Source organism: Meles meles, chromosome 7, assembly GCF_922984935.1.
Source record: "Meles meles chromosome 7, mMelMel3.1 paternal haplotype, whole genome shotgun sequence".
NCBI classification, from domain to species: domain Eukaryota; kingdom Metazoa; phylum Chordata; class Mammalia; order Carnivora; family Mustelidae; genus Meles; species Meles meles.
The window spans coordinates 49,061,117-49,112,716 of record NC_060072.1 but is presented as its reverse complement, the minus strand read 5'-3'; the positions used below and the strand labels follow the sequence as shown (position 1 = coordinate 49,112,716).

The window sequence follows — 51,600 nt, the reverse complement described above, 5'->3', positions numbered from 1 at the left end:
TCGTTTCCTTTAATCACCACTCCACTCTCTGTCATTAGGAGTTTGGCATTTTTAAATTGTGTTATTCCACATATAGGTGAGATTATTCAATATTGACCTTTCTGTGTCTGGGTTATTTCACTTGACATAATGTCCTCCTGGGTTGAGGTCAACCTCTTCAGCCAGAGTTGAGTTATATCATGAAAAGAGGTGTGGCTGGACCTGAAGCGAAATAGCCAGGGGTCAGATCATGCAGCCACAGAAAGAATTTTGGGCTTTATTCTTGACGTAATGAGATAGTCTTTGTTGGGCTTTGAGCAAGAGAGTGAAATGAAATGACTATGTTTTAACATGATCAGGAAATTTGGCTCCAGTGAAGTCAAAGTAAAACTGAGAGACCAATTAGGAGGTTGCTGCAGTCATCCAGAAAAATTAAAGTAGGAGACTTAAGTCGAAACTGAGTCATGTGCCTACCCCAGAAACAATTAACTATGGAGTCATAAAAAATATGGTGATCCTCAGGACACCTGGATGGCTCAGCTGGTTAAGCATCCGGCTCTTGATTTCAGCTTAGGTCATTATCTCAGGATCCTGAGATCAGGCTGCATTAAGCTCCAGTGCTCAGCGGGGAGTCTGCTTGAGATCCTGCCTCTCCCTCTGCCCCTCCCCCCAAACTCATGCATGTACACATACTCTCTCTCAGATAAATAAATAAATCTTTTTTAAAAAATATGGTGATCCTCAAAAGATCATGTATACAACATAAACCAGGTTCTATAGATGACGAAAAGATGATGGGCAAATAAATAATAGGTGTCCATTCCATATATTCTGTTTACAAATTAGCTAAAAAAAAAAGTGGTTATTTTAAACTTAGATACTATGTTCTGTTAACTCAGGATAACATTTTAGCATTAGTATGTAGATGAAATAAGTTATTCCAGCTTTGAAATTTCTGTTTTTTGAACATAGGAATGTATCTTCTTCCTAAAATAAAAGATATACAAAATATTGCTTTCAAGGTACTACCATTATCTTATAGGTATACATGTTAAAATTTAACTGTTAATTTTTAAGTTTTATAACCTAGAACCATAAAAATGTACAGCATTCTCAGAACAAAAAATAGATAAATAAAAATACTAAGCTCAAACTTATAATCAGTTATACTGGAAAAAAAAGGTAGAAATTTGACTTTTTCATTCATTATCAAGTGTGTGCCAAAAATCAAGGCTTGAAAAGCATTCTTGCAGGTAAACATACTTTACTCTTAGCATTTATCAAGTAAAACCTATTTGTTTATTCATATTCTTGTCTATATTATCCATCCTTCCAACTTCATCTCACAGTACAGTTTTATTCATTTGTTCGTAGAACACAGACTATCTTTTTTTTTGCGCTACCACTAAAATATTTTAAAGATCCACTTATAACTCTTTTATATCTACATTGTCATTCACCTTTGAATAAAGAAGCCATTGTCCAAGCTCCTCTATTTTTACAGTTTTACTACTTCTTTATGCTCAGGGCCCCTCAGTCTACTCCAGCAGAGAACTCTCTCCTGAATCTCTGATCCACACATCCTTATTCCATGTGGACATCACTGATAGGATACCATCTTGCTTAAGAATGTTTTATTAACAAGGATTAGGAAACCATCTTGTGCTACCTTAAGCAAAAAAATAAAGTTAAGGGGCGCCTGGGTGGCTCAGTGGGTTAAAGCCTCTGCCTTTCGCTCAGGTTATGATCCCAGGGTCCTGGGATCAAGCCCTGCATCGGGCTCTCTGCTTGGCAGGGAGCCTGCTTCCTCCTCTCTCTCTCTCTCTGCCTGCCTCTCTCCCTACTTGTGATCTCTATCTGTCAAATAAATAAATAAAAGCTTTAAAAAAATAAAGTTAAAATTAAACATTTAAAAAAAAATGATAATTTATTCTAGGGACCAGGTTCCGCTCAGAGAATTCAAGGCAGAAATTTCATCCTAGTTCAAAGGACCTTTAACTCATTCTCACTTTTTCTGACTGTAGATTACATGAGTTTTCACCTCTCCCCTTCTGTGCACATTTGCTTCATTCTTTCTTTTCCACAAAATGCATGTTTGTCTGCTTCTTCCCTCAAAGGACAAATAGTGGCCACCTCAGAGCTCAGGAGTTTTTACTTGTCCTGTGGTTTCAGCCAAAGGCAGAGACTCGACTGTCTCTGAATCATGAATCAGGATTTCCAATGTAATTAACTGATCCATCCAAGCCTCCTCCTCTGTGTTCTCTTTCTATGGTGCTGCATCATCTCTACTCAGTCCCACAAGAGGACAGTCGAGGACAGTCAATTACAGTTCCTTACCAATTACCTTTTATAAAATAGTAGGGACATCGCCTGCTGTCAGTCTTGCAAAACCCATATGCATTCTATGGTCTCACTCACTGTTGAGATGATGCAATGAAGCCAGAAACTACATTTCCCAGAATCCTGTTCTTTGCATATTATCTGGTTAGAATGGGTCAATTAAGGCACATGCACAATATTCAAGTAGAAGAGAGGAGAGGCCATTCTCCTCTAGAGGCAGGCACCTGGACAGATATGAGATTCAGAGAAGCTTCTGGGCAAGCTTCCAGAGAATTTCCCACCTCAGTTCCACAAACTGAAGTGATCCATAGAAGCCTCTCAAGGTTTTTACAATTCATAGCTCCTTCAGGATCAGTCTTAAAAACCATGCAGCACAGTGCTATAGGCTGACGTTGTCAGTGTCAGTTTGCCTGACCATAGCTCCCAACATTGATTGAATCAAACTCTAATTCCCTTCCTTAAAATCTTGTGTACATGAAATATCTAAAGTGGCTTCTATTTTCCTGACTGTTATACCTGAAAAAACCAACAAATATGGCTGCCAGATGCATGGTGGATTTCAAAGAAAAGGGGCAGTTGTGAGCAGGGAACATACACTCAAACAAGTGTACTGAAATTGTCTTTCAGTCAGTCAGCTCAAACATAATCTATCTTCCCAAATTCTCCTCCTCTGTATTCTCTCTTCTTGGTGCTGGTGTCTACTTAGTCCCACAAAAGGACAGCCAATGATAGTCAATTACAGTCCCCTGCAAATTACCTATTATAAAGTAATAAGAACATCTCCCCTTCTCTAAAAAGAAATTGTAATGACATGTCACATTATTTAATGAATGCTTACTATATACAAGTTGCATGTACTAAATCATTAATCCTCTCATACTTCTATGATATATATAATATATATAATAATAAATAATCTTTTCATACTTCTACTATTTTTATACCACTTTGCAGATGATCTAACAATCACAGAGAATCAAGATAGGGCAAATATCACCATCACACAGAAAGACAAAAATTAAGAGAATAGCAGATCCTTTGCATTTTGATAATTTAATGGAGGAAAGCTTTCATAGCCCAGAAATGGATCTCAGGGCAAAGGAGGGTGGTTCGGGGCCTGAAGGCACACATGAGGAAACCAGTTCTGAGGAATTGCTCCTAGGCCAAGGGGAACCTGAGAGGTAGTATGGCATGGAGACTGAAGGAACTGTGCTTTAAGAGCAGCAAGTTTGGGAGCTGAAGTAGGGGCACCTTGGGTAATTATCATAGGGAGACTGAAATCGCTTGCCTTGTACTGCTTCAGTAACCTTGCCCTTCATGTAGGGTAAGGTCATTCTTCATCAAGGAAACCAGCAGCAAAGGAAATCATCATTCAGAACCACTTCATTGTGCAACTACCTTTTTGGATTTTAAGTCTCTAGGGCTTTTGTAAAGGGAAGTCTGAAGAACCTGTAAGAAGGAAACTGGATTTTTGCTATAAGGAGTGAATTTTTGAGTTCAATAACACCCAATAAATACCATCCCTCTTTTCTTCCTGGTTCTGTGTCAGTTAAAAAGTAAAACAAGGGGCACCTGCGTGGCTCAGTCGTTAAGAGTCTGCCTTTGGCTCAGGTCATGATCCCCAAGTCCTGGGATCAAGCCCTGCATCAGGCTCCCTGCTCAACGGGAAGCCTGCTTCTCCCTCTCCCATTCCCCCTACCTGTGTCCCCCTCTTGCTGTGCCTCTCTCTGTCAAATAAATAAATAAAATCTTAAAAAAAAAAAAAAAGTGGGGACCCTGGGTGGAGCAGTCAGTTGCATCTGACTCTTGGTTTTGGATCAAGTGGTGAGCTCAGCATTATGAGATAGAGTCCCATGTCTGGTCTGTGCTCTGCAGGGAGTCTGCTTGGAGTTTCTCTCTCCCTCTCCCATGGCCCCTCCCCATTGTCTCTCTCACTCTTACATAAATAAATAAATAAATAAATATTTTTAAAAAATAAGACAAAAGAGGGAACAAATGGAAAAGCAAAATATTATTTTTTCACGGATTAAGCCAATATTAGTGAGTGTGGCTTAAATCTCTAAGCAAGTAGGAAACCTAAAACTGAACCTCAGAGTTAGAGACTTACCCAGCCAGCACTGCTACACAGGATGGACACCCCCTTTAAGCCCCCAGGGAAGCAGAATGGAACCAGCATTCCTCCCAGGAGGAAAAGAAGAAAGAAGAGAAAGAATTTGGGATATGTTTGCTCTGTATATTCTCCCAAACATGGCAGCTATATGAGACACTCCACCTCCCAGGGCAGAGTGAGTGAGAGGGCAGAGAGAGAGCAGGAGTGTTACATGCATGGAGCTCCCCAATAAGTGTGGAAAGAAAAGTTCCATCCCTATAATGGGGGAAAGAAGTAGAAAAACCATCATCAGATCTGCACAGTGAGTTTATAGAGCATTTCATGCTGGCTACACATAAAGGTGACTGTTAAAAGCCACTTTCAAGGAGCCTGATGAAAGTACTTGGAGTGCTGGCTCCCTACATGGATCTCAATTAACATTCCCAACACAAACACATCTACTTTTTCTTTTCTTTTTTGGTTTTGGCTTGATTTATGTTTTTTACTGAGTGAATCCTAAGTAGTAAGCAATATGGGACAGCAATTAAGAGCCCAGACATCAGAGCCAGCAAACAGTGGTTTAGGTCCTAACTCTACTACTCATTCATTATGTGACTTTGGGTAGGTTATTTAGCTTCTCAGAACATTCTTTCTTCAATTTAAAAAATTGGGAAGTTAGTAGCACTGATCTCATTATAGGAGGTATTATGAAGAATAAACATGATGTTGTTAAAGAATTTAGAGCCCTGCCAGGCACAGAGTGAGCTAAGATGTTGTGGATGATGATGATAGTGATCATTATTAATGGCACTTGCCAGCTTGATAGCTTTAGTTTCTAATGGAAGTTTATGAAAAGATAAATATTTCCCCTATAACCTGAGGTTTTTCCAGAAGAATATGATGAAGAGCAAATTACAGACCAAGAAACATGAGAGAAGGGGCACCTGGGTGGCTCAGTGGTTTAAGCCTCTGCCTTCGGCTCGGGTCATGGTCTCAGGGTCCTGGGATCGAGCCCCGCATCGGGCTCTCTGCTCGGTGGGGAGCCTGTTTCTCCCTCTCTCTCTGCCTGCCTCTCTGCCTACTTGTGACCTCTCTCTCTGTCAAATAAATAAATATATAAAAAAAAATAAAAAAAAAAAAAGAAACATGAGAGAAGAAATAAAGGAAGTGGAGGACAATGAAAAGATGCTAATATTAGTGGGTTTTCAATCTCATTGAAGCGAGGCAATTGCTGGAATGGGAACTAGAGGGGACAAGGTGGGAAGTCGGAGAATAGGATTCATGAAATTTAGATAATGTGGGAGTGGGGGCTGTTGTTATTTTAATAGGGTCTGCCCATGGGAAATAGTTGGCTATGGTAGGACAAAAGGTAACATTTAGGTGGAAGGGAGTTCATGGAATTGAAAGACCAGCATGTTTGAAGTACCATCTATATGGACATTGAAGTCTGTGTTAGTCGGGGTGCTGGAGAGAATGACAGTAAACCTGTAAGGAAAATCTTTCTAGAATGAGGAAGAGTAACTGAAAGTTCAGTATTCAACGACCACCAGAGAATTAGTGGGTGATACAGTCTGATGATATGAAACTTAAAGCAGGAAGAGGCTATGAGTTTGGGAAGAAGAGAGGAAGAATGGTGGGGATGTTTGTGATGAAACACAAAAGGACACCTAAACTTTTTCCACCTCCATGCCTCAGGGTCTGAGAGGAAAAGGAGAGAAAACAGCCACATCTAGAGAGGGCTACAAGGAATCCAGGTCACCAAGGGAGAGTTGGGTCAGTCACAGCAAGAAGGTGAAATGTACAGTGTTGAAGATACAAGGGATTTTGCTGGCAACTGACAGTGACTTTAGAGGACACAACGAAAGGGTTTCAAAAGTTGGAGATGATGTCAGAGAAAAGGAAGAGCCATTTTAGACATGAAGGTCTGAGGATTAGAGGTGACCTGGGACTCCTGGCATCTTGTGGCATTAGTCTGAAACAGGGATAAAGAGCACCATGGGATTATCCCTGGTGGTCTCATAGCCTAGTGGCAGAGAGGCTGGGAATGTTGAGCATCCTACCAGGAACACAGAGATATGGGTCCCCTCTTCACTCCTGCCAAGGTTTATGTGGAAGCTGAGGAAGCCATGGTCTTACTTCGCAGAGGGACAAGAGCTCTTAGGCTCCTTCTGGACCACCTAGGGAAGAGGATGTCATATCTTATTAATACCTACAGATGAAGTCATAGGAAGGAGGCTTCCTAAGAAAGAGAGGCCATCTAAGGACAGACATGCAGGAAGAAAGGACAGTGTGTCTGGAGCCAGTAAGAGATATTGGAGCTCTGAGGGAACTTATGAGTGTCTGAATGTCAGTGAGGAGGAAATCGGAGTTCAGAGAAGTAGAGTGAACCAACTATAAGTAGGGACCTATGTAATGTATCTTGGGAAGCTCACTTCAAAAATAATTATCCAAAAAGAAAATGATAGAGTACTGATTTATTATTTGAGAAATTTGTTAATTGCAAATAGGCAAAACTTGTTTAAAAATGTTTGTCATAGGGACACCTGGGTGGCTCAGTCACTTAAGCGTCCAGTTCTTAATCTCAGCTCGGGTCTTGATCTCAGGTTCATGAGTTCAAGGCCCATGTCAGGTTCCAGACTGGATGTAGCTCCTACTTAAAAAAAAAGTTTATCATAATCCACTTAAAATCTCTGTTGACAGCATTATTATTGGTAGTTGCTTCAATGGTGCCACCACTACGTTCTCATTACAGGATAGTAGTAATTGATTTCCTTATACATTTGGCACTATAGTCACTAATTATGGGCCCTGAAGTAAAATGTTCTGTTACATGACAAATTTAAAATAATAAACTTTACTTTTACCATTACAACATTCTCAGAGAATATTCTTTGACAAACTATTGATAAATTAAAAATCCAAGTGGATTATATGCCTAAAAGCTTTGTTTCAGCAATGTTTCAGAAAAAAAATCCTAAGATTTTTAGAAATTATACTTTACCAGTATAAAAATCATTACAGATAATATGTATTATTCTTAAATATATTTGTTTCAGTGATGTCTAGGAAATTGAAAAACTACTTCATAAATCTGGATTTTCATTTTTTTAAGATTTTATTTATTTATTTGACAGAGATAGAGAGATCATAAGGAAGCAGAGTGGCAGGCAGACAAAGAGAGAGAAGCAAACCCCCCTGCTGAGCAGGGAGTCTGATGCTGGACTTGAGCCCCAGGACCCTGGGATCATGACCTAAGCCAAAGGCAAACACTTAACCAACTGAGCCACCAGGTGTCCCTCTCGAAGGCTCTTATCTAAATGTATTATTTCTTAGGACTTGATTTGGCTACTCTGATGTTCCTAACTCTCCAATTCAGGCTTTTAGATTTCTAAATTCAAATTCTGAGGATCCAAATTATTTCCACCATAACTTGTTCACACCCCAGGTATGACTCAGGTATGTGTCCTTGGCTAGATCACACCAGGTCCAGCTCTAGCCATGTGTTCACCCCAAAAGCCACCTGCCGGGAACAAAGATGTGTTTCTCTGTGCTAAGGGCAAATTTGCTGGGTTCCCAGAAAAAGCTAGGGCTGTATATAAACATATAAAGATGGAATACCCCACCAAAAAAAAAAAAAAAGGAATTTTTGAAATGATTTTTGGAAAACACAATTGATTCTATACCTAGGGTTTTTTTGAGTTATTTATAATTTACATATATGTTTATTTCTATAACTTATACATATATGCTTATTTATACCAGTTTTATCATACCCCCCAAAATCAATCTATATTTAAAGTGTGATAAGCAAATGGATCACTTCACTTTTGCCACAGCTCACTCTTATCCATTGATTTGGAAACCTCATTCAAGAGAAACTTCTCTACCAAGAACTGGCCCTCTGATGCAGCAGCAAGGTGCCATTAACTATCATTTCCACCGACAGCTGAGGTTGTGGTTTTGCTCTCAGCACTTTTTTCCCTTGTGTGGAGCATAGAACAAAAGATGTTACCAATGTAGTAATGTGAGGAGTCATCCGAACCTGTGGTTACCACTACCGTGAAAATTTTCTTTCTCAGTAGGAAAGTGTCATTGGCCATTCCCAAGATGTTACACATGAACAGAAAAAAAAGTGAATAACATTGGCTGTTAGACTTTTGTCTAGGAAATAGAACTTAATTCTTCACTTGCGGTTAAAGTCACTGGGGTGACACACACCGTTTTTTCATTAGGAGATGAGCTAAGCAGGAAGCAGTGAGCTGAGACTTGTCATCAGTGAATTTTAACTTTACAATATTCACTTTGCTTTAATAATGTAAATTAACAAACATAAAGTGAGTTTCTGTATACTTACAACATTTGCTCCTTCTAAACTCCTCAAAATAGCACCTATCATATTAACGTGTTTCTTTCTTAAGTGTTTTTCTTTTTCCTTGAAGAGAAATCCAATCAATTTTTTTTTCTCTCCATCAATGGTGCACTGATTCTTCTGTTTTTCTTTTTTTTTTCTTTTTTTAAATTTTATTTATTTGACAGAGAGAAATCACAACTAGGCAAGAGGCAGGCAGAGAGAGAGGAGGAAGCAGGCTCCCCGTGGAGCAGAGAGCCCGACGCGGGGCTCTATCCCAGGACCCTGGGATCATGACCTGAGCCGAAGGCAGAGACTTTAACCCACTGAGCCACCCAGGCGCCCCTGATCCTTCTGTTTTTCTATTCGGTTGGTATCTATCTCAAAAAGACTATGAGGATGAACATTTTTGTTTCTAAAACCAGGCTCTGCTCTGGGACAGAAACAGAAAACCCAGTAACAATAAGTTGTGTGGGGTTCAAATCAGGAGTCCCATAAGTACATGGTTGCACCTGCATGTCAGGCAACCCTAGATCTTTCCAGACCTCCCTGAAACCAGCTTTCTCTCCAACTCCACTACCTCTTCTCTGGTCCATGTTGCCACCATCTCTCATATGCACCACTGCACATGTTTTCCGACTGCTTCCCAAGCTTCCACTCCTACGAGGAGAGCTGAGAGGATGTCTGCAGGCCACTGTGGCTGGTCAAAACCCATGCCAGACAGTGTGTTAAGTATTCATATTGCCATCCCTGTCCACAATCCTTTTGCCTTCTAATAACCAAAGTGATTTCTATAGCATAAAGCATGGTGTTCCACTCCTCTGATCATAATGATTCTATCTGGATGACAACACCTGAAACCACTGACTTAACATAACATCGAGAAAAGAAACAATCAGGCATTCATACTTTCTGAGTGATGAGACAGGTAGTTGACAGCAGCACCATCAAGTACTCTTGCCAAAAACTTGAAACTGAATCTGATTATGCCCCCACATCTAATGACCAGCTTACAGGAAATGCTGGGGAAGGTAGGCAATTAAACGTCACTGTGGGGATACCTTTGGCAAAATGCAAAGGTGGGAAATTCTATAGGACAAATGAGTTGGTTTCTTCAACAAATAAATATTAGGAGAGAGAGCGAGAAGCATGTGGGTACCATTATAGATCTAGGAAATATGTCTCTCCATTTGTTTTGGATTCTGATTCAAAAAACCAACTATAAAAAATACAGTGGTGAGATTTTCAATTTTGGTAAGATTTTCAATTTTGATGATATTACTAAATTGATGTCAATTTTTCATGGGATAGTGATATTCTAGTCATGCTTCCCTCCCACCCTCAGAGTCTTTTTTTTTTTTTTGAAGCTTTTATTTCTTTATTTGATGGAGAAAGAGACAGCACGAGAGGAACACAAGCAGGGGGACTGGGAGAGGATGAAGCACACTTCCCATTGAGCAGGGAGCCCGATGTAGGGCTCAATCCCAGGACCCTGAGATCATGACCTGAGCTGAAGACACTTTAATGACTGAGCCATCCAGGTGCCCCTCAGAGTCCTTATTTCTTAGGCAGACTGAAATATTTGCGGATTAAACTATGATATCTGGAATTTTCTTTAAAATAACCTGGGGTGGGAAGTGGGAAATACAGGTGAACTAATGGCCAGATGTTGAGACTTTCTAAAGCTGAATGCTAAGTATACTAAAATTTGTCAGCTTTTGAATTTTTTACAGTAGTCTCTCTACTTTTTTGTAACTTTCAAGATTTTATAAGAAAGGGGGTGCCTGGGTGGCTCAGTGGGTTAAAGCCTCTGCCCTTGGCTCAGGTCAAGATCCCAAAGTCCTGCGATCGAGCCCCGCATCGATCGGGCTGTCTGCTCAGCAGGGAGACTGCTTCCCCCTCTCTCTCTGCCTGCCTCTCTGCCTACTGTGATCTCTGTCTGTCAAATAAATAAATAAATAAAATCTTTTAAAAATTAAAAAAAAAGATTTTATAACAAAGAGATGAAAATATTTATAGAAAGAAAACCATTCAGAGATGTCTTTTACTCTCCAAATAAAATTTAAACTCCTCAGCGTATCCTCCCAGTCCTACATGATCTAATTCCTGCATCCTCCTCCCACCCAATTTGTCCCATTCTTGCTGCTTATTATACTCCGGCTGCCCTCACCCCTTTTCTGCTTCTTGAACACTCCACAGTCTTTCCCTCTCCAAAGTCCTTGCACTTGCTGTTTCCTCTGCCTGGAGTCTCTCTGCCCAGCAACTCACGTGGCTGTCTCAGCTTCGCTCTTCCAAGTCTCAGCCTAAATATCAATGTCATTTCGTTCTGGAAATCTGCCCTGAGCACACTTTCTAGAATAATGCTCTGCATACCCACCTACCCCAGCCAGTTATGTTTATCGTATTACCCTGGTAATTCCCTTCATAGCGCTTATCACATTCTAAAATCATCTGTTCTCTTGTTGTTGCTGTTTGTTTGCTTGCTTATTTGTTTTCTGCTTTCCCAGGAGATTGTAAGCCCCTGAGGTATGGGTATTATCTCTTTCACAGCGGTTCCCCAGTATTAGAATAATAAGCACATAATAAACACTCAAACAAATAGCGCACTGAAAATGAACAACTAGGGAAAAGAACCAATATCAGAGACCTTGTGTTAGCTAATCAATTGAATATCTCTTCAAGCGAAAAATCTAGACAGCCAAAAGCGGAGTTATGACCCAGATTCCCTGGATGGAAATAATGGAGTAGCACAACCTCAGAGCATTCAAAGATATTCCTCTTAATTGGCTCAGAGATGACTATTGTCTAGAGAAATCCAGAATTTCCAGAATATCAGGGTCCTCCTGTGGCCAGATCTGAGTGGTAGATGGTATCTAAATAGATAAATACTAATCCATCACTTCACCACTTCAAAAGATGCTACGGAAGGCAGAGCACAGCTGACCTCACATTACGTCTCCCTCCCCAAGTCTCTACTCCTCTTAGAGGTGAGGGAAACCAGGTCTCTAAGAGATGAAGATCCTCAGACACCTGCACTCCTCTAGTCAATTGCTGTATTAGGATAGGGAGCTACAAGAGAAAGTATCAACACATTATCATGGCAATTATTCCTGTTATTTTTATCCTTACAAATAATACTGTGTAAAATTTAAGGGAAGGTGAACCACAACTTCTTATTGATTAATTCCCTCCAAATTGATCTCTGTTCTAAAATCGATATATCTTACCTGAGACCTGGATCCCTGACTTGAGGGTGATGACAGAGTCACCGTCTTGATAAGACAATAATTCTCTGGCTTCCTGCTCTAAGAATGCCTTTTCCAAGTTCACAACTGGCTGGACAATTCTGGCACATTCATGGCAGACAGGACAGCCATAGTGATGTTCACACATGGAGGTGGAACAATAAATCAAAGTAAGAACTATCACCCAAGTCACCAAAGGATTATACATCATGGGCTAGTCTCATCAGATAAAATGAGAGTGAGTGGATATAAACCCTAATAGCTCAGTAAAGCCCTTAGATTAGATTACTACTTGACTTTTTCACTTTGTCATCTATGCCTCTTTGCTGTGTCATGACTACCAGATTAGGTGGAATTTATTTTCCTGCACCAATAATGTTGGGACTGGCCATTTAACTGGATTTTGCCAATAGAACCTTAACAGATATTAACAGATATTATGCAAACAGAAGCTTAAAATATGCCTGTATGATTTGGCTTGTCCTCTTGCGCTTCCACCACCCACCATGAGAAGGACATTCCTGTTGGTTGCAGAATTAAATGTGTGGAGTATATCTGAAACTAGACCAGCTAACTGATCCAAAGGCCTATGAACAAGACACTGTTTTAAGACATGGAGATTTGGGCATTGTTATATAGCATTATCACAAGACAATCCTCACATGGAACTTAAGCTCAGTGAGCTTATTCCATCTTCTTCATCAGTGAACTTGTCATTGTTATTTGCATAAATGAGGAAGGTTTCAGCCATGCCAGCAGACCACGGTGTAATGAACCAGGGCTCAGTCAATGAAAATTCCCCAATTATCCAAGTATAACTAATGCAGGCTATAAAACTCTGTCCAGAGACACTTGTGTCCTTCTTCCTTTGGGAGTTACTCTTATTTTCACATGAGGGAAGCGTCTGGAAAATTAACCTATCCTATCCCTGATTCACCTGATCAAGAATTTATTTTGGTCACTGATATTCCAACAACTTCAAAGCAATGTTGCATTAAAGTTCTCTTAAGAACGGTATGGTGAGTTGGTACTTTGTATCCATGTCAAATTTGACTACTACTCAGAATGCAAGCCATTCATGCCATCCACATTCTTCAGTACTCTCTTCCAGCACACTTCTCCTGCAGCCCTTTCAAATGGAGGCAAGTCACTGATACTTACTCTTACTTTGCAGATTACTTCTTAGATGCAGCTTCCAAACTGTTACTTTTTATTGTAGATAATGTATTGGCCCCAGTTCTTCATCCTGTCTTTCATCAGCACCCTTTGTCATGGAACTTTACCATTCTTCCCACTAAAGGAGAAGAAATATTGTCCTGTCCCTTGTCTTAAGAAATGTCATCTAGCTAAATCAAACCTTGATCAATGGACCCCAGATGGCTTGTAGACTTAAGATCCAAATGAGTGTTGGGGCGCCAGGGTGGCTCAGTGGGTAAAGTCTCTGCCTTCAGCTCAGGTCATGATCTCAGGGTCCTGGGATCGAGCCCCGCATCGGGCTCTCTGCTCAGCAGGGAGCCTGCTTCCCCCTCTCTCTCTGCCTACCTCTCTGCCTACTTGTGATCTCTGTCAAATAAATAAATAAAATCTTTTAAAAAAAAAAAAGATCCAAATGAGTGTTTATATATGATGGTGAAATTTGGTGGATGTTTGTTACACAGGATTTTGTGACATAAAAAACTGATACACATCCTTACCTGCTATTTTTAGGGAAAATAATTCCTTTTGGGCTTATGTCATTTATCTATACCACTGTTTATACCTACTTATTGATAAGATCTTTTCATATATTAAAGATATTAAATCTTTGCCATGATTTCTAAAAGAATCTTTTCCCAATATGGTTTTATCTTTTAAATTTGCTAAAGGAGTTTTTTTAGTACAATTTTTAAAATTTTAATAAAACCCACTGATCATTCTTTATGATGTTACTGTTAGGGTACGGAGTCGACCACCCCTCAGCGAGACAGGGAACACTCTCGATAATGCAAGTCACACAGCAAGGTTAATTTCCAGCTAGCTGGGATCCAAGTATCTGCTCAGCGCAGCGGGTTTCAACAAGGACCCCGAACACTCAAAGCCAAGGGTTTATATAGCATTTTCAAGGCAATTTTTCATAGCTACATATGTATCTTGTGCCCCACTTTGACAGTTTAACTTTGTTTAACTTTTTGCCACCCCGGCGTCACCCTGGCGGTTAAGTGAGATTTAGGTTTAGAAGAAATTTAACTTTATTTACCTTTCCCTCTGCCTCAGCCTCCTTCAGTTTTAAGGTGGGGAGGGCCACCTTAGGCCTCAAGGAACTGAGCTATTTGTCTCTGGAAATTGGGCTATTGAGAAGATGGCTTCTTTGTTGTAAATCACTAGGACATTTGTAAACCGAGGGAGACTCCTGTCTTGCAGGATTGCTGCGATCTCTGTAAGTTAACTATTTGTTTTTTATTAACATCTGGTCCCTGTGGTGCCACCGCCTAACCGCCCTGATGGTATATGATTACGTTGTTTTCCCAGGTTTTAGCTAGTTTCTCTTATCTCAAGTCACGTGCGCAGTGTGGGCCGGTTAGGGACGCCCAGTAAAATGGCTTCCTGGCCTTCAAGATGGCTATTCTTATGCTAACCCACGCTTACAGTGCAAGGTGCCAGCTTTTGCTTTGCCAAGATGGCTGTACTTATGCCAGGGCTAGATTCAGGTGGGTACAGCCTTGTTTTTCATGGCCACCACACATGGAGCTGGTTTCCAGGACTTGTTTTTAAGTCCCCTGGGGAAGGGGAGCAGGGACAGTTTAAGGGTTAAAGAACAAAGTTATTGTTTAACCTCAATGGAAGCCTCTGGCTAAAATAGAAATATAAAATAGGTCCTTACAGTTACCTATCTTTGTGTTTATAAAATTGGTCTATCAACCTCAGATCAGTTAATTATCTTCATTTTGACTGGAACATACTTATTTTTTTAAAGATTTATTTATTTATTTATTTGACACAGAGAGAGAGAGAGATCACAAACAGGCAGAGAGGCAGGCAGAGAGAGAGGGGAAAGCAGGCTCCCCGCTGAGCAGAGAGCCCGATGTGGGCCTCTATCCCAGGACCCTGAGATCATGACCCTAGCCGAAGGCCTAGGCTTAACCTACTGAGCCACCCAGCGCCCCTGGAACATACTTATTGACATACTCAGGTACTTTATACAAATTTGGAAAGTTACCTGCAGTTATGCCTTTGTGTATTGTTACCACTCCCACAAAGGCAGAGAAGTTCTTCTTTTGGAATATCTATATTTCTTAGGTCTTGTATTTGAGGACACAGCAGTATAATCCATAAGTCACATTTTATCCAGCTAAGATATTAATAAAATATAAGATTAGGTATAAGGAATTTTGAATTAGTAGTCCTGAGAACAAATAGAAATTATTTAATTATTTGTGAAGTTACACGAATTTCCCTTTTCATTTATTAGGTTTCTATTTTGGCCTTTCTAGTGACACAGCTTTTTAAAGGACAAAGATCTTGTCTAGAAACTTAATATTCTGATCTACTCTTTTCTGATCAAAGTGAGAGGTTGCAAAGGCTTAGCAGAGGGATGAAGAGCATGGACCTGAAGCTACAATGGCAAGATACCAGTAACAGCTCCTGGCCAGCCACTCTGTGACCTTGTGTACTTCACTTATACTCTCTGTGTGTCACTTTCTTCATCTATAAAGTGAGTACAATAACAGTATTATTATGTAGATTATATAAGTGGATATTTATAATGTGTTTAAAATAGTGCCTGGCCCCTAGGATGCACCATGGAAGGATTTTTACCAATTAACTAATTAAAAATTCAAAATAGAAATATGAAAGAGAAAGAAACATGTTCCACAGAGAGGAAACAGAGTGCACAGGCTCCCGGGGCTAATGCTTTCACACATTAATAGAGGTATGCCAGCCATTTTAAGTCACCATCCATTTCAATGGGCTGATGCCCAAGTTCTGTGTTTCAAGTCTGACCCTTGCAAATGTTCCTGACAAGAGGGAATTGAGAATCTAATAGACTAAAGCCAAGGACATTTCAGGGAAGGAGTGCTGCAAGATGAGGTTGAATGGATGGTAAGGGCTACCTGTGGGACCCTTCAGCCTTCAAAAGTTGTCTCCTGGGACATATGTAGCCCAGGATCCATGACTGCCTGGGCCCCAGTACCTAAGCAAAAAATAGTTGAAAGCAGCCAGCAGGCCTTAGAAACTGGTCCCAGCACCTGGATATTGGTGGAAGATCATCACTGTCAAAAGAGAGGACAATAATATGGAAATAGGGACAACAAAGGAATCTCTAAGAATAATTTAGAATCTCCCAAATTGTATCCAGGCCCACAGATCTCATGTCTGTGAGGGTTGAAATCTAAACTGTAGAATTAGGAAAATTTGGGTTGCAAGTAACAAACTATTCTATTCAAATAGGCTTAAAACAATGGAAGAGATTAATTATAACAGTTGACTAAAACCTAGGGCAGGTTTGGGACATCATTTAATTTAGAAGCCAGCTCCATTTCTTTGTGATTCTCTAAACTTTGGCCTCCTTATATTGGCTTCATTCTTAGGCTAATTTTCTTTATGGTAATGAGATGCCTAAAGCAGTCACTGGTGCTACAATTTTGATCATTCACACCAGGAAGTGATGCTATTCCTCCTTTCGGTTTTGAACAAAATTTATGAGCTTCAGAATGATTGGACTCACTCTGAATGAATCTCCATAGCCAGATTAAATCCACTAGTCCTGTGTTGATCAGACCATTCACTGTGGCAAAGATTTAGTCCAACATTTATCTTCATCTTTCCCCACTCCCCATCCTCCTTCCTTACTTTATTTTTACTCTACAGGTCTCATCATTCAACTTGTTATATACTTGTGTTTATTTGTTGTGTATTTCCCATTAAAGTAGAGACTTTATTTTGTTGCTTGTGCCTAGAACTGTGCCTAGCACCAATAACTATCTGTTGGATGGATGGATAGATGGATGGATGGATGGATGGATGGATAGATGATGGATGAATGGGTGGATGTTTGTAGAATTGTATAGTGAATGGTTATTGAAGAAGCAGAGGACAGTCATAGATTGTTCTTGCAAGAAAATTAGCTATAAGTGGAAAAAGAATGATAGGGCAGTGACTTGAGGTTGACAGTGAGCTTGGGGCAAGGTTTCTTTTCCTAAGAAGAGAGTTTTCTACATAATCATATGCTGAGGAAAGAGATCCAGAAAGAGAGTTTGAAGTGTAAACTGCACACGATTTTCTTAATGTAATGTAATTGGAAAAATAAATTGACTTCTACCTCTCATTTAAGAAACAAAGCAAACCAGTTTTAACCTTTCTCTTCTTTTGTTTGAGTGACATCTAGAGTTAGAGCAGAAGTACTAAATCTTTTCTAGCTCGGCTTCATCTCAAGATTATCATTTGTGTGGATCAGTGTTTCTCAAATTATTTTCTATGAAACAAAGATACAAAGTGTTACTGAGTGATAGGGCTAACACATTCTTGGATCAAACAACTTCTGGAAAGAGGTGAAACAAAGTTAAGGAGTTGTTTTAATGTAGAACTCCTCCAAGCCTTTAAAATTTCATTATAAGATATAATTCCCCAGATAGAAAACATAGTTTACATCATTTTCCCAAACTTGCTAAATAAGAAAACACTTTTGTAAGTTAAAAAAAGTATGCATTAACATGTTGAGGAAATGCTAATATTCCATGGAGCAGAGTGAGAAATACTGGCATCTGTCACATTTGCTCTTTTCTTGGTAGCAAGGAACACCTTTGTTTGTGTTTAAACTGTAAAGGATCTGTACTATTATGGTGGCCACATATTCTTGATTTGGTATCAACTTCAGTTACTTGGCCCCATTGTCCCTCTAAGCATTTTAGAACTTTCCAGGATTTGCTTCCCAATTTTTGATTCAGAAAACACATTCATTACATACATAGAAAAATAGTTTGGTCCATCAAGGCAATACGGTTTTCAAGGAACTGCTTCTGCTGTTTATTACAATTCATCAGATAGCTGACATACTTACCTGAGAGAAACTAACGTACAAAAGGCAGCTCAGAGAAGTATAAAATCTTGTAGGTTATGGTTTGAGTCTATTTCATAATAATATATGATTTGGGGGCACCTGGGTGGCTCAGTGGGTTAAAGCCTCTGCCTTCAGCTCAGGTCATGATCCCAGGGGTTCTGGGATAGAGCCCCGTGTCATGCTCTCTGCTCAGCCTTGGAAAGTGATATTAGAATAAATCAGCAAAATTGGATGTAATATCAATAAAATCATGTACATATGGAAGTTCAATATATTTATAGCCAATTGTTGATAACATCAGGAAATTAACTGATAGAGAATAGTCACTGTGGGCTAATGTAGCCACAGAAGAATTTGTAGAATTTGGCTAAAAATGGAAGGGTCAAAGGGCATAGCAGGTAGACAAAGTAGCATATACAAGTAAAAGCAGAAAAAGCTTGCCTTATATGGGGGGCCTTTTTGAAAAATGGACCAATCTAAGGGAAGCATACATGTCAAGGAATGGGGGGTAATGGATTTGTAAACTCATTCAGTCACCTATTCAACAAATTCTTATTGAGTTCCTACTGCTTGCTGAACTTAGCATTAGACCTTGTGAGAGGAGACGGCCTGGTGATGGACGCTGAATGTCAGGCTAACAATTTGGAAAATGTTCCTACTGTCATGGGATATTTTTAGGATGAACAAAATACTATACTCAGAGTGCTCTGTAAGCCTCTCTATCCCATGGTGATATACACCTGTATGTTCACCTAACTGCAGACTGATCTGGTAAAAGCCTCATGTTAGACCTTGCATCTAAGCAGGTGGCCACACACAATATATTTCTGAAGATCACCCAGTTCGTCAGAATTTAGAAAGCATCATTGTGGGGAAAGTAGAGAAGCTATAAAATAGATTAGGTACCATCAAGAAACAGACCTGTTTCCTACTTTAAGAACAGAATCTGCTAGAAATAAGTGACAGTCTTTCCCAGACTGAACACAGACTCCCCCCCTACAAAAAAAAAAAAATCTGTTCTGAAACTAAATAAACATTCTTCTGCTACTTCATTTGGAACCACAAGTGACTTAAGGAAATAGCTGTCTAGAAGATCCACCATCTACTCAAAAAATACAGACAAAGAAAACCTATTGCATGTTGCTGTGTTCTTCAGCACACTAAACACTACATCAACACTAAAAATAGTGCCCAAATGGACCAGTTTAAGAGCAAGAATCATTTTCCACAAAACGTCTTTTATTATGAGGATTATTACTTTTATCCTCAGAGATCATGTCTCTTTTCATTCTGATGAACTTGTCGAAATCTTTGACCCATGTAATAAATAATGCTTCATTCATTCATTCCTATGACATCCATAGCCCTACTATGTTCTAGGCTCTCATTATATATTGGCAGTACGAAGACCAATAAGGCATAATCCCTACTTTTTAATTTTGTTTTTTTTCGGGGGGGGGGGGGTTGTTGTTTTTGTTGTCTATAATCCCTGCTCTTACTGAGTTCTTGGTTGGGTAAGAGATCTGGACAAGGAATCAAAAGTCACAGTATGGTGTGTTAAGTGGCACAGCATAAGTATTGTGGCAGCAAGAAGAATCCAGAGGAGGAATCTTAGGCTAGGAATAGAGGTAAAAATAAGAGAGAGGCCAACAATGAGTAGATAGGAAGAGTCCTAAACTCTCTGGACAAGACCTCTGTTCTTGTGAAGATAGAAAGGAATGAATCTAGACAGAAGGGACCCTTGAGCTGAGACCTGAATGAAAGGCCAGCTGTGCAGATACCTGGAGGAGGGTGCTCTACAGGGAGGAGGGAATAAGAAGGGTCCCAGACAGTGATCTTGAATGCTTCAGAAATAGACAGGTCATTCAGATGTGAGGTCAGTGAGAAAGGCCAGGTAATTCATGCAGGACCTTCCAGGCCAGATAATACAATTTGTTCCCAATGTTAGGGAAGCCACTGAAAGGGATCACACAGGAAATATGTTTTGGCTTATGCTTTTTAAGTTCTCTCTGAAAGCTGTGACAAGGCTGAATTTGGGGGCAGGAGGTGAGTGGAGAAAATGATACCAGTCAGATGGGGGACTTCTGCATGGACGCCAGTGACATGGGCCAGGGTATACTAATGGGGGATATGGGGTATGTTAGGGAGGGAGAACTAAAAGGACATGCTGATAAATTTGGTTTGGGGTATGAGAAAAGAAAGAGAAGTCAAGGATAACCCTAGATGGTAAGCTTTAACAATTGAGTAGGTGATGATTAATCACATAAAAATAAGAACTCATGCTTTATAGTTTTTATTACGTACCAGTCATGGTTCTAACCACATTACATATATTACCTCATTTAATCCTCACAAACAACACTAAAAATAGATTCTAAATCCATCATCACTACTGTACAGATGAGAGAAGGGAGGGTTAGAGAGACGAAGCTCACTCTGTCTTTAAATTCCAGCCAATATTTGAATGCAGGTTCCATTGACTGAGGAGGCTGTGTGCCTAACCATGATGTTATTTTACCTGGTATTTCCAAGATACAGAAGACTAAAGGATGAAATGATTTTAGAAGAGGAAATAAAATTTTTGCTTTTGACATTCTGGTGTGATGCCTTATATGGAAATGTCAAGGATACTGGCTGTGTGAGTATGGAATTCAGGGGAAAGGTCAGTCTGGATACATCAGTGGAGTCAACTGCACACAGACAGTATTTCAAGCCTTGGGGTGGAATTGACTGTATCTCATAGCAATCTCTCACAAGGATTAGCACAGGCCCAAAGCCAGCCCTGGGGTCCTCTAATTTGTGATTTTCACATAGCAACTAACTTAAGGGCCTTTGAAGCAGTATCCAAGTAAGGTAGAAAGAACCCCAGGGAGTTGTGGATTTCCAGAATCTAGGTGATTAAAGTGTTAGCTTGATTCTCAGCCAGGCTCTGTCCTCATGGTGGTAACATGGCTATAGTAGTTCAGCCCATATCCTTTCAAGCTTAAGGCTCATAGAGAAGAGAGAGACTCTGCCTCCATCCCCACACTGCTCCCCCATGCCCGGGTAGAGAATCCTAGAATTCACTCTGACTGGACCTTCTTGGATCATGGGCTCATTCGAGAATTCTCTATCAATCACTGTGACTAGGGAACCCTAACATAGGAATGAAAAGCTGGGACTCCACCATCCACTATAGCTTGTACTTGACATTCTCACCAGAGTTTCCAAACCACCGTGGCTAGAAAGTACTTCAGGGACCTGATTTCTACAGAGAATGCCTTCTCATCAGTAGAAAAGAGTCAAAAGATTATCTTACTCTGCCAAGGCTGTTGGCAGTCATGGCTGTCCATATCTAAGCCCCAAATCTGTCTTCTCAGTCTAAGCTACTCTAAGCTTGATCTGAATGGGGCAGGACTCCATCACACATGATAGGGGTAAATGGAAAATCAAAAATCACCAGAGCCTCATTTCAGATTAACTGTTTTGGAAAGAGTTCTGTTTAAAAGAAATGCAACCACATGGTTGGGAAGCCATTTCACCCACTCTCTTGCTGAAGTTCCTATCTTGTCATAGAGGGTAAGGTTAGGAACCAGCCATGGTTAGGATTTCCAGAATTCGTGGCAACAGGGCTCCTTTGGCTCTTTGCCCTTATCTTTGAATACACCATTCACTCACTCATTGATTCATTCAACAGCAGTTTATTTATTGAGTGCCTATTTGGGTACGGCACTGGTGAGGTACTGGAGACACAATAGTAAAAAAATTATACAAAATTCCCTCCATCTTGAAACTTAAATTCTAGTAGAAGGAGACAGGCAACACTAAATAGAAATAATATGGTAGTCATTTGTATAGTATGTTAAAGGTGATACAAGCTATGGAGAGGGAGGAAAAGGAATGTGGAGTGCCATGGTAGGAGATGTGCAATTTTAAAGAGGATGGCCGCTTCTCTTAGACACTTTTTTCTATGCCAGCTACCTTTATTTGTGAAGAATTTTTCCAACCAGTGATGCATGAAGGCATTTGATGCAAGGGGAGAAGTGGGGTTTCAAAGGACATCAATGCACCATCCCTGGTCTTCAACGGTTGCTAGAATTATATAGATCAGAGTTCATTCTTGAGAAAGTGGAACAAACATGGTTCATCCTAAATCACCTGGGATATGGGTGGTGTAGTTTTGAAGGGCAGGGAGCAGAAGGAGTTGGAGGAAGCTTTGGATAGGTGCTGAATAGGCAAGTGGGTTCTCCTTCCCCCTAGAGGATGCTCAGTTCCCATCTCTACTTCCCACAGCATATGCAAACATCTGAGTTTAGAGCTGGGTTTCTCCCTCTCCCTGGAACACTCAGAGCAGCAGGCAGCTGTGGTGCAGCACCACCACCCCCCATCTCACCTGGGGGAAAGGGGAGAAGTCACTGCTCAGCAATATCTTGCTGAGCAGAGTGGACTTTGGATGGGTAAAGAGAAAGCACAATGTATTTTCCAGGGCAGGCTTCTCTCTATTAAACTATTTGAAATGTTAAAACCAATTACAATGTAGTGTTTTAGTTAGACCTGGATAAGATTTCATTCTTATTATTAAATAAATGGCCCACAGGACGTTTTCAGGTATGTATCTCAGAAAAAGAAAGTGTAAATGGAGAATACATATGAAAAGATGATCAATCTGACAAGTTGTCACGGAAAGGCAAGCTAGAAAAATGTGATGCTGTTTCAACCATCAGTTGGGCAAAAACGGAAAAATACTGATAATAGCCAGTGCTAGCAAGAATTTGGGGGAAATTAACAATATAAGAATTAGAAGAAATAATTTGGCCATATTTATCATACCTTGTGACCCTGCAATCCTGCTTCTCGAAAGCATTCCTATAAAAATAAAAATAGGATATACATACAAGAATGCTCATTACAGCCTGCTATGTATGGATAAAAATCAAAACAGCAAACTGGAATGGTTGAATAAATTATCCTGTACTCAATATATGGAATATTTTATAACTATTAAAATGAATATCTTTCCAAATTTTATATATATTTATCTGTCCCCCTGAGTGGTTGAGTGGAGTACAAATAAATAATGTGATACCATTTCTGATTCTAAAAAAAGGAAAGATAAGTACATAGGTGTATAGATTTCTTCATTGTTGTTATTGACTAAAATAGAAAAATAAGGCAAAAGCTAGCAAACCACCATCATTGGCTCACTGGGAAGGTGGAGGTAGAGAGGCAGAGAGATGATGATTTTCTTTATATGCCTTTTTAGTTATTATTTCAATTCTACAACAACATATAGTATTTTTATAATTTTTTAAAACTGTTATAAAGTATAAAAGAGAAAAGTGAGGGAATGATTGCGAGAAAACATGGCCCAAGAACCCAACGGGGATTCATTTAGAACAGTTGGGAATACATTTGGAAGAGAATTAATCTCAAGTATTGAAAGCATCCAAAACCATGCCACTGGAAAATAGGTGGGGAAATGTGAAGCCATGTTGCCCAGAAAAGAGATTACGTGGGAAGAGATGATGAAGCTGAAGTGAAAACAAGAGGAAACGATTGCTGTTTGCAAGTGTTTCTTATGTGGGTGTGTTACCGAATGTCCATTTCCTCCCCCTCTCTCACAGGACAGGACCCTTGATTTTTAGGTGGCTGCATTTTCCACCTCCCTTAGAGCTGGGTGTGACCCTGTAACTAAGTTGTGGAGCCTCGAATGTACACACAGATGGTGCATGTTAACATCCAGGCTGAACCTTTAAAAGGAACGGGAAGAGCCTCCTCTTCCCCAACATACCCCCAAATAGGGCTCCTGGGTAGCTCAACTGGGTAAGTGTCTGCCTTCGGCTCAGGTCATGATCTCAGAGTCCTTGGATCAAGTTCCACATCAGGCTCTCTGCTCAGCAGGGTCTTTTTCTCCCCCTCTGACTGTGCTCTTCCACTCTCCCTCTGTAGATGTGCACTCTCTCTCTCTCAAATAAATAAATAAAATCTCTAAAAAATACTTCCTAACTAATCTCTAAAAAATACTTCATAACTAAACTAAATGAAAGATGGGACAGAAGTACTTGAAACCTCAAATTTGGGGACTAGGAAAATAGAAGGAAGTTTTCAAGAGGATTTCAGAGGAAATCTAAACACATTTCTAAAAGGCAGGATTATTTCAAGATAGGGCAGAAGTAATTTGTCTTTCTGAAGTGCAAGTGCTCAAGCACATGCTAGATGAGAAGCGTATAAAGAAGGTTCTTGTATAAGATGCAAGACTGGACAATGTGGTCTGATTGGTCCTTTCAAATAATGAGATCCTACACTCCTATGAAGTCCAAATTTCAAAGCATTTCTGTGTTCGTCCAAAAAGCAATGAACTTCTGTTCATTACAATGCATTTTTCTGAGTCCTCAGAAAAATTTACTGATTTACTGCAAATCAGTAAAAAAATGTAAAACCCAGAGTCATCCTCGACTACTCCGTCAGTACCGATCCAATGATCTCCAGGTTCTATACACTTTACCTGCTAAATATCTCCCAAAACCATTCCCTCTCTTCAGCCTCGCTGTCATTGTTTCCCCCCACCTCTCCGTTATTTCATTCCAAAAATATTTCCAGAATGACCGTTCCATGACAAGTAGCATGTTAAACACTGAGGACACCACACTGAATAAGAGTCTGTGCCTTCAGAAAAAGAAATAAGCAAGCAAACAAAAAATTATGATCCGATGTGCTAAATGCTATTCTGAAAGGGAATGGGGGCTTGGAGAAGGGAATCAAGCAAGGAAGTCTTGCTGGAAGAGGAGACACCTGAGTTGAGTCTCAAAGGATAAATCCCCTCAGACTTCACCTCAGTGCAGCGTGTCCTGCCCTCCACCCCACTGCACTTCGTATATTCCTCTGTTTTGCTTGTATTTCATCATGTGATTATCCTCCTACCTATCCCTTGTCCTAGGTCCTAACTTGCCAGAGAAACTGAGTTTTATTTGTCCTTATTACCTCAGCCATGTCCGTGTGGCAAGCAGTTAGTATACAATCAGCAGTCATAAAATTGACTGGTTTTCATTGTAAATAACTCACAGCCCCGGTGAAGGACTCCATTCTTACGAGTTCTTCTGATGTTAGTAATTCACAGCACATTCCACGTCTGCTTTTGAGATGTTCTGCTCAGCCCGACTGAGCTTTCGCTTTTTGTTGCTACCACGTGTATAACACATCTGAGCGCTCCAGAAGCCTCCCTGTGAGGAAGGACAGTGGCTTTCCTCCCTGGGAAGGTTCATCCCCCAAGGGCATCCACCAGGGCTCCCTGGGCTGACGCCGCTCTCCCAGACACTGCAGAAGGAAGGACCGGCGCCATACTGCTATCCCGGCATCCTCTGCGAAGAGCGCCAGTCAGAAGCCCCGCGGAATGACTGACTGGGTGAGTGTGCTTTCGTGCCTCTATGTCTGGAAACAATGACAGGAACTCTGAAACCAGTTTGAAACCTGAACGTCGTGGCTTGACTTTTTCTACACTGGTATCTGTGGGCAGGTTAAAATGATCAGGTTCTAATTTCTAAGTTGGACCAGAATGAGGCAGTGGAAATTCATTATAATGCAGTGTTTCCCAATGTGTAAGACACATTCCGCCTGGGGTTTGCAAGATGATTCTACATGGTATGCAAATGAACATATATTAGTTAAGGATGTATCTGTTTAAGGGGCGCCTGGGTGGCTCAGTCGGTTAACTGTCTGGTTTTGTCTTAGGTCATGACCCCAGGGTCCTGGGATTGGACCCCTAAACGGGGCTCCCCGCTCATTGGGCTTCTCCCTCTGCCTCTCCCCAACCCCCCCCACCCCCCCGCTTACACTCACTCTCTCTCTCTGTCAAATAAATAAATAAATAAATAATTTTTTAAAAAATGTATCTATTCAAGTTAAGAGTCATATATTTATTTGCAGTTACCTTTTTTATTGGGGGCAAGTAAAAAAGTAAGTTGATTTAAATCCATTGTTATGCAAATAATAATATAGGTACTCTTAGAGGACTCAGGTTGAGAAGCACTGTGACATTACATTCCTCAAGATTCATACTAACCAATAAAAATTATAGCAGGAGATATGCCAGAGCCAGAAGAAATCTTGGAGACTATCTAATTCAATTCAATATTTTATTCACTGAATATTCACTCAACAAATATTTGTTGGGCACTTACTATGTGTTAGGGTCTGAGAAGAGCTGCAGTGAATCAGAGAAAGAGAATCTAGTGAGAGAAACAGATATACAGAGGAATTATAATTACGATAGGTTCTGTGAAGGAGTAAAGCATGTATGAAACCATTAACAGCTGAATAATGTTTGAATGAAATCTTAAAGGATCAGAAGAAATTAACCAGGCCAACTGGGGTGGGGATGGTACTGGAGGCAGGAGGTGGGAAGAGATGCAAGAAGGTGTGTGAGACCTAGAGGAGGGAGTGGAACTGGAGTAAATGACAGTCTTAATCCCTCATTACGCAGATACCAGTACAGATCACCTGTGGTAGTTAATTTCAATCAGGACTATCCAGAAATGGAGGTCCAAGAGACATTGGCCATACATCCTAACAGCAGTGGGACCAAGGCCTCAATCTATTCTCTCCTGGGTCCATACATTTACCACATGTTTAGGTCGAGTCCTGTATTTGGGCCCTGTTCTGGGCACTGGGAATCCTCCAGGGAACAAAACAGACAACATCCTGCCCCACAGAACCTATATTCTCATATGGTGGAGATAGCCAATAAACAAGTCAATAGAAGCATGTTAGTGGGAGAGAAGTGGTTTAGATGAGTGATGAGGGGAGAGGGGATGGATGGCTAGGGAGGGGGTTGACAATTTGTATGGGTGACCATCTGGTGCTGTGGGCAGAGGTCTGCAAGAAGTTGGGACTAGTTGGGTCTCTTAACCTCACTGAGGGCTCTACCCACCACTCCATGCTGCTCGTTGGTATTCCAGGCTTCTTCTGTTCTACCCCGTGCTAAGAGCAGATGCAACTCCTTTAGCTCTAATCATATGCTGGCATACACATTTTCAAAGGAAATGTAGTCTCTCAGGCATGATCCAGGAAGGATCTATTGGAAGAAATCTCTACCTATAAATGTTAAATAGTTTTAGGGTTCACAGAGCATCATGTGGGAGTTTGGGGGTATATGGCCATTTCCCAAAATGTAACCATCTCTGGTTCTGACAGAGTCCAGAGTAAGACTTGTAAACTCAAGAGAAGTCTTCATCTAGAGCCCAGTGACCCCACCAAACACTTTTTTCTCACTATGCAGAAGGACACCAGCTTCTCTGTTCTTAGCTGCCTTTTCAGAATGCCAGTCTTAGTCAAACACACTAAAACACATTTTTTCCCTTGGCATTTAAAAAGTCTGGGAATAGGCACTAACATATGGATATTGGTTTCTTACAGGATAATGACCTTCACATTCCTAGAGTGCTTCTGACTGAGTTTAGTAGGCTTTTGACTATTTTGGCCAAACCAAAGATTCTGGGAAGTAGACAAACAAAAACACTGAATTCATTCACCAGAAATATTTGGGGGCACAAGTGAATTTTAATTTTTTTCCTAAGGACTTAAAGTTTGCTGACCATCAAATGAATATTTCACAACCCCTCTCATGTCTGAAGTCCCTAAGTATGGCAGCAGCATAGGAATGGTGTGTAACCAAGACTTGAGACCCGGGCTCTATGGAAGTGCAGCACAGTTAGACTGAACTGTGAAGGTGCCTCTAGAAGACAAGGTGCCCTAAAAGGGGGACAATGAGGCCATGGGTACACCGCATCCTCTCAAGTCCATGGCAAAGCCAGGATGTATATTCCTGTCCCCAGGGTCCCAGCTCTTGGGTGTTCCCCCAAGAAATTAGGGTGTCCAGGGGTGCTTGGGTAACTCAGTTGATGATTAAGCATCTGACTCTGGATTTTGACTCAGGTCATGATCTCAGTGTTGTGAGATCAAGCCCTGCATTGGGCTCTATTGGGGAGTGTGCTTGAGACTCTCTCTCTCCCCCTCTGTCCCTCCTCCTCCTCACATATGTGTGCATGTGTGCTCTCTCTCTCAAATAAATAAAAAATCTTTAGAAAAAAAAAAAAAAGGAAGTAAGGTGCCCAAAACAGAACTATAACTAAATACAGAGAACAAACTGATGGTTGCCAGAGGATAGGGGTTGAGGATTGGGAAAATGGGTGAAGGGGAGTGGGAGATACAGGTTTCCAGTTATGAAATGAATACGTCCTGGGAATGCTAGGCACAGCAAAGGGAATATGGTCAAATGTATTGTAATTGCATTGTGTGGTGACACAGATGGTAGCTACAATTGTGATGAGCATAGCACAATGTATAAGCTTCTCAAAACGCCTGAAACTAACATAACATTGTGTGTCAAGGATACTTCAATATAAATAAACAAACAGACAAAGTAGGCCTCCCATTACTGTTGGCCTAAGCCTGCACTGGTTGTACTCATGAAATTCCAGCATGCTTTCATAGAAAGGACATCCAGGAGAAAGAAACTCAGTGTATTTAATTAAAATAAAATCTGTTAGGAGCTAAGTTCATACCAGGCATAATTGTTAATCATCAAACCCTTCAGTAGGTAATAATCATATACATAGCATCTATGTAAGTCACAATAACATTAGATTGTATCCCAGAAAGCTGTCATTTCCTCCACAAATATTACGTGAATTAATTCTGATGATACAGCTTTAAATTAAGTTTATACAATGTACTTGGGAAAAACAAAACATGTTCAAAGTGAAAACATTCTTTGAAAATAAAGAAAACGTACATATTAGTGACAATTTACATATCCCCAGAACTTTATTATGTTAAATTCCCATAGTCTATTCTGCATCATTTAACTTGCACAAAAACTTTTTTAAAGAAATAGACTCTTACAAATGTATTTCCAGGGGTTCGCATTACATTCCAAATTAGCAATCCAATTCATGCATTTGGCTCCTTGCATTACTTAATGCTTTCCAAGAATCGTTTAATCCAGGAAAGAAGAATATCCAGTTCACTGATGGCTTTGTAGATTCCTTTGTTTCCAATCTGCAGATAAAGTGAAGATATAAAAGCAGAAATTTTTCACATTTAAAAAAACAGAGTACTCAAAAACAATGACTTGACATACTTACCCCAAAAAATGTTCTTTTCATTCTGGTAATCGTTTTCATCTCTCTAGCTGAGGAAGCACAGGAAATCTAATAAATCAACAGAAAACACAGATTAGATTATTGAAGAGGCTCTAATAATACTTTTCCATCTATTCAGTGAGCATGTAGTGAGCAGGTATAATGTCCTGGGCATAGGTGTACACTGGCAGGTAAATAATAGTTGGTTTCTGTCATCACTGAGGTTAGTTACAGTTTCATGGGAGAAACAGGTATGTAAGCAGGTAATCAATTTAAAAACAGTAAGTAACAAACTACAATGAAATCTGTGTTTGTATTGCCTAGGGCTCTATTAAAAGAATTTACAGGAATGACCTACTTTCAATAGGGTGATCGGAGAAGGCATTTCTGAAAAATGACATTTAAATTGAGATCTGAAAAATAAGAAGGATCCAGTTGTATGAGGAAGTGAAAAAAAGAAAGAGGGTGTTGGGGAGGGTGCACAGGAGAGGATACCTCAGGCAGAGGGGAAGGTGTGCAAAGGCCCTGAGGTGGAAAGGCTTAGTGCTTCCCAGAAACTAAAAGAACAACAACTTGGCTAGGCCAATCATAAGAGGGAGATGTAGGAAACATGGAAGATGTGGGAACCAACAAGAAAAAAATTCCCTTTTTTGAAAAATCACTCTGCTATGTGCATTGCAGAGTACAATACTCAGGTGTTGATTGCCAGGAGAAAGGATCAGGAAATATTAGTTTGTATAAAAGGAGAAGGAGCAGGTTGGTGTTTTGAAGAAGATGGCTAGTAGCCAGGCCAGGAGAAATGGCCTATCTCCTTTGTGGAGGTGAATTTCCAGTCCTTATCTGAGCATAGAAATCAAGTGGGAGGACATTAACTTTGTCCTTTATGTGCCCACACATTTCTATAGGCTTCATTAAAGGAAATGGAAGAAAAAGGTGAAAATGTCTAATTTATCTCTTTAGTTTTTACTCATAGAAGCTTAGTGCTGGAATAGACCAAAGAGATTGTATAAGTCAGTTCTTCTCAATTTACAGAAAAGAAAGCCAAGGCCCAGTGGTTGTCACTTGTCGAAGGTGTCACAGGAGGTCCTATCCTAGTGATAAAATAGGGCCAGGGACATCAACAAAGATAACGATTAAAACTCACAAAATGGAAGCAGATAAATGACAACGTTTGTTGAAAAAAATCAAAACATGGCCAGTGTCAACCAATACTTCCCCCTAGCCCTAACACAATCAGGAGATCGGGGAAAATGGACAGCATGTAGTCTCTTCCTTATCAAGAGGAGACAACTACAATGATTGACAGCTATACCCCAGATGCTATTACGGGGCATAAAGGTGGTGATAGTGTCAGAACTGCCCAAATGGGGACTCTGCTTTCAGGTCAGACCCTGCTTAGTAAGGAAGAGACCCTTCTTGTCAAGGTGGCTTCCCTGATTAAGCACAGAAGAGCTGCAGACACAGAACGTTCTGGTAAAGGTCTGGTTTGCAGGATTCACAATCATGGTATTAGACTGCCCTGTGATAAGAGACCTGAATTAAAAAGAGGACATTTCAACCCAGACCAGATCCAGGGAGGTCAAAACAGTGCATGACAGATCCAGGACAGTGGTAACCAATGTCAGAGAATTCGTCAGAAAGAATCCATTCATTCATTAAGCAAACATTGATGAAGGGCCTACTGAGTGTCAACCTTTAGGGCTAGACACTAAAGACATGATGACGAACAAAAAGTTACTAAATAGAAGTTGTGGATAGGAAAATCAATGAAATACCGATCACTATTAGAAGATAAAAATTCAGCAGGTCTGGGAGCTTTTTTCTTTATCCCAATTCCCCTTCAAGTGAAGACAAAAATGCTGAGAAGATTGTTAGGGGAAAATAATAACAGTCAACAGATGTCAGGCACTAATCTGAAGGCTCCAACCATATTCATGTCCTCTGCCCTCCCCACAATCCTATAAAATAGGTGTTATTGCCATCTTCATTTTACAGATTAGGAAACTGAAGCACAGAAGTTAATATTCTGCCTGTGTTCACACAGTAAGTGGAAGAGCTGAGACTTGAACCCAAATATTCAGGGCCCAGAGTCTGTACTTAAAACCATTCCATTATACCAAAACAAAACAACAACAACAACAACAACAAAACCCAGCGTAACTTAGAAAATATATTCCAACTAAGCTAGTCTCTTGTTGAAAAAATTGAAAATCCATTTCCAAAGACAGATTAGCTCGAAGATCTCTGCTCTGCATTACAGAAGAGAAACACTGGAGATGGCTTTAAATGGTGAAGCCAATTGGCAGAGACAGAGACAGAGATTTCAACTCAAAAATGGATGATGTGATAATAAACAGAAGAAATCCCATGGTTGGGGTGTGTGTGTGTGTGTGTGTGTGTGTGTGTACACTTAAAAAAATTTTTTTTTATTTAATTTCTTTTCAGTGTGACAGAATTCATTGTTTATGCACCACACCTAGTGCTCCATGCAATACGTGCCCTCCTTAATACCCACCACCAGGCTCACCCAACCTCCCACCCCCCACCCCTTCAAAATCATTTGTTTTTCAGACTGGAACTACAAAAGGAAATTCTAGAAATAACCAAGTCTAGGTTCAGCCAAGATCGTAGCTATGGAAAGAATTTAGAGAAGTCTTCCCATTTATAAATAGAGAGTTTGATTCGATGCTCATTCCTTCTAACCTGAAATCGTCTAATATAAAAGTAGTTGGTCCAAATCTTGCAAGTGGATGAAAGAGAACTTCATCAAGAGAATCAACACTTGCCTAACTCCAAGGCAATGTATCCAAGTTCTCAGATGCAAAGAATCAACTACAAAGCCCAGAAGCAAGTCACATGGCCCAGGGTCAAGCATGCAGGAGCTGGGATTTAAAGATTAAACACTGAAAGTGGGAAGCCAAAGAAGCTAACCAAAGTCTGGACATTACAGAAGTTAAATATCATTAAGGCATTCCTGCTGGCTACAGTTTCTGCCCAGAGAACTCCGACCTGCAGTTCATCCTACACCAGAGTGGGAAGGACAAGAAAGACATCACTCCATCAAGGAAGAGCGAGAAGAGCAGGAAAGGAGAAAACAAGGTTTGTCAAAACAACAACAGCCATCCCAACAGCAACAGCACGAAGCACTTAACAGCTGCTGGTGTTGCCACTAGGGCTGTGTTGGTTTATGGGACGTTTTCTGGTGCCACGAGTTCCATTTATTGTAAATGACCTCCTACTAGAGATCCTGCGCAGGTTTCCTTTTCTTCACTGTTGCCAACATGTCTACAGACCCAGGAGAACAATCGGGTTTTACAGTCTCAATTCAGATGACATTCCTCGGAAAGAGAAATTTCTGAAGGAACGATTTCCTTTACCTTCTACTTCAGTGTGTAGTTGCATTTGCTGAAAGCGATGCCCATCACAGGGTCAGCCCTTTTACTGTAGGAATGGCTGTCAATGATTTGAATCATTGGAATGGATGATTTTACTGTAGGAATGGATGTCAATGATTTGACACACTTGACCAAAGCAGATATGATCTAGACTCCAGGCCATTTGTCATAGGACTAGAATAACTAGAGCTCAAAGAAAGTGTGAGATTGTCATCAAATAACAAACACCAGGCAACACTTCAAGTTTTTGAGAGAGGGAGACAGAGAAAGAGTGTGAGTGAGGGGCAGATGGAAACAGAAGGAGAGAGAATCTCCAGCAGACTCCCCGCTAAGCAATGAGCCCCAATGGATTTCATGCGGCTCGATCTCATGACCCTGAAACCATGACCCGAGCTGAAACTAAAAATCAGACACTTAACTAAGTGAGCCTCCCAGGTATCCCGATTGATTTAATCTTTAAAGGTAGTCTGCAAGATAAAAATGGCCTTGGGACACAAGTAATGGCTCACAACGTGAGACAGACAGTGATGCAAATACTCTGTGATATATACTGTGATTTAAAAAAAAAAAAAAATAGAATTGCTCTAAGACAGCAGAAGCAGCCTGACTGTGGGATCCCAGTAGGCTTCCAGAAGAAAACCAATTAGTTGCACCTTGAAGGCTGAGTAAGATAAAGTGGCAGGAGCAGGGAGAAGGGACGAGTAGGCAGAGGAAGGTCAGTGCTCCAGACTGAAGGGAGCAGAGATGATTTGAACACCATTCCGGTCTCAGCTAAAATGGCTGGAGTCCAGGTCTTGCGTTCAGGCCCCTAGCCTCCAGCCCTGCCCCAGCTCCTTGTGCGTCTGCTTCCTACACAGCCCCCAGCAGAAGCGGAGACTGGAAGCATTTTCAAGGAGTTCTAAAAGGACAGAGACGTTATCTGGCAGTTTTTGTTGTTCCAGCATCTGGCATAGGTTTCAGCAGTAGCTTTGCGCAGTGGCCTTGTGGTAGCCAATGAGGTTTATCTGAGGCGCGATTATTGCTAATTGGAATAGTGTTCAGCAAATACTAAATGCTCAATAAATGTTCATTGAATGAATGAATCAATGAATACAATGCAAACACCAGCTTTTGGCTTCAGGCTTCACCAAGCCTACTGTTTAATAACAATGAATTATGTCCTGGGCATTGGTGAGCATTTTGGTTTGTTAAAGACAATTGGGTGGACAGATACAATCCGTAGTATTGTGACCCCAATCTCCTCATGTTTTGAATAATCATACAAATGTGTACTGTGTATGACCGCTAAAGCACAAATGGAAAATCTGTCTCTACTGATCATTCTGAGGAAATGAAAAATGGGCGTCAAGGACTAGACAGCTACACGCAGTACAGTCCTCCAGAGAACTAACTGTTCCTAGTGTTTTCTCAAAAGAACAACCTCAATTCTTTCTCTGAAGAGTTCCATTATGTTACATCTATCATAAACATATACAGCATTTTCACAATCTCTGGGAGAATACAAAATCATATGTAAAGTCTTAAATTGACCTCAGTATATGACTTCAGACTTGATTGTACCATCTCTTTTTGTTTTTTAATTTGTCTTTTTTTCCCTAGACCAAATGGTCTACCATGATAATTATCATGGTGCTGTCTCTTAGGAGTGGCTCAATAAAATGCCAGTCTTAGTGGACATACAAAGAATCCCTAAAGGCAAGAAGCTTGCAGAAATCAGAAAGACTCCTCAAAAATGAAAAATAATATAAGTCCATGAGTTAATAATAACACTTGGACAAAATAACAACTCATTGATCACCCTGAAAGAATGTTAGAAAAGCAATTCCTTATATTGAAAACTGGTAAATAAAGAAAAATAATTAACTACTTGTGCTGCCTTTTTTATATGATAAGTCTCTCAAGACAGTCAAGTAGTAAGGAGTAAGTGATGTTCACAGACTTACCCCCACTTATAAATAAAGAAGGTATAATAGAATTTGTAAAGTACCATAAAATAATTATAATTATATATAATAACTAAAAAATATATAAATATGTATTTATAAAATAAAAATTATATAATAAATTATAATATAATACAATATACTTATATTAATATATTATATATTTATATTTATTTATATATTTATAGGTATTATATTTATATTTATTTCTATATATTTATATATTATATATTTATTAAACATGATATATTTAAATAATTTATAAATAATTTATAAATATATATTTATGTGTAAATATATATTATAATATAAATATAATATTTAAGATTATGATATAAATAAATATTTGTATATTATATACAATTATATAATTATATATTTTATATATTATATTTATATATTTTTATATATTTATTTTTATACATATTTTATTTATTTATTTATTTTTATGTATGACTATAATTAATAACTATATAAATATATATTTATAAAATAGATAATTATAATTTATATATTATAATTATAATAATTAATTCTGCTAACATGGTAAATATAAATGCCATATACAATATGCCTCTCTGATGAAAAATACACAAAACTACAAATGAACTGATTCAACCAAAACATCAAGCCTGAATTTGATCAAGAACCTCTGCATAATTACCTATGTATGGAAAATAAAGAAAAAAGAATTATATGAATCTATGACAATTCAATCATCAAAATACAGACTATGAGAAACTTTGTAAGGCAAATGTCCCAGTATCTTTAACAAATAAATAACAAGAAGAAGGAAGAAGAGGAGAAAAGGAAAAATCTGAAAGAATTCATCCCCAATAGAACTGTACTACAAGATATGTTAAAGGAAATCCTTCAAAGAAAAGGAAGATACCAGATAGAAACCTGGATCTGCGCAATGGAATGAAGAGTCTCAAAAATGGCAGAACACGAAGAGTTATAATTATTAAGTTAACAGAAGGGATAAAACGGAATCATTTTTAAAATCAACCAGAAAGAAGCCAGAAAAATGGAACCAACAAGTTTGGGTAAATAGAAGACAGGCAGGGTGGTAGATTCAACACCAACCATATTAAAACCCAATCACTTAAAAGTAAATGGTCTAAACCTACCAGTAAAAAGATAGAGTGGATAAACACACAGAGCCTAAATATGTGCTGCCTATAAGAAATGCACTTTAGGGGGCGCCTGGGTGGCTCAGTGGGTTAAGTCTCTGCCTTTGGCTCAGGTCAGATCTCAGAGTCCTTGGATCAAGCTCCTTGCTCAGCGGGGAATCTGCTTCTCCCTCCCTCTCTGCCTGCCTCTGCCTACTTGTGATCTCTCTCCCTCTGTCAAATAAATAAATAAAATCTTTCAAAAAAATGCCCTTTAACTAAAAAGCACAAATAAATTAAGCATAAAAGGACAGAGGAATATATCATGCTAATACTAACCAAAAGAAAACTGAAGTGGTTCTATTTGTGTCAGAAAAAGTAGGTTTCAAAACAAAGAATATTCTTAAGGACAATAGGGTACTTTTATAAAATAAAGGGGTCAATTCATCAAGATAACACTGCAATCATAAATATTTATGCACCTAATAGCTGAACCTCAAAATACATGAACTCCATGAGTACTGATAGAACTTCAAGGAGAAACGGAAGACTCCACAGTTAATGTCAGAGATGACAATAATTGAGAAAATAAGTAGAAAGAAAGTCACCAAAGATAGAGAAAAGTTGAAAAATGGCAACCACCAATTGATCTAGTGGACACTTCTAGAACACCCCACCCAACAGCAAGACATCAACTCTTTTTCAAATACACAAAAAATACTTACCAAAATTAACCAGATTCTGGACCACATAATTTGGCTCAACAAACATAATAGAGGACTTGAGTCATATAAAGGAGGCTCTCTGACCAAAGTAAAATCAAATTGGAAATCAAAATCAAAAATCTGGAACAATCCCAAATATATAGACACTGAATGACACCCTTCCAAATAACTGATGGATCAAAGAAGAAACCAAAAAGGAAACTGGAAAGTACTTCAAAGTGAGTGAAAATAAAACACAACATAGCAAAAGTTGTGGGATGTAGCTAAAGTTGTACTAAAAAGGAAGTTTATAACACTGAATTCCTATACTGAAAAGATTAAAACAAAACAAAACAAAACAAAACCTCAAACTGATAATCTCAGTTTCCACCTTAAGAAAACACTGAAAGACATTGAGTTAGTGACTGGAGCTTTCACCATAAGAAACCAGAAAGAAAAAAGTAGATTAAACTCAAAAGTGACAGAAGAAAGGAATAATAAAGTTCAGAATGGAAATCAGGGAAATTGAAACAGAAGATAATAGAGAAAATCAAACTAAAACTGGTTCTTTCAGAAATCAGTAAAATTGATGAATTTCAATAAAATTTCAGAAAAAAAGGGCGAAGACAAAAAAATACCAATATTCGGAATGAGAGAAGTCACAGCAACCTATACTCTACAAAACATTAAAAAGATAGTGAGGAAATATCATAGATAATTTGGTGGGTAAGATTTGGTAGATTTGACGAAATGAATAAAATCATTGAAAAACACAAGCTATCAAAGCTCACTCAAGGAGAAATCGATAACTTGAATAGCCTTGCATCTATTTAAAAAATAGAATATTTAGCTTAAAACCTTCTCATAAAGAAAACTCTAGGCAAAAATGGCTTCACTGGACCATTGACTTCAAAAATGGCTTCAAAGGACCAATTCTATGCAAATCCTTCCAGAAAATTGAAGAGGAGAGAATACTTTCTAACTTATTTAATGAGACCATCATTATACTAATTCCAAAAATGAGACAAAGATATTACAAGTTGAGAAAACAACAGACTAATGTCCCTCATAAATGTAGATGCAAAAATTATTAACAAAATTTTAGCAAATTGAACCTAACAATTCTTGATAGGGATAACACATTATTACCAGATAGAGTTCATCCCAGAATCCAAAGTTGGCTCAACTTTAAAGATCAGTGTAATCTGTATCAGTTCTCTAAAAGATAAAAATCACATGATCATCCCAATAGATGCAAAAAGTCATTGACCTAAATGTGAAGCCTAAAACTAGAAAAATTCTAGATGAAAACACAGTAAAAATTCTTCTGACCTTGTGTTAAATAAAAATTTCTTAAATATGGCACAAAAGGTATGATTCATTGAAGAAAAAAATTGATAAATTGGACATCATCCAAATGTAAAATGTCGGGGCACCTGGGTGGTCCAGTAGGTTAAGCATCTGCCTTCGACTCAGGTCATGATCCTGAGGTCTGGGATCGAGCTCTGTATCAGGCTCCTTGCTTCTCCCTCCCCTTCTACCCCACTCTCTCTCTTGCTTTCAAATAAATAAAAATAAAACCTTCAAAAAAATGTAAAATATCTTCTCTCTTCAAAAGACATTTTTAAAATAATAAGAAGATGTCATAGACCAGGAAAAAATATTTTGAAATTATATATCTGATCAAAGATTGGCAAGCAGAATATATTTTAAAACGCACATACTCAAAACTCAGTAAGAAAATAACCAACCTCATTTTTTTTTCATGGGCAAAATATAAAAATCAAAGAAGATACATTGTCAGTAAATGGGCAAATAAAGAGATGCTCAACCTCAGTAATGGGGAGATGCAAATGGAAAACACAATGCGATAACACCACCCTCCAACTACACTGGCTGGCATCTGTAAACATTGACTCTACCAAGTAAGAGCAAGGATACTGACTCTCACACACTATAGATGAACATGTAAAATGGTACAACTGCTTTAGAAAGCAATTTAGCCATCTTTTTAATAAGATATACACCTAACCTATAGTCCAACTATTCCATTCCTAGGTATCTACCCAAGAGAAATGAACATATCTGTCCAAAGGCCTGTACATGAGTATTCATAATGGCTTTATTTGTGAGAGACAAAAACTGGAGAAAAATAACCAACAGTAGGTGAATCGATATGTAAATTGTAGTATATATATCATTGCAATGGAATACTACTTGGCAATAAAAAAGGATAAATGATTGGGGCGCCTGGGTGGCTCAGTGGGTTAAAGCCTCTGCCTTTCGCTCAGGTCATGATCCCAGGGACCTAGGATTGAGCCCCGCATCGGGCTCTCTGCTTGGCGGGGAGCCTGCTTCCTCTTCTCTCTCTCTCTCTGCCTGCCTCTCTCCCTACTTGTGATCTCTATCTGTCAAATAAAAAAAAAAAAAGGATAAATGATTGATACACTAACAGCAGGAGTGAATCTCAGAATAACTATGCTTGGTGTAAAAAAACCGACATGAATATAACACATACACCATTTATGTTAAATTCTAGGATATGCGAACAAATCTATAGTGACAAAAGGCAGATCAGTGGTTCCCTGGGGACAGAGGGATGGGGCAGAAAGGGAGGGAATCACTAAGGGGCACAAAGAAACTCTGGGGACTGATGGATATATTCATTACCTTAATTGTGGTGATGGCTTCAGAGGTGTAAACGCATGTCTAAACTACCAAATTATACACTTAAAACATATTCAGTTGTATATCAACTTTATCTCAACACTGTTAACAAGTACATCATAAATATTAAACACACACAAAATATATATGGAAAATGTACATACTAGTCTTATGATTATGCTGATGCATGGGACTCTGAAACTTTTAGCAGGTCTAAAGCTACTTACTTACCTTTCTCCAAGCTTCCCCCTTCTATACTGTTAATGAGCAACCGCCCCTGATTCAGCCCCCCAAGTAAGAACCTTTGCCTCATCCCAGACTCTACTCTCTTCCTCACTCTCCTTGCCCTTCCCCATGACACTAGAGCACCACCACTTTACCCCAGGCACATTATTACAAGGCTCTTCTCATTGTTTTTAATCCCTCGAGCCTCACCCCCCACCATCCACCCCTCTACCCTCACCAAAGAGGTCTGCGTTATCATGTCTTTCTTAACCAGGCCCTTACCAGTATTTCCTGGCTAAAATCTAACCAACCAGCCTCCTCTCCCCACTCCCCAATCTACTTCACATTCCCACTCATTACTCGCAGCTTCCTGAATACGGTGTGTCCTTTCATACAATCAGGCCTTTATTCAAGCTTCTCCCCTGTTATTCCTGCCCCTCCCGAGAGCACAGACCAAATCATACTGATCTTCTTCATCCAGCCCAGGACCTAGAGAATATAGAAGCAGGCCACCCTGCTGTAAGCCGACCTGCAAAAAGTCAGTTTGCAAAACGGACTCGCTTCTTTCAGCCATTTGGTTTCAGGCGTTTGTGTTTTCGTTTGTCCTTACAACACCATTTTCAGGAAAGTCCGATTTTGTCTGTTTCACTTCCCTTGTTATTCATGAGAGCAGATGTTCAGTAAATTTATATGAAACAGATACCAACTTCTATTATCAAAAATACAAAATTATGACTGGCCAAAAGATTAAAAGCAAAGAAAACACCTATTACCCTAAAGCAATGTCTGAGAAGTCTTTCCAAAGCGCCGGCTCATCCTCTGGTTTTCTTTTTCGGTTTCACAGAAGTGTTTGTTTTATCCCAAGGCATAAACTCCACAGTTTGAGAGACAAATTAACTGGAGCTAGCAACGGTGGGCTTCAGGAGGAAGAAAGTAAGAAGGAAAGCCCAGAATCAGGTGGCCCTTGGAAAGGTTGATTGGCTGTATGCTCGTAGATGGCCACAAGGGGGTGCCAGCCACCTTGGTAAGCAGCCAAATCCACGCGAAGGGCGCCCCGCTGCTCCCATCTGCAGTGTGGCCCACATCCCTAAAAGAAACATCTCTTTGGACAGAAGCGTCTTGATTGACAGGTCTTTTCAGGAGAGAACAAAAACAAACCTCCAAAAACAAATCAAGGCAAACCACAGTCCCTAGATAGTTTTATGTTTTCTAAATCTTTCCTCTAGAACATTGCTTGGTTTTTGTTACAGCTCATTATGTGTTCTCTCGCTACTTGAGCCGAGGAAACCGAATTGATGGGAAAACAAATATGGCTTCGGGGTTCCAGATGTCCAGACACCCACTACAGGACCAGGCAAGGATTTATTCTAGTGCCTCCCCATCATTAACAACTTCATTTGAAAGAACCGTTAGATTAAATCGGATGGCTGATGCAATGACCAGCATCTACGCAGAGGAACCAGGGTTCAAACGAAAACATGGAGAGAAACAGAATGCATTTAAAAGGCAAAACAAACAAACAAAGCCAGGCTGAAAAGGATGCCTGTCACCAGACACTGAAATTCAGGGAGCCGCTCACTTATTGCTTTAGACTCACTCTAGCTTACAGTGGCTGCCTTACATGGCATTATTTCCCCTGTATCAAGTCCTTCAAGGGATCTTCCCCTCTTCCATCTTTCAGCAGTGAAAATGCTCTACTAGGAGTAATTATGATTTAATCAGTTGTGGGGGGGATGAAATACAAAATTATATGATAATTCAGCTTAATTTTAAGAGACTATTTATACTATTTACTGTCTTAATAAGATGTATAAGTCAAGTATAGAAACTGCTAAAGTGAGGTTCTTTCCTCTGGTTTAGACAAGGGAGCTGGCCCAGAGCATTTGCTGTCTTCTACAAAGGTCCGGTTTGTAATTCTTCTCATTGCGCTTTTCTGGATGGAATAAGAGAGTTTATGGAAGACCATGCAACCCACGTCTCAAACAAGGACGTAACTTAAACACAAACTAACCAAAGCAAAAGAGAAGGCAAATTCACTGAAAGTCTTTACTTAACTGACCAGCTCACCCACATAAAATGCCTCTGTGCCTTGATCTGCAACTTGAGGTCTGGAGCACTTTTATGGACCACAAGGAAAAGACATTCTAGCTCTTAAGAAATAAAAATCTGCCTCCAACTGCCCAGCATTTAAGTCTCAATGACCGTAATACCCTAGAGTAGAGAGCTTTTTTCCATCTGGCAACCTAGCAATCATCACCACTCCGTCCTTACACCTCCTGCAAGGTGCAGTCACAAGAGGCTGGGAATGCATCCTCAGACCCCAAACAAGTTCATAGAAAAGATCCACCACTCCCTACAGAGGCAAGTCAACTACTACTGCACGCATCTTGGCTTAATCATTTTGATGTGTTTGGTTTCATTTTTCTGCACTGGTCTTTAGTACTATGGATGTTTATGGAGAAATATGGTCACTTTTACCTTCCTAATGAAATCCTCATTGCTTGTGGTGACCGACGGTGACCATACCATAGCATGATGTAATTTAAGCCCCAAAGAAGACATACCACTCTTTTTTAAAGTTTTGACCGAGACTATGCCTTAAAAAAGGAATCAATAAAAAAAAAGTTAGATAATTAAGTAAAAAGTAATCTAAAAGCCCTCATCAGTATGAGAAAGAAAGAAAGAAAGGAAGGAAGGAGTTAAAGAAAAAGAAACCTGCTACATGCTTATTCAGTGCTGGTTCACTGATGATAAACTGTCCATTGGGACCACAAGCCAACAGTTAGAAAGCCCCTATTACTCACCCTTTGGGGCAGAGATAGCTTCCTACTTGTTAGGTAGGTTTCTAGGTTCAAACTCACCATATTTGCCGGATAGATATACTTACACAGCGGCTCAACAGCTGCTTAAGACTGTGAAGTTCTTCCACAAAATGTATTTCCCTGCAGACTTGTACTTGGAGTTGACCAAAAACATCTTCCATGAAGAAGGACAGAAGCTGTTCTCGGAATCTGCAGTTTTTCTATAAATGACATATAGGAAATTGCCTAAAGTAAAGCATGAATAGCTTTGGTAAAATGTTGCTGAAACACCTGCCTGATTATTACTTGATGGCTATCTGGAAAAATTAAAATGCAGTAGAGAAAGCATCAAACAAGTAGAAAAATGAAAGAGACAAAAACCCTCTGGCTTACCATAAATAGCTTTTTTGTTTTCTTTTTTAATAATCGTATGCTTTTTATGCGGTCTTCCTACAGTAAAACAAAGGGAAATAAGTTTCATCCATAATGACAAATGTCCTTTCGCCCATCATCTTAAGCAGAGCCTAATACTTACTGGAATTGTTGTTTTGAGCCATGCTGCCTTGACGTACAGTGTGTCAACAGCTTGGGACAGTGTTCCCCTTGGGTAACAACCTTTCGTGGAGGAAGATGGCTTGTGCTTGGCAAAGGCAAGAGACAGAGCAGCAAACAGCAACCCAGACCTCCAAATGCAATTCACCTGCATTTCCCTCCACCCCACTCTGGGCTCGTGTCACTGGCAGCAGCCAGACAGTTCCTTGTGCTGGTTAGATGATTGGATAACCTACTTACTTGAGCTCTCAAGTCCACCTCACCAATGAGATGCTGTGGTAGATAACTTACAGTGTATATAGAGGAAGATCACTTTGGTTGTTCTATTTTTTTAGAGCTTGCTTCATAACCAAAACTACTTTGACCACAGCATCTGTGACATTAAGAAAAAAAAGTTCAGGTTTACTGGTAAGCTTGGGCGCCCCCCCTTTAAAAAAAAAGTCAGAATTTCAGTTGCATATCACAACAGATTCATTATTTTTAAAAGTCATGCTAAGCCAGTAAAAGAGACTGATTTCCAGGAGGCTGTGTGATTTTTTTAAAATTCCCATATGGAACACTGCATCAAAAACTAATGATGTATTTTTGTGGATGTGTTTTATGCTAACTAACATAACACAATAAAAACTTTTAAAAAATAAAACAAAATTCCCATATCGAAAAACAAAAACAAAAAACAAAAAAACAAACCTCCTTTCTAACCTATATCCCGCCCCCAAAATTAACCAAAGGTAGAATGGACAGCCCTGGGAAACCTGCTCGTGAACTCACATGGGTTTTACACATCTCCCTTGCCAAGCCCTTCGCCAGGATCACCCTCCCCACTCAGGGACCACCACTCTTCAGCCAGCAACAAAACCCAAGAGAGGACTTTCCCAATTTTTCTCAAGAATCTTTCCAGCTCAGAAATTATAACTCCCCTAACATAGTCAAGATTTGATTGGCACAGATAGTAAATTCTCTATCATCTCTTTCCAAAATGACCACCCAAACTTCCCCTTAATCTCTAGACTTTGAGTAGCATGTACATTTCTTAAGGAAAGAGACCCAAACTTTCCATCATTGATTCCTCTGCACCTTCCACGGTGCCTCCTCTAAAGAAGTACATCCAATATTAGTTCACTGAATACTTTCCTTTCCACATCATGAAATGCTATTGTAACTGCATTTTTAAAAAATTTATTTCATGAGGGCGCCTGGGTGGCTCAGTGGGTTAAAAGCCTCTGCCTTCAGCTCAGGTCATGATCCCAGCGTCCTGGGATGGAGCCCCGCATCGGGCTCTCTGCTCAGCAGGGAGCCTGCTTCCTCCTCTCTCTCTCTGCCTGCCTCACTGCCTACTTGGGATCTCTGTCTGCCAAATAAATAAATAAAATCTTTTAAAAAAATTTATTTCATCGACAAATTTCTGTTAAGGCTCTGCCTATACAAAGACAGTGCTAGATATTAGGGGGCAGAAGCTCCTGAGAATCCTGTCCTCAGTTTTGTCCCAGTTCTTCTTATGGTGGTAGGTACGATTCATTTGAGGTAGCAGCCCCAAGAGGAAGTGGGGATAGCCCAGAATTATGTAATGAGAAGCAGAGACAGGCCACCAAGCCTAGCAGGCATAGAGTTAATGAAGTACCTAGGCAAGGCAATAACTAGGAATCTGGCATGAGCCAGAGATGCCTGAAAACTCAGCAGAGTCGATAACAAGCGTCAGAATCCAAGACTCATGTCAAAATCAAGACAACCAGGCTAGCAGAGGGGCAAGGAGAAAGTATGAAGGAAAGGTCCAAACGCTTAGGGATATTTCCTGCTTTTTCAAAAAATTAGATTTGGAAAAGCCCCAGCCTCTTCTCCACAGGACCACCTCTGCTGACAAAGACATACCCCTTGAAGAGAACAGTTCCACAAAGAGCTGACTGGGATGCAAAGGGGAGTTCACTGAAATTTTAGAAAAATTCAGGAAAAGGAAGAATTACTTTTAGCTGGGAGAAGCTTAAACTATAAGTTTGAACTGGGGCATGAAGTACCTAAGGTGTGTCATTTTTTTGTTTTTCTGAACTGAGTAAATGCCTGTTCAAAATTCCTTTAGACAAAAGAGTGTGAACACCGGGGTCAAAAGCCCAGATGCCTTCAGAGGGTGTGGGATTAACATAAACACCACGAGTGGGTGGATATAGGACAACTGGAACTGAATTGCTTATTTTGCCACCAAGCCTAAAATCTGCCTAATTATATAGCCCATTAACACACTGTGTGGGTGCACTAAAAGGACCACACAAAACACTTCCAGGAGCTGTTCATTGCCTTGAGCAGCTAATTTGAGGTTCCTGGTGTGTACCAACAAAACTTAAGTGTGACACAAATTGCTAATATTGATAAATGAAGGCAATGTGTGTTCTAGTTTAACTCCTGCTAGTTGCATTTACATAAATGTCTCATGTCTCTCAAACTGTCATGACCCAAAGAGGATCATACACATCCCAAGGAGGCCTCTGCTTTGGTTGACAAGAGATGCAAGGAAACTGGTCATTTCCTTATGACTGAAAACTCTATTGCCCCGTTGATCATAGTCATCCAAAGCCCGAGTAGGTAGATCTGCCTCATTAGGGTCCTTCAGTCAAATCTGACCTCCAAGGATGAACCGTGATTAATTAAAAGATGATACTCAAAACACAGGTCCTAAAGACAATTCCAAAAGGGTGTTCCAAAGGTGTCCCAAATAACAGAAGAACCATAGAATAAGTACATAATGTCTTTGGGGCACCAGTTTGAAACAAAGTCTCTGCTCATCTGGTTGTATTTTTATGACAACATTTTCACAAGTTCCTTATACAGAACTATATAAAAATGGCTACTAATTACAAGGAGAGTCGGTTTTGAAACTTAGACACAGCTACGCTACAAGTTGTGTAACCCTGGGAAAGTTCCTAATCCTCTCTGAGCTTCAGTTTTTGTCATCATTCAAACGGTGCAATAATTATATCTACTTCACAGGCCTGTCATGAGCAACAAATAGGGTAATATCAGTAAAACCCTCCGCACAAGGCCAGCCACAGATGCACAGATGGAAGTGATAACTTAACATCATTATTTTTCAAACAATAAATGTGTCTGAGTCTGTCCAGGCACCATAACAAAATACCACAGACTGGATAGCGTCTAAGCAAAGGAAATGTATTTAGCAACGTTCTGAAGGCTGGGAAGTCCTAGATGCACATGTCAGCATGGTCGCACTTTGGTGAAGGCTCTCTTCTGGGTTGTAGTCAACCTCTTCGTGTGTCCTCACGAGGTAAAAGGGACAAGGGATCTCTCTGGAGCCTCTTTTATAAAGATTTGAATCCCATTCATGAGGACGCAGCCCTCATGACCTAACCGTGTCTCAGAGGCCCCACCTAATGCCATCACCTTGGGGTTTAGGTTTCAAAATATGAATCTAAGAAGGGAGGGAGACATAAACATTTGGACCATCGCATGTGCAATAAATGTGCAATAAATACTGAATAATGTTGAAGTTTATTATCAGCTTTCAGAATTTTGGAGAAATGGTTGAAGAAAGTGAGAAAAGTTAAGGTTGCGCGATGATCTGGCAATATTTCAGAGTATGTGGGCCTGAGGAGGTCAGTTTCCCCACACATCCAGAAAGCAGAGTAGGACCATTAGGTGGGCGTTTTAGAACTGCCACTCCCAGATAATGTATGGAAGAACATGAAAACAATTGATCTGGCCAAAAGCACAATTGGCTACTCCAATTCCTCAATGCCGGCATCCCCTGAATCCCTTAAAATTCATTTCCACCCCCACACACCCAAGAGAATGCTAGCTGCTCTCTCTGATGGTCAAGCATATCCAGTGAGCAAAGGGAGAATCACAGCTCACTTGGAGATCTCAGTGGTGCAACTTTGTGTCTGTTCCTCTGTAGGAGGGTTAAACAAATCAAAACAAAACAAAACAAAACAAAACCAAAAAAACCAATTGGGATTCCCAAATTACTAAACCATTTTGTTGACTCTAAGACACATTTGTGGTTTGGATTTTCTCCCCACATTTTAATATCTCTGAAATTACAACCTGTTTTATGATCCATAGAGATTCATGATGACATCACCAAGTCAGCCCCTGGTGCAGTAGTCCCTCCTTCCCATCATGTCCCTCCTTGGAATTGTGTGTATGGCTGTTACTACATGTGTTTTTCATGGCCGTTCACATATCTTTAGAAAGATTGCACTATGATTCAGCAATGAAATAAAAGTTACTGTGTTCACAGAAAGGCACAGAACAGCAGTGGGATGCAAATCTGTTGTTGGAGAAGCAAATATTTATCTTTGGAAGAATGACTAAAATTACGTATTTTCTTGCAGGGCACAACCAAGTTCTCAGTGGTAAGAAAGCAAAGGCTGATGAATCACTGAACTCTACCTCTGAAACCAATAATACACTTTATGTTCCTTAATTGAATTTGAATTTAAAACAATAAGTAAAAATAGAAAGCCATTCTTATATCTCCCAGAAAATAAAATAGTACTTAATGCTTCAAACTATTTTCTAAACGATGCCCTTGTGTCCCGGTGCAATTGCAACTCTTTAATAAGCTTTACTGAATAAATGTGACTCCTGAGATTTGAGAGAGCTTATAGAGCCGTTGCATGCATAATTTATTTCATAAGGTATGTATAACATAAACTCAAAAATGTAATTCGTCTTAAATATGTACTACAAATGTAATATACAATGACATTTTTTTCATATAGATATCTAGTTGTTCTAGTCACATTTGCTGACATGACTTATTTTCCCCCATTGAATTTTCCTGGCAACTTCATTGAAAATCAATTACTGTATATGTGTGGGTCTATTTGTGAATTCTGTTGTGTTCCATTGATCTATTTACACCAATATTACACTATCTTGATGACTGTGGAGCTTCTTATTAATTCTTGAAAACAGGTAGTGAAGTCCTCCAATATTGTTCTTTTTTAGGATCATTTTGGCTCTTCTATAGTCTTTGAATTTCACATTAACTTTATAACCAGCTTGTAAATTCTTTTAAAATAATCCTACTGAAACCCTGACTGGATGGCCATAACTTTAGAGATCAACTTATAGAGGTTGACATAATGATAATATAGAGGCTTCCAATCCATGAACAATTTGCCACTCCATTTCCTAGATATTTAATTTCTCTCTATAATATTGTATATTTTTCAAGGCAGAGGATCATGGGGGAAGAGAGGAAAAAATAAAATGGGGTGGGTGAAAGAGAGAGGGAGGCAAATAACAAGAGACTCTTAATCTCAGGAAACAAACTGAGGGTTGCTAGAGTGGAGGGGGGTAGGAGGGATGGGGTGGCTGGGATGGACACTGAGGAGGGTATGTGCTATGGTGAGCTCTGTGAATTGTAGAAGACTGATGAATCACAGACCTGTACCCCTGAAACAAATAATACATTACATGTTAATTTAAAAATTAAAAAATAAAAAACATTTAAAAAGATAAAGAAAAAATATTTTGTAGTTTTCATTATATAGGTTTTGCACATTTTTAAAATTTATTTATTCCTAAGTAGTTTGCATTTTGATTTTCTTGTAAATGGTATTATTTTTTAGTTTTATATATGGCTTAGTAACACAGGATATATCTTGGTGAATGTTCAATGTGCACTTGTAAAGAATGTGTATTCTACGGTTATGGGATCACCTAACTATATCAGTCAAGTTGGTGAAGAGTGTCCCTCAAATCTTCTATATCCTTATTGATATTTTGTCATTTATTCTATCACATACTGATAAAGGAGTACTAAAATCTCAAGAAGGAGGAGGAGGAGAAGAAAGCATCACATTATAGTTTAATTATCAGCACTTTTTCCTCTCTTAGTGATAAATAAAATAATGGAACAACTTTGAATGTATGATATCTTAAATTTCTTTAACGACCTCAGTGATTGGAGTAATTTCTTAGGATCATAAATCCTAAAATCCATATAGTTAAAAATAAGAAGTAAGTGGATATATTTTAAATCAGTCATTCCATAAACAGCTCTGAAATCCCAATAGGACTTTTCTAGGATAGAGCCAGAAGATATAGATAAGAAATAGTCCTAGATTGATCAAAATACTTAATATCGTGATATCTTGATTTTGTCCTTTCAGAAAAGGTTGGTCCCTCTCTGTCAATTCCACCCAGGAAACATGTTTATCTTGTGTTTACATCATCAGAAGGATGGATGAGATCAGGCTAGAGAAAGAATGAAGAGTGTTGTAAATGGTCTGGATGGAAAAGAAAAGGGATATGGAAGCTGGACTCATGGAACAGCATGAAGAGGAAAAGTGCATGAAAATCCTCTCAGAATCAGCCTGTGTTCCTTGCCCTGTGCTAGATGACTTGAACTCTACATGTTTTTCCCTTGCATCATTAATCCATTCAGTCACCAAATATTGTTTGAGTGCTTGTTATTTCCCAGGCTTAATGGGGCTTAGGATGCATCAATAAACAAAACAGAAAATCACTGATTTCATACAACATTCTTGTGGTAGTGGAGGAAGGAGAGGACAGAAAATATGTAAATACTTACGTAAAACTTATGTAAGTTATAAATGAGTTATACACAGTTAGAAAATGATAGATGCTTTGGAGAAAATGGGATGAAATACGGGTGATGTTGGAGCTCGGATGGGGATAGGCTGTAAACAGCATGATCACAGAAGGCTCAATGGAAAGGCAACATTTAAGCAACAGTAGAATGAAGTAAAGGAATTAGTCATGGGGATACTTAATTCAGTCAAAAGTTAACAGTCAATGCAAAGACCTTAGGGAAGGTGCATGGTTAGTGTGCTCACTACAGCTAGGAAGCCTGATTGATCAAAGCAGAGCAAGTGAGGAGGGTGGAAGAATGTGACATCAAAGAGGAAATGTGGACATGGGGCCTTTAAAGCCATTAGTGGGACTTTAGCTTCCACTCTTGGTCATATGGAAGATTTGCACAAAGGAGGTACATCGTCTGACCTAGGTTCTTTATTTTTTTTTAAATTTTATTTATTTATTTGACAGAGAGAGAGCACAAGCAGGGGGAGTGGCAGGCAGAGGGAGAGGGAGACGAACTTCCCCACAGAGCAGGGAAAGCCTGATGTGGGACTCAATCCCAGGATCCCAGGATCATGACCTGAGCTGAAGGCAGTCACTTAACCAGCTGAGCCACCCAGGTGCCCATGGCCTAGGATCTTTAAAAAGAAAACAGGACCCAAATATCTGCGAATGAATGAATGGATAATCCAGGTGTAAGATATCCATACAACAGAATGTGAGTCATAAAAAGGAATGAAGTACTGACATGCTACACTATGGATAAACTTGAAAACTATGCTACATAAAAGACCCTGAACACAAAAGGTCACATGGTGTATGATTTCACTTCTGGAAAATATCCAGAATGGGTAAATACTTGAAGACATAGAACAGTTTGATGGTTGCCAGGGCTGAGAGGAGGGGGAATAGGGATTCATTGCTGGGTTCCTTTTGGGAGTAATCCAGATTTGGAACTGGATAGAAATGGTGGTTGCACAACATTATGAATGTACTCAATGCCAATGAATTGCTCATTGTTACGTGACTTTCACCTCAATAAAAGAAAAATAGGAAGGAAAGGAAAAGAAAGGAAAGGAGGATGAGGGAAAGAAATAAGGAGAGAAAGAGAGAGAAGCAAGGAGAGCCCAGCTGCTGAAGCAGCAGGAGGGAAAGAAGCTATCTCTGAGTCATAGATACACCAAGTCTTGTCTGAGGTCATGCTCCTTTCCTTCTTATTCAATCCGGAAGGAAATTTTTCTTTTAACTATATTGCAAATGTGAACATTTTAGTAGTTCCAGAAAAACATTTTTTTTAAGACTTTATTTGTTTATTTGACAGAGAGAGAGAGACCACAAGTAGGCAGAGAGGCAGGCAGAGAAGGGGGGGAAGCAAGCTCCCTGCTGAGCAGAGAACCCAATGCAGGGCTTGATCCCAGGACCCTGAGATCATGACCTGAGCTGAAGACAGAGGCTTAACCCACTTGAGCCACCTAGGTGCCCCCAGAAAAACATTTTTAAGGGGAAAAGAATCCTACCTCATCCAATTTTTAAAACATATTTAGATCCATCTGAATGCTTTCTTAAAGAGGTGAAATCATGCCCAGGCTACTTGTTTTTCTACTGAACCTAGAATTCATGGAATTAAGAGAGGCCTTGACTGTCATGTGTGGCCCCTTAATATTCCACAGGTTGGTTGGGAGGAGACTACTTTCATATCCTAAAATAAAGGTGATAGTTAAATACTTCTCATTATATTTGAAAATGTAGGTGATTTTAGAGCATCTGGTATTGCTCCATTTTACAGAATCCAAGGAAGTTTAATCATATGGCCAAGTGATCCTTAGATCAAAGAGGCAGGGGATTTCATCCATGTTCATGAGACCCCAAAGCCCTGTGTTTCCCACTGCCTGTGCAACCTCCAACCACACTGGAGAACAGGACACAAGGCATGTTGGAGGTTGTGATGGACACTACAGACAACAATAGGTGGGAAGGTGATCTGAGGAAAAAGGAACAAGAAGAAAAAAGTAAAGAAGAGCATAACAATTATTTGTGGTATGTGACAGCCTTTGCATTTACATTATAAAAATATCTAACATTATACTAAACATCACAAAGTATTCCTTTACTTTTCTTCCCAACATTCTAAGAGGTGAAAAGGTCTTGTTTTTTCCAGTTTGCAGGTGGGAGACCTGAGATGGAAAAAGGTAAAATGACTTTCTCGAAGGCACAGAACCAGAAAGGAGCAAACATAGCCTTGACCTTTGTTTTTGAGAAACAAACCCAATGGTATTTCCACTGGACAATTTTGCCTCTGGGTTTATAAGCAAACATGATTTATGTATGACTCCAAGGTCTTCTGAAGGGAAATATAAAAATAAACCTACTATTAAAACATTATTAGGCATACCAATAGCTGTTTTTCAGTATCAATCTTCTTCATAGCTCTGTAGATTCTTGGCTATCTTAGCATTTGCAGATTTGACACATTGGTACCATCCAT

At 39.5% G+C, this 51,600-nt stretch overlaps 1 protein-coding gene and 1 pseudogene across 1 annotated transcript; one reads left to right on the top strand and one right to left on the bottom strand.

Moving 5' to 3' along the window:
* Positions 1 to 28,881: 28,881 nt before the first annotated feature.
* Positions 28,882 to 42,708, bottom strand: IL26 (interleukin 26). Its single transcript, XM_046010556.1, has 5 exons — positions 42,538 to 42,708; positions 42,396 to 42,452; positions 42,089 to 42,223; positions 29,159 to 29,224; positions 28,882 to 29,072 (listed from the first exon to the last, which is right to left on the bottom strand). Exons 1-5 carry the CDS (start codon positions 42,706 to 42,708, stop codon positions 28,986 to 28,988), a joined length of 516 nt encoding a protein of 171 aa, XP_045866512.1. The 3' UTR covers positions 28,882 to 28,985.
* LOC123947745 lies at positions 33,515 to 33,646 on the top strand (annotated as a pseudogene).
* Positions 42,709 to 51,600: the final 8,892 nt, after the last annotated feature.

Bases quoted from the DNA above. Each gene is read 5' to 3' on its own strand.
- IL26 (XM_046010556.1), bottom strand. From the start codon at position 42,708: ATGCAGGTGAATTGCATTTGGAGGTCTGGGTTGCTGTTTGCTGCTCTG. The intron at 42,453-42,537 runs GTAAGTATTAGG...GTTTTACTGTAG, and splicing joins GGCTCAAAACAACAATTCCA to GAAGACCGCATAAAAAGCAT. The intron at 29,073-29,158 runs GTAAGTATGTCA...CTTTATCTGCAG, and splicing joins TGAAAAGAACATTTTTTGGG to ATTGGAAACAAAGGAATCTA.